Here is a 72,089-nt window from a genome sequence, read left to right on the forward strand (position 1 = left end):
AGAATGGCGAACCATGCCTGTCAGGTCTGCGCAGCTTACATCGCCACGAGGCTGACGCCGTGACCAAAGGTGGATGCGGGAATAATGCTCTCAGCCTGCTGCTACCCAGAAACCGTCATGGCCGTTGCAACGCACATATGCCCCACAGTTCACCCTTTGACACCGTATTATGTGAAAGTGGGCCCACTACTTGCAGGCGGAAGCTTTTGGGCCGAGGTCTGCGAGCTGGGAAGGCTCCTGAGATCATCGCTGGCTACCGCAACACAGGCAGACAGCTTCCAGCCTGAGGCCCAGCACCGTGAAGTGCTCTGTATACTACTAACACAGCAGTCGAAGAGGTACCAACATTGGAACGGTGTCTTGATCTCACAATGGACGATGTTAGAGCTGCATCTGAGAGTGCAGATGAAGGTACTCCTTTCGACCAGCTGTAACCAAGTCTAGGTCCCAACAGTGGAATGGTGTCTTGGTCCCACAATGGACGATGTTAGAACTACATCTGAGAGTGGAGATGAAGGTACTCCCTTCGACCAGGTGCAAGCAACTCTAGGTCCCAACAGTGGAGCGGTGTCTTGATCCCAGAATGGACGATGTCCGATATTACCTGCTGCTTGGTCTTCACAGAACTCCCTCTGTTGAGGTGCATCAGACTCTGTGCTTCCGTAGCTAAGTGCTTCACATGATTATTGTGCTTGGTTGACACCAGTCGGTGGAGTACACCGCGGTGCAGCAGGTCCGAAGGGTGAAACGGGGTCTTGATCCTACAATGTACGATGTTAGAACTGCATCTGAGAGTGGAGATGAAGGTACTCCCTTCGAACAGGTGCAACCAACTCTACGTCCCAACAGTGGAACGGTGTCTAGATCCCAAAATGGATGATGTACGATATTACGTGCTGCTTGGTTTTCACAGAACTCCCTCCGTTGAGGTGCATCAGACTCTGTGCTTCCATTGCTAATTGCTGCACATGATTATTGGGGTTGGGTGACTGCAGTCGATGGAGTACACCGCAGTACAGCAGGTCCGAACAGTGGAACGGGGTCTTGATCCCACAATGGACGATGTTAGAACTGTATCTGAGAGTGGAGATGAAGGTACTCCCTTCGACCAGGTGCAAGCAACTCTAGGTCCCAACAGTGGAACGGTGTCTTGATCCTACAATGTACGATGTTAGAACTGCATCTGAGAGTGGAGATGAAGGTACTCCCTTCAGAACAGGTGCAACCAACTCTACGTCCCAACAGTGGAACGGTGTCTAGATCCCAAAATGGACGAAGTACGATATTACGTGTTGCTTGGTTTTCACAGAACTCCCTCCGTTGAGGTGCATCAGACTCTGTGCTTGCGTAGCTAATTGCTGCACATGATTTTTGGGGTTGGGTGACTGCAGTAGGTGGAGTACATCGCAGTACAGCAGGTCCGAATATTGGAACGGGGTCTTGATCCCACAATGGACGATGTTAGAACTGTATCTGAGAGTGGAGATGAAGGTACTCCCTTCGACCAGGTGCAAGCAACTCTAGGTCCCAACAGTGGAACGGTGTCTTGATCCTACAATGGACGATGTTAGAACTGTATCTGAGAGTGGAGATGAAGGTACTCCCTTCGACCAGGTGCAACCAACTCTAGGTCCCAACAGTGGAACGGTGTCTTGATCCCAAAATGGACGATGTCCGATATTACTTGCTGCTTGGTTTTGAGAGAATTTCCTGATTCTGTGATTGAGGATGTGATGATTTCTGTGTACCCACTCCGATCAGGTGCAACCAACTGCGTGCTTCCGAATCCAACGGCACGTGGCTGTGAGGCGTTAATGACTGCTGCCTCTGGCCTACAGTGTGGCCAGCAGGGCTGACAATTCAGATCGAGTGGTGATTGTTTAATTACAGACTCCAGTAGGCAACTAACTACAACGTCTATTGAAATATATACAATAGCCTTTTACTATACTTGCTTGAAGAAGTTTTTTAAGATGACTTATAGGTCTTGTACAATGACCAAATTATTCTTGGTAGTGGTAAAGAACACTGAATAACAGTGTACACAGTGGTCAGCAGAGATCGCAATTTGAATTGTTTTGATTTATTTATTGCAGAGTTTTGTTTAATTTATGTTTTTGTATTTTGTGAAGAGGATGTGAGAAAAAGTCTTCATGGAAGACTGTGCTCACTACTGCCTTCAATTTACACTGCAACCAGCAGTGTTCACAATTCAGATCGAGTCGCTATTGTAGATGATGCAGTTCTGTAGGCAAAAGACATTGCTCCAGTGCACTCTGTCTGCACCACGCATACGCATCATCACAGGGTCCCCACACGGTTTTTGTTGCTTTGCATACGGCAAACTGGGCAGCTCAAGTCAACACCACATGGCTGTGGGCCTTGCTGACCGCTCTCTGGCCTACATTGCAGACAGCAGTGTTTACAATTCAGATCGAGTCGCTATTGTAGATGACGCAGTCCTGAAGGCAAAAGACATTGCTCCAGTGCTCTCTGTCCACACCATGCATACGAATCACCAGAAGGTCCGCACACGGTTTTTGTTGCTTCAGGTACGGCAAACAGGACAGCTCAAGTCAACGCCACATGGCTGTGGGCCCTTGCTGATCGCTCTCTGGCCTACACTGCAGACAGTTGTGTTTAGAATTCAGATCAAGTCACTACAGCAGATGATGTAGTGTTGTAGGCAACAGACATTTCTCCTAGTACGGCCCACCCGCAGCCCGCATCATCGTTGGCTGTGCACATGCTGAATGCTTATGATGTGGCTATCTAAGTGCACTAGACCTGATGGACCCTTTACTAAACAATCTTTTTGTGTATTATTTCAGATCTACTGCCTGTATCTTGGTATACCACAAGTTATGATTGTTTTACGATAGAATCTTTGCTGTATTATTTCACATCTAGTGTCCCTACCTTACTGCAGCACAAACTATTTACCCTTTTATTATTGAATATCTGTGTGTGATCCAATGATTACTGTTGTAGTTGATGCTAGCAGCAACCATTCCGTGAGGGCTGGTTTACATTCACCGCACACGCATCCAGCACAGACGTCACTGGATATGTGACCCTGGTAATAAAAAGGAGTTGAGCGCACGTGCCCGTACCCACTTCCACTATCTATCTATGTCCGTGTGTTCATTATGTGTGTATGATACTGCCCCTGGGCCGTACCACATTACATTGTGCTGTGGACAGAGTATGCAACCATGTCACCTCTGGCAGTGGGGAAAAGTTCTGTTATGTAGCTTTTAGATGCATGGCTGTCACAGGTGGAAGGCTGCTTTACAGAGCATGAATATTGATGAAGATGATGGTTGCATGTTGTGTGTACTGTCTGATATGTGTAAATAGCAAAAAGTTTTCAAAAAATCTCTGTAAGCAGAAGAGGTGTCTCTCAAAGGCTGTGGAGAGAATGGCGAAAATGGGTGGGGTCCTCCAACTGTTACAATGGGAAATGTTATGAACCAATCAAATGCTTTTCTTTAAGGTCACATGGCAATTGCGCAGCGAGCGCGCAATGAGGCCGCACCCGACGCAAATTTGAGAAAATATTACCAACATATAGTTTATTACAGTTAAAAATATATAAATGTTTAAAATATTTTAGATTATTGCTTGTTCTCATATACACTTTAAATTTATTTAGATATCTTTTTGAGACAAAAAAAATTAGGGAATTGTGTTCCCGGCGTGACACCATACGTCTATGATGTAACACAGGGCCTGGCAGCATGCACTCATCGCATACACAACGCGCAGTGTGTGTGACCCCATACGTACATGTGGTAAGGCGCGGCTTGGTACTGCATACCCGTTGCATACCAAAGTAGCAGCTGGCGCGACCACATACGCATATGATGTTACGCGGTGCCACAAACTCGTCAGATATGAAATGCGCATCCTTTACGAGTTTAGCAATATGACTGATAGAGCTTGGTACACTACTCGTACGGGACTTCAGTTTTCTCAGCAAAAAAAAAACAATATACATACTTTTTTTGAAGATATGAAACATTACATATTTTTCAAATTAAAAACAAAAAGGTTAATAGAGTTCCAAAATATTACAAAAAAATAGAAAAAAGATAGGTTTTATAAATATTCAAATATGAAATTAACATTTAAAAAACCTTTGAAATTCACTGAAAAAACATAAGTTTTACAGACGTTATAGTTAGGAATTAGCATTTAAAAAACCTTAGAAAGTCACTGAAAAAACCATAGGTTTTAGGGACGTTATAGTTAGTTGGACATTTGACTCATATAAAACTAGAGTAATTTGCCTCGTTATAGTTAGTTGAGCTAACTATAACTTGCACGTCCGCAATGCACTGGTGATGACGTCAGATATTACATCGCTCATGACATGGACAGTGACATCACTGATGACATCCCTGATGATATCTCAAATGACATCACTGATGACATCACTGATGACACCATCCACCTGATAATCTGATGCACATACTGATGGCCTAATATAAACTTTGATACATGCGCTCTAAAATACATACTAGTATTTTTGAATCCATACACACAATAATCCCAGATACTACATACCACCCACTATTTCCTAGGTCTACACTCACATCCACTCACTTATACATACAGTTACTCATCAATACAGTAGTATAATATGCACTCATACTCCTATACATACAGTCACAGTTCGCCACTCATCCATACACCTAGTCAGTCATGCAAAGAATCAATCACATACCAATTTACTCATGCATACAGTTATAAAAAACCAACTGCGTTATTTATACTCACACCATATCACTCATTTATGCAGATACTAACACATAGTTACTTTCTTATACAATCACTGATACAAGCAGACACTTTTATACACCCACTCTTTCAAATAACTTACTCTCACGTATAGTCATTTATATACTCCAACACTCACATATATTGCCTTAAAACACATGTAGTTACTCTCACATATACCAGTGAGACATTCATTCACTCACCAACACGCCCATACGCACACTAACTCACCCGTACAGCCCTTCCCAGATGTACTTTCAAATCCATACAACCAGTGAATCACCCACTTAGACATGTATGCACAGAGACACACACCCCCCCAACCACACAGACACTCAGGCACTCATACAGATACTCAGACAACAAATCAATAAACCATATAGTCACTCATGTAGCTACTCACCAACCCATGCAGCCGCTTATACACCAACTGAGACACTAATGCAGATTTTCACACAGTTAAGTCACTAACCCATACATGCAGTAACACATGTTCAATCACTCAGTTATACAGTCAGGCACGCACCTACTAATTAATCCATTCAGGGAATTGTAAATTCACTCTTTCTTCAATACACCTTGGCATAGATATATTTGAAAAATATTTAAACTTTACAGAAACACACATTCACTGGATGATGTCATCAGTGATGTCATCAGTGATGTAATATGTGACGTCATCACCAGTGCATTGCAGGCACGCGAGTTACAGTTATGTCAACTAACTATAACGGGCAAATTTCTCTGGTTTTATATGTGTCAAATGTCCAACTAACTATAACGTATCTGAAACCTATGGTTTTTTCAGTGAATATATATATATATATATCAACCAGTCCTTGATCAAGCCTGCTGGGCAGGCGAAACGCGTACAAATCGGCTGATTTAATAAAACTTTTTCGAGCCTAGACACGGCGTCGTCATCCTTTGGCTGCTGGCAGAGGACTGGTTGATGTTATGCGGACTTTGCTGGAGTAGTTCGCTAAAGACGACGCACCCTCTGTTCTGGCGTGCGGCGGCAGTTACTCGAGTGAGGAGGAGCGAATATATATATATATATATATATATATATATATAAATTTTTTCAACAAAGTTTAGTTGCACACACCAATGCTTCTATTTCACACGTTTTTTATTATACAGAGCCAGTCTGTCAACCGACGCGTTTCGGCCTTGCGGCCTTTGTCACTGTAGGGAGACACTACTATCATCATCTGTTTTATAGTACTTTCTGGTTAAATAACAGCCCCATTGCATTATCGGAGTTGTAGTGATTTCAACCTGATATCCCAATGACAGAGAATACATTTTTGGTGTTCCATTACAACATTAATGTATCATTGCATTTTTTTATATATTCTATGTATCATGACATGGCAAGATCAATTTGTATAGTAATTTGATATAGTGATAGACATATGTATGTTTTTTGGGCAAAAAAAACGAATATTGGAACACATTAGAGCCGTCAAGAATGGAGACACTAATTATGCAACATCAAAACATCTTGCTAAGTGCCAAAACAATGACTGGAGAAAGATGGAGTACTTTGGGCTGGACACAATTCCACCAAATGAAAGAGCAGGGGACAGAAAGAAGAAATTGCAACAATTGGAGTCAAAATATATAATACGACTACGAACCAAGACTCCCAAAGGCCTAAACAATGACGAAGAAATGAACATAAGACCACACAAGCAGCAACTACACCCCGTATATTCTTTGGACATGAGCAAATAGATACTAATCTAATACGAGCAGGTGATAGGAACCATCGGTACAACAAAGAGAAATACATGTACCAGATGCAAAATGAGCATTGAGTAAAGTATATTTAAGAACAATTTTCTCTACATTGTGCATAAGAAAAACTAGAAATGTTATGTTACTAAAACGAATAAGTTTACCATATACGAACTATTTCACGTATGCGCAAAAAACATACATATGTCTATCACTATATCAAAGTACTATACAAATTGATCTTGCCATGTCATGAGACATAGAATATATAAAAAAATGCAATGATACATTAATGTTGTAATGGAACACCAAAAATGTTTTCTCTGTCATTGGGATATCAGGTTGAAATCACTACAACTCCCATAATGCAATGGGGTTGTTTTTTTAACCAGAAAGTACTATAAAACAGATGATGATAGTAGTGTCTCCCTACCGTGACAAAGGCCGCAAGGCCGAAACACGTCAGTTGACAGATTGGCTCTGTTCTTGGAATAAAAAACGTGTGAAATAGAAGGATTGGTGTGTGCGACAAAACTTTGTTGAAAAATTGACTTTTTGCCCTGGGTCCGGCCCGTAGTCTGCACCCGCTGCTGAGTGATCTGGCACATTGTTGCTGAAAGTGATATATATATACATATATACTTTTTCACTGAAAAAAACAAAGGTTAAAATGACGTTAAAACACATGTTAAAATGAAAAAATTAAAAACAGTGAATTTCATCAGTTATAGTTATCTGATCTAACTATATTTTGTGCCTCACCATGCTCTGTTTATGATCTCACATATTACATCACTTTTGACCTATTGAATGACATCATTGATGAAATCACTGATGACATCTCGAATGACATAATTCGTTTAACAGTTATGACATCACTAATGACCTCATCCAACATACTGTTGTTAAATTTGTTGCATAAACTACTTCAAACTTTGAAATATGTAAATAAGTAGGACATGACACAGAGGGCCCGATTTCGATGTTGGGCAGAAAGCCATCCAACAACTAGTTGAAGGCTTACTGTCTGATATTGATGGTTTCCATCTATTACAATACCAGCAGTTGGAGGCCAACTCGCGTGTGAAGGACTCATAATCCCATAATGATGGTGGAGCCTGCCTCGGCTCGGCTGTTGGGATTAAGATGTCAGTTTGTACCTGTCCTTTCATGGAGGTCCACCCAGCATGAAAAGGTGGCAGAAAATGACTTTAGGGGGCCCTACCAGGGCCCCCTGTCTCCCTTGTCCTCCGCTGAGGGGTGTGGGGGGCACCCATGGTCCAACACACAGTGCAGGGATGTTAGAAAACATCCACTTTACAATTGTAGCTTGTTCTGTAGGCCTTTCCTGCCTGCCACACAAACTGCGATTGTAAACTGGATAATTCCGACTGCCCATTGGGCAGTCAAATCCAAATCCTGCAGGGGTAACCACTATCATATGGTCAGGCGCTTCCATTCAGCAACAGTGAAGGTCAGGCGCAAGTCCGACCGACATCGTAATAAGGCCCAGAGACATGTAAGCCTAAATTATAGTGTTCTCGTCATCTTAAACACTTACCTTTACTTGCACATAGGAGTATGTAATTATTTATTGAATCTCTCACAGATCTGTCTGTCTGGTGGTATGTGTGCTGAATCGGTGCTCCAAATGTAATTCAGTTATGTCGGATCCACAGAGAGACATATGTTGACAAGGAGAGATAGAGGCAGAAGGCACAAGATTTCAGAAGCAGACAATACTTTACAGGGTAGCAGTACAGATCAGGATAAGATCCAAGAGTGCACCCAGTGTACACCCTATCTAAAGGAGGAAGGACACACAGCTATTTCCTGTATCTCTGTGCTCTAACTGCTCATTTATTGGAATGTAGAAAATAGGCACCATAGTCAGGCAAGCACCTGGTAGGGTCTTTAGCACCTTAATATATCACAATCTGTCTCTTTGTACAGGTACACCAATAGATGAGGCCATCCATTCCAGTGCAGCACAGACACATAGATGGGATGTGAAGGCACAAGTATGTGCAATGAAGAGCACAGTGAACAGCCCTAGAGAGACCCTGAAAAGCTGCATATTGTTCCTTTTTTGGGAAGGTGAGCACATGGGAACTTCAATGAAGTGAGGGACAATCACAGCAACACTTCTCCTGTAAGATTGGAGGCATTTACACCAATGCTACAACTGAGAGGCAAGCAAATAAGACCGTGACAGACTGAATATTCACATGTAAGTAACTTTGCATTTGTTGAATTGGTGAAACTGTCTTCTTGTGTGGGCATGCCAACATAGTATGAGTCTACTGGAAAATACTTTTATTTTATTTCTTTAAAATCATAAAAGGGAGGAGCAAACCACCAGGGTACATAAGAGATTAAAACAATGGCTCAAGTTAAAATTACATATAATAAAAAAAAGAACGCATGGGGATTCATTTGTGTACAGGAGAGCAAACCTGTAGATTAATTGATTAAAACTGTACACAGGCTTGCTTGCTTCTCCATGATATAATAAAGTGCAAGTGCTAAGAGAATATGAGCAGCAAGATTAAAAATAAATAAGCAAAGCGAATCTGTGTTGTCAAGTTCAATTCAGCACTCGTTCTTTTCTAGTTAATTTGCTGGTAAATTCCAAAGTTTTATTGCATTACACAACAGTTGAACTGACGAGCCTCCGAGACATGTTATAACGGCCGCTCTGTAGGTCCTTATTTGTTCTCTCCCTAGTGTGTCCCGAAAGAGGGTTTTCCGAGTGTCTTGTAGTGCAGCAAAAATACATAGAAGATGTAGTACTGACTCATCTCCATGTCCGCAGAGATGGCATTTCTTTTTCGTTCACTTATGTTTCCATTTTAGAGTAAGGTCTTTCAAGGGGAATGATCCCAGCCTCAATACGGTCAAGTTCCACTTATTTTGGTTTGAGAAATGTTCTAACAAATGCGGTTGGGGTTTCAACATTTTGTAAGATGACATCACAGCCCATGCATGAGTTTTGTGGGCCAGGGCAGCTTTATCTATTAACAACAATTGTTGCTTGATAGCTTTGTTTGCTGCTTGTTAAAAAAGCACACAACCTTCGATTTTTGATAGTTCATTACTAATTGAGTTGAGGTGGTATATGCTGCTAGTTGGAAACTCAGCTGCTGCACACCTCAAGGCATTTAAGATAGTAGGACAATATTGTCCACATATTGGAAACTTACTATTTGGTTTTTACCTTATTTTGGAGGGTCGCCTTGTGATAAGCAAAGATTATTCTCTTAGTCGGCTGTATAGATGTTGAATAAACAGGGGCCAACACACCCCCCTGTTTTAAGCCATTTCTAGTTGGAATTTTGTTTGTTAGGCTTCACCTGTCTCCTTTTTATATTTGAACCTATGTTTGTATGTAAAGATTGATAATTGCCTCTAGTAGTTTGGTGGGAGCCCCCCATGCTTTAATACTTGCCCATAGCTTAGTTCTCGGTACTTTATCAGGCTGCTTTGAGGTTTACAAAGCTCGCATAAAGGATGTTCGATTTTGCGATCCCTGCCCGAAATCCTGTATTTGTATTCAGAATGAGATTTGTATGGCTGGCCCAATCATCCAGGTCTGCTAGCAAGTTAGATGCGTAGATGTGTGCCTCAACATTAATTAGTGTTATCAGTCTGTAGTTGGATGGATTGGAGCTTGCCCCTGATTTTTATATTGGTCGTAGAATACATCCTCACCAGAGTCAGGAATGGTGCTGGACTCTAGGATGTGTGTGAACAGGGGAGTGAGATGGCCAGACCAAAAGGATGGATTGTGTTTGAGTAATGGATTTGGCAGGCCATTTGGCCCTGGTGCCCCATATGATCTCAAATTTGCTATAGTGTTCAGTACCTGCTTTCGTGTAATCTGTGGGTGGTATTCCGATGGTTCTAACCTTGTTGTCTCCTGAGTATCTGGTTGAGAATTATCCTCTTTTTGGATTTTTCTAATGGTGGAATGGATTTTTTAATTGTAGTGTGCCAATTTTGGTCTCTATTTTCTTGATGGCTATTGGTTTTTGAGCCCTGTAACTTGTTGTCTCACTACCATCCATCCCCATTGTTTTTGCAGGTTTAAGGGTGTTTAGCTCACCTAAGAGTGAGATCGTGTTGTATGTAGCTTCAATGTGGGCTCTCCGTGTGTGTTCCCAAATGTTTGAGTTGAAGTGCTGTTTTTTTGCTGTTTGATAAGAGATTGATGTTTTCCCAGAAGAGTTTGGAATCTCTTTGCTTACTGGCGTGGAGAAGTGTCATCCAAAAATGTTCTTTATATGCTTGCTTGGCCACCTTGATTTCTTGTTTTAGGTCTTTTTTCATTCTAACTATTGACGTGAGAGTCTGCTGTGACAGTTCTGGGCCCTTGGTTGGCAGTGATCTTAATTGCTTGTTCAAATGTTTTTTGTTTTTTTTCTCAGACTGTTTGTGTACCAAGCTGCCCCATTTGGTCTGTGGGCTTTGTGAAAATTAGCTTGGTTGGAGAACTGTTTGTTTAAATCCTCGATGAATGACTCCCAGGCCTCTATGAGAAGCGGTTCTGCTTCTGGTGACGCCAATGATTTAAAGCATGTCTCCATGATGGTTTCTATGTTGCTCTTGTTCCAAATCAGGAGTTTTAATTTGCAGGATTTGATTCATAATAACAGAAACTTGGCTTAGCCAGACCTTATTAGCGTTGTGGTTAGTGTAAACATTTGAGGAAGGTGGTCACTTACCGCTCTTTCCTTTATTTGGAATTTGGGTCCTTCATGTTGTAATCAATGGTTGTGCCTGTTTTGTTCGTTACTCTAGTGAATGCTGTGGGACAATCCGACCGCCCTTGTCCATTAAGCGTGTACAGTGAAAGATCGTCCAGATGAGCCGCGCATCTGTTGCCCTAGGTGTCCCGTCTGCTTGTGTTGCATTGTTATGCCTGTATTAGACCTGATACGTTTTTGCCTTGACTTGCAGTAGGTTCATGATAAAGTCCCCAGACAATATTATGTTGGCTTGTAGATGAGTACATTTTAATGTTTCAAGTGCAGCAGTCAGTAGCTCGATTCTTGGCCCCTTTTGCTTGGAAGTAGGAGGAATATAGATGTTCAGGATTAACAAGCTGATTGAGAGCGAAATGTCAAATTTGATGCATTGCTTCCAAGGAGAGTGGAGGTCAATGGCAGCGACTTTCCATGGAATGTCTGTTGAGAGGAAGGTTGAAAGCCAAACTTTTGCCCCTCTGTACTATGCACCTTTTATGGCTGGGTTGAGGTATTCTTTGTAACCTGCTATTTATGAATTTCTGGTCTGTCATGCTTCTAATAACAGACATGTGTCAGGCTGTAGAATGAATTCTATGAAGTCAGCATCTTTAAGTTTTGTGCTTAGGCCGTTCACATTCCATGAATAGATATTGCAGCCTAGGATTGATTTGGAGTCCTTGCGTGGTTTTAATCATGCAGCTCCCTAGTTTGTTGTTAAGACGGTCCTCTGCGGGTTGTCCATGTGTTTGGCAGCTTCAGGGTGTGCACATGTGATGGTAATTTTCCTTGTTGTTTGGCCATCTTCGTTTGTTGTTCTGAGCTCGTCCGGGCCTTTTGCACCTTTTAAGACACCCATGTCTGGTTGTGTTCTTGTAGCGGGCCTGGGTTGCAGGGGCCTTTTTTAGCTTGATGCCCCATTTGGAGAAGGACTCCTTATGCCACCAGATTTGTTCGACAAAGGAGTGATCTGTCCAGGTTGCTGTTGTAATTTCTTGACCAGTTTGATTGGGATTGTATTTAAACTCTATGCTTTCCAGATCGCTGGTTTTAATGTGACTCAGAGTTGGGAGAGCCTTAAATAATTTTATTAATGCACTTCTATTTAAGATGATGTGTGCTCCCCTTGAGAGGAAGTGTGGGACTAGATTTATCTTTTTGCTGCCTTTACAGGGAAGATCATGTTGTTGTTCTTTGGCTCTTTCGATCGGGGTCTCTGTTATAGCCTCGATGGACTCTAAGTAGTCTTAGATTAGGTTTGAGTGGTATTGTGTTCTGTTTTGTTGAGTGCTTCGGAGGTTTGTAGCGAGTTTGGCCTCCTTGCCGCCAAAGTATTATGCTCTTGTCTTGGCTTCTTAATTGTTACTAAGTCAAAAAAAGGAGCTGTAGAGGGAAGGCGTGCCAGAACACCCTCCAGTCAAATACCATTTAAACAAACAAGAACTGGCACTGCGTAGACACATTATTTTATGCGATCTGGACTGGGAGGAGGAAAGACAAATTAATCAAAAACCTCCAGCACCCATTTACTCATATGGTATAACCCCATCCAGTAAGCCACCAATACTTAAAACTTCAGAACGACAGAAAAGGTAGAAACAAGAAAGTGAAAAGTCAGTCCTCAAAAGAGTTTACCAGCTTATCTCACTCTACACACACCCTTATTCTTTAAGAGCTAGGTGACAAAAAAATGTGTAAAGGAAGAGAAAGTATCTCACGTGCGCACCACCAGAGGAGCTACTGGTAGGTTCTCACCAGCTTGCCCACGTTTGTTTCATCATTGATGACTTTCTCATGAGAAAAGAGTGATGTGTCCAGTGCAAAGAGAAAAACGAACACAACAAATAAATGTGCACCGTGAAAACAGAGACAAGAATGTCTCAAAATCATAACACGTACCAACAAAGACGAAGAAGGGGTTAGACTCACAATTATTCTCTTATTTATTTCAATTAGGAGTCTATCCCACTATTAAAAACACAGCATGTTGTATACCTAATACCCAGCCCTAAGTGGGATGGGTATTCCCAGACGTGGGACCCGTGCTCACTACGCCACTGGAGTCAAGCTATCCTGGCTGATGACGGCTGATAGCCAGAAACCGGTCCTAAGATGCTTGATTCCGGTCCAGGGAAGACATGGCTTGGCAGTTCGGGCTGGACTGTTCCCATGAGGCACAGGGTCAAGACTGATTTGCATATGGCCATGTCTGAACTGGGGTGGCGTAGTGGGCAAAAGAACGATGGTTTTAACCCAGATTTCTTGACTGGGGGAGAATGTCTGCATTGTCAGCATTCCGTCCATTAATTGTTTGTTGTAACGCTTTTCGCCCTAAGTGGGATGGGTATTCCCAGACGTGGGACCCGTGCTCACTACGCCACTGGAGTCAAGCTATCCTGGCTGATGACGGCTGATAGCCAGAAACCGGTCCTAGGATGCTTGATTCCGGTCCAGGGAAGACATGGCTTGGCAGTTCGGGCTGGACTGTTCCCATGAGGCACAGGGTCAAGACTGATTTGCATATGGCCATGTCTGAACTGGGGTGGCGTAGTGGGCAAAAGAACGATGGATTTAACCCAGATCTCTTGACTGGGGGAGAATGTCTGCATTGTCAGCATTCCGTCCATCAATTGTTTGTTGTAACGCTTTTCGCCCTAAGTGGGATGGGTATTCCCAGACGTGGGACCCGTGCTCACTACGCCACTGGAGTCAAGCTATCCTGGCTGATGACGGCTGATAGCCAGAAACCGGTCCTAGGATGCTTGATTCCGGTCCAGGGAAGACATGGCTTGGCAGTTCGGGCTGGACTGTTCCCATGAGGCACAGGGTCAAGACTGATTTGCATATGGCCATGTCTGAACTGGGGTGGCGTAGTGGGCAAAAGAACGATGGATTTAACCCAGATCTCTTGACTGGGGGAGAATGTCTGCATTGTCAGCATTCCGTCCATCAATTGTTTGTTGTAACGCTTTTCGCCCTAAGTGGGATGGGTATTCCCAGACGTGGGACCCGTGCTCACTACGCCATTGGAGTCAAGCTATCCTGGCTGATGACGGCTGATAGCCAGAAACCGGTCCTAGGATGCTTGATTCCGGTCCAGGGAAGACATGGCTTGGCAGTTCGGGCTGGACTGTTCCCATGAGGCACAGGGTCAAGACTGATTTGCATATGGCCATGTCTGAACTGGGGTGGCGTAGTGGGCAAAAGAACGATGGATTTAACCCAGATCTCTTGACTGGGGGAGAATGTCTGCATTGTCAGCATTCCGTCCATCAATTGTTTGTTGTAACGAGGATATGGGAGAGTGAGATTTTCTGAATGGGCTTAGGATATTGTTTTGCAGATGCATTGAATAGTCCTCAGTTTTTTGAGTTGATAATTGCTGTTGCTTTTGGTCTGGGAGGGGCATTTGGCTGATTAGTAGGTCCCAACTATGGTAAGGCTGGGTGAGGAATAAAACCTTCAACAAGCTGATGGTGGTGCCTGTGGCAAAAGGCAGGTAAATCTAGGACATTAGATATTGATGGATCCTGGTTTGTTATTTACGAGCTTTAGGCTTCTCTAATAAGGGATAAGAGAACGTTTTTTTCCCGTGCCCTGAAGTTCTTTATTTTTATTGTTGCAACTGCCGTGTGAGAGTGTTATCTGGCCCTTGGGGACATTGTCGACATTGCTAAGTTAGCATGAGATTTGCTGCTATGATGCTACTTTTGTGCACATTACTACATGACTTTGTTGTTGCAAGACTCTGTTTGTGTCCTTCACATGAGAGCAGTCTACTTTTCGCATTCTCTGCTTTTCCTGGAGTTTAGTCTGAACACGATGTGCAAGGTCAATAAACAATACCCCTTATTATTCTGTTCTGGTCAATCCCTAGCACCTTTACATAACATGATAAACACAGCTGCAATGCTGGAGACTTGTGCTTTGATATTGTTGTTTTAACACACTTGGAGAAAGTCTTCCCATGGAGAAGAGCTCCGCTAGTCCTATGATGTGAAAACTTACATACAGGCTTGAAGGTATGGGGTCTGCTGTCAAAGCCCAGAGATTTTGTTTTATATAAATAAAATTCTTCCAGTCAAGGGAAGGGTGGTTAGGACTCATTGTCTTTTTTTCCACTGTCTTTTTATAATGACTTCCCCCTTTATACTCTATGGAATTGTAACAATGCTAATTGTTTTGAGTTTAGGCCTTTTTGCTGCTGGTAGTGGCTCGTCTACTGTATTGTAGAGCACAATAGTTAAAACAAACATTTTGAACTATTTCAGTGACTCAGCCAATTCTTATTGTGGACAAGTAAGAGTGAGTGAGCGAAAGAGTATGTCTTGCTCCCACGATTCCTGAGAGAGTCTGGAGTGTTGTGTTCTGGGTTGTCTAATCATTTGTATCTTCATGATTTTGGAGGAGAACGAATGAGACTCTATAGCTAGTCAGTTTTGGGATTTTGGGTACTAATGTGGTAGGTTGGTATACCCCAATACACTGAGGTCCTGTTTTTCTGTGCATTTTTCTATGTAGGTGCAGAATCCCTGCAACAAGAGGTCCTCATTGTATTCGCTTAGGGTATCTGTGATGTTATTGCTTTGTTTAGCATCCTTGTGGTCCGTGTGATCCTTTTGGCTCTCGGGGGAGGATTTGCAACATATTTTTAGAAAGTCTGTAATCAGTGCCCGCTTACTGGCTTTGAGACCTGAGAGGTATGTGGGGGGTGCTGACAGTTCTCCTTTCTTGTCTCCTTCTAGGTCTATATATGAGTTGGTCTGAGTGGCCGGGACCCACCTGCCTGCGCTATCTATGGCAATTGTATCAGTTATAGTGATTATGGTGGTTGTAGACGTAGACGGCTCTCCATTTTTGGGAATGTCTGATTCTAAGTGGTTTAATGGCTCTGACTCTGAACCAGGTGATTTGATTGTGTGCTCCATGCCTAATGGTCCCCACTTTTCCTTCTTAGGCCTGCCTTGCATTTTTTTTGTCTCTGCCTCTGGTTTTCCCCGACCTCATGACGGGTACATTAAGGCCAACCCTGACGGATCGTGAGTGCTGGCCGGTGCCCTGCTGGAACCTGCCTGGGACTCCACTATGTGTATTCAAAACAAGGGAACCCATAGGGTGAAGAGGACCTAGGGTAGTTACTAATTGAAGAAAACAAACGGTCCTTCAAACATAGATAAATAAGAAAAATAATGAATATAGACCAGAATCAGTACTATATTAGGATGAAATGTCCATCCGCACATGTAGATTTAATATTTAACCATGATTATTCAGAATCAAAATGAACGAAATAGAGTGGGACACAGACCTGTATTCTTCAACATAGAACAAATAGCGACAATCACACATAATTAAACATTTTTCAGGCAAAACACAAGCTTAACTTCAATTTAAATGGTAGAGGCAAGCTTTTAAAAGGTAGACATTAATGCACTAGCTTTAACAAGTGAGGTTAACGTGTATGCTGTCTAAAGAGTCGACGATGTTTCGATCTGTATCAAGATACACAGATCATCATCAGGACGGAATTAAATTAGCCTGAACATACACTGCCTGCGAAAGAAATGAAGAAACGGGGAGGGAGGCAGGGAGAACAACATTAGCATTTAAGGAATTGAAGAAAATGACAATTGACACAACCGTACAGTGGTCCATTTAACCAGTAGGATGTAGAAAAACGCAGTGAAGGTCCAAAGTGTTTTGGAAGACAACTAAGGGTGAATGAGACATACGTGAATTCGCATATTTAAAAAATGCCGAGTATAACTGACAATTGCCAGACAATGGATAACAATTAGTGCGGAGGGCTAATTAGCCGTTTGCGAGCTAGTGATATCGTGCCCAGGCAACGAGGGGGCGCGGGAGGTGTTAATCGGGGCCGCTGCTTGGTGAACTAAGTGAAGCATGCCAAGGTAGTTGCGTCCCGCGGTAAGGGGTTGTGCGGTCACGAAGGGGATGGTGCTAAGGAGCAGCTGTAGAGTGTAAATTGTGCGGGAGCCTAAATTTACGGCATAGTAGCGCTCTCCTGATAGCGAGTGCGGGGAGCACGGCATCCAAGGGAGTAGATATTGCCATATGCCGATAATGAGGGCCTAATGGGAGGAAGAGGATCAAGGGGTCAGTGGTCCCAATAGGCAGCGGGAGTTGTTTGGACAGTGAGGTAGATGTAAGGTCTTACCGTATGGAATCCGAGTCGGAACACGACGAATCTCAGGGTTGTATTAAACCATGTAGGAGTAATTAGTTCGTTGGGAGGAAGAAGGCTGTGGAGACGATATCCGGGAGCGTCCGCAGTGGTGCCAGTCTGCTTGTCGATACCAAGGAGAGCCTAATGGGAGGAAGGGGATCAAGGGGCCAATGGTCCCGAGTGGGAATAGGGGGTTGCTCGGACAGCCGAGGCAGGAGCAAGGTCTTACCATATGGGTACTGATTCGGAATACGCAGGATCGCTGGTGAGTGTACTAGTGAACCGGAAGTACTTATGGGGCAGAGTGAAGCATGTGCGCATGCGCATATAGTGCCTCAGTGCAGGTCGCATACGGGTACTATGGGGGACTCCACTATGAGCACTGAGAGTCCTGAGATCCTAGTTCACTGCTGCTGAGACCCTGTGTGAGGACTGGCCTGAACTGGACTGTCCGGAGATGGCCCGAGCTGCTGTTTTGGGCAAGGGTGAGACAAGTGGGGGCGAAAGGCAACGACAAGCTTCCTTGGCATTTCTTTTCTTTTTTTCCTTGTTCTTGCCTTTTTCTTTATTCTTTCTTTGCCCTGCTTTGCTTTGCTTGCTTTCCCAGGGCCTGAGCCTGGGACCTTGGGCCTTGTTCTTTTGTGCTGGGAAAGTGCTGAGAGGGTTGTTGCTTGCTCTTAGGTAAGGGATTTTTTTTCTAATGACTTCTCAAGCAAGGAAGGGGGCCCTAAAGGTAGGGCTGGGGTGCTAGGGCACTGAAGGTGATGCTGTTAATCATCTGTTGATCAGGTGGCAAGGGGGGATCACGAGTTGGTTCCATAGGCTGCACCTGGCATGGCTGGGCCGCCTCCACAGGACCTCAAAGGGCACGCACCTACTGCAGCTGCCGGCTAATGGTGGCCGCCGGCTAATGGCGTCCGAGCTTTCCTATTACATTGAATCGCCTTCACCAGTACCCTGGCGCCAACTCCACAGTCCTCCAATGCCTGCGGGAGTGCCCACTGCTCACCGCTCATGACCTCAAAATCGCAGCCCGAGAGGTCCGGGAGTTGAAAATAGGCAACAGGCGAGCAACCGATTGCCTCGGATCGTCTCGTCCCGTCATGTCACAGAGAGGCGTTGATGCAAGATGTAGCCGTAGACCGCACACTGGGTCCCTCTCTCTCTCCGGGGCCCACTCACAGCCTTGCTCACAGCTTTGTAGGCTTGCGGTCCACTTAGTCTCCAGCAGCTGATCTCGGCGTCTCCTCACAGCAAACCCACTCCGCCTAACACTGTTACCACACTGTTTAACAGGAACAGTCATTACACACTCATAATCCACTTTTGTACTTGTATGTCATTGATTGAAAAAACTCTCGGTGTCTTAACAGGCAAAGGCATTGTGGTTTGTACACCAAGGGGCATATTTATGTCATTTTCATGCAGAGCAGTGCAGGAAGTCACCTTGGTGCCCTAAGTGATGGGGAAAGGGCAAGAATGCACTGTATTTAGAGGAATATGGCACATTCCTGCCTTTTCCCTTGCTCTGGTACTGTTTTAGCTGCCTAGCAACAATGCAGGCTCCCTTACACCATTGTGTAAGGGTGTTTGTGTTGCATGCAGGATTGGTTTTGTGCAGGAAGGGGTTTCTTCCTGCACAAAAAAACTCCTGAGAGTCATATTCCTCTATCAATGTGATGAAAAATGCAGCACGCATAGAAAGAGGAATTAAGGAGGTGAAATAAAGATATTTCTTCTCATTACACCTCTCCTGGAATGGCATTTCTGTTTTAGTGCATTCCCCCGTTTACCAGTTCTAGTAAATCTGGGAATGCATCAAAAAGCATGGGAGTTGTGTGGGAACTCCCATGCAACACCAATTGAACTCTTGACTAGCGCATAGTAAGGCAACATAGTGATTTGTGTTGCATATGATGCCACTCAGGGCTACGCACGGTGGCCTTGCGTGGCTTCATAAATTTCATTTCTGAGTTGTGGCGGTCATGCATCACATTGTGTGGTTCAGGATCAACAGAATGGGGATTGTAAATATGCCCCAAAACTACTCTTTTAGCAAGTCTGTGCTGATCCCCTTATTTCCACAGGTTCTATGAAAGTCATAACTACCAACATGAAGAGTGATTTAGAGTTCGGTGTTAAAAAAATGTCTTCTTATTTGGGGTTGGTAGGATGCTGAATACACTGGAGAATTGTCTGTCTGGACTTCATAACATATGCATTTGTAAAGTGCACATTCAATCGTGGGCATCATGGCACTGAAAAACAGATGTTTATTGCTACCTCACTCAATTGTACTCATTTTATCAACCTCGGAAGGATGAAAGGCTGAGTGAACCTGCCAGGATGTGAACCAGTGACCATGAGGTCAAACACATGCCCCTACATTAGTCCACTAAGCCACCTGATCCGGCTTTATAAATCAAATATCATATAAAAAATAAAACATAAAAAAACTCTGGTCACACTATAAATAATATAACAATTAGATTTAATGTAGCAATAATCTATCACTTTACATTTACAACCCTTAATTAAGCAGGTCTTTGCTCAGAATGCAGTCACATGCAAAGTGCCCAAAGCCAATCTACTTTGAAACTTGATTCAGCTTTCATCTTTTAGACTTTGTAAAACAATGTTATATTTCTTTTCAGATGGGAGTTATCAATCAAACTTACGGGACAGAATTTGTTCTTGTGGGGTTCTCTGATCTTCCCACCTTGCGAGTTCCCGTCTTTATTGGATTGTTGCTTTTGTATATAATAACAGTTTCTGGTAACCTTACCGTCATATATGTCATCTACTCAGACTCACACCTCCACACTCCCATGTATTTCTTCCTTACAAACCTGTCTTTTGTAGACATGTCCTACACTTCTGTCACAGTTCCAAAAATGCTGGCCAGCTTCTTTCTTTTGAAAACGCATATTACTTTTCAGGAATGCATGCTGCAGATGTACATTTTCTCGGCCATGATTGCAATTGAATTCCTTCTGCTGACCATCATGTCTTTTGATCGCTATGTAGCCATCTGCAATCCATTACAGTACACACTTATCATGAATAGATCTGTGTGTCTGTGTATGGCCACTGGGGCATGGATTTTAGGCCTCCTGGAGCCAATAATTTACATTGTTCTTATATCCACATTTTCCTTCTGTAAGACTCATGAAATTAACCACTTCTTCTGTGACATCGCCGCCATTCTGACGCTTTCCTGCACCAGCACTTATACCATCGAAACAATGACTTTCATCCTTGCTGTGATATTTGTTATATTCTCATGGACTTTAATTATCACCTCTTACATCAAAATTATCTCAGCCATTCTGAAAATGCAGACCACTACACAGAGACAAAAGGCCTTCTCTACCTGTGCCTCTCACCTCACTGTGGTTATTTTATTTTATGGAGCCCTCATGTTTGTCTACATAAGGCCAGTCTCTATGTATTCAATGAGTCAGAGCAAAATGTTCTTCTTGGTCTACAATGGAGTTGTCCCTTTGTGCAACCCCATAATCTACACTCTTAAAAACAAAGAGTTCAAAGATGCCTTGAAAAGAATAACAGGTAGAAGATTAAAGAATAAGGAACACACCTGAGGATCAATTATAATGTGCAATGTATGTATTGCATTATTATTTATTATGATTTTTGATTCACACTCAAAAGAATCTGATAAATACTAGGTTTTATGGGTTATAAAAGTATATTCTAGCATAACACTCCAAGGTAGTCATGGGTACAGACACAGTTTAAGGCATTGTATAATGTGAGGCAGTTAGCATCCTAAATAAGGGCTCATATAAGAAAAGATGTTGATCTTTTTCCTTATGCATGAGTTAGAGTTGATGCAAATGGGTATACTTGCTAAATTAGTCATGAACATCTGTGTGGACAGTGCCATAGACAGGGGTTTCATAGTTTAAAGTGTACCATGAGGACAGTAGGTTTCAGGTAAATAAATGAGAAAATGTGCATACAATGGCATTTTATCTGTTTTTAAAATCACAGCACATGGCACTGCTTATGCACCTTCTAAATTACTATCCTGAGCACAATAGACCTGATTACAAACTGCGCTTGTATAGTATGTTTTGTAATACTACAAAATGTACCTGAAAACATACTATAAAGTATAACTTTTGCCCATACTTCAATGTGTGGAGTTGTCTGCCCTGACTGTGAAGTCTACGCTCATGTAAGTATAGATTTTAATCACAAATATGGGAGTGCCACAGGGGAGTGGGCCAGAAAAGGAGAAGACTTACTACCAAATATGATGGGATAAGAGAGGAGTAAGGAGGGGTTAGGGAGTCCTAGGGAGGGTTTTTGGGAGGGGCCTCACCCACCTAAATAAGAGTAAGTCACTTGCATTTCTCTGGGGGTAGAGACATTTATTTTACAATGTTCATAGTAATTGTATTGGAATTTGTGCGTAGAATACTGAAAGTAGTAAACTTACTACCAAGTATAAACATAATCAAAAGTGAATCAGGCCCTGTTGAGAGATAAAAAATGTTTCCTCAAATCTGAAAATACCTTTAGTAAGACAAGAAGTAGTTGGCGTCTGGAAACTAGTTGAGACAAAGGCTGCAGCAACAATTTATAAAATTAGATATTGCTTTTTTACAGGTGTAGAGAGAATCTCATGCAAATTAGAAAATGTTTGTGGATTGTACAGAATGTACTTTATCTGTTTAAAAGACATTTCTGTAAATAGGAGTGGTTGGCATTCAGTCTAACAATAGTGATTGAGGATGATGGTCCAAGATCGATGCTACTTTGCTGAGAATGTATGCCACAATATCAAGGTCAAAAACAAAGACCTACAAATATATGACCGCCACAATATCAAGTACCAAAATATTGTGAAGTAAAGTATTGATTTTTATGTTTTTACCTCCAAATCTACCGCTTCATTATTATCCCTAGCATTTTTAATGCAAACTTCTTCTCAATTCATGGGTGGTCACTATGAGGAGACTGAGGGAATCAAATTTGAAAAATTGTAAACCTGATCATACCAGAACATTGAACGGATAAGTTGAGGCTAGGAAGTGGTACTTGTGCTCATGAACTCGAATTAAAAGTGTTAATGGATGCCTAACAATTGACTTTTTTGTCCATTTTCCTCACTGCTTACTAGATAGGGTTTTTGTTTTTGATACACTTTATCTGTATCCATATTTTAAAAGTGCACACAATTCAGTATACTTCCACGTTTAGAAAGCGATCAATTTCTTCGCTCAGAGTGAACTGAAGTATAGGGTATTGGAACAATAAGAGCAATTAAAAAGTCAAAAACACTACTAGATGTAGTAGTGAATCATGTGATATCGTCTGTGGTTTGAAAGAGTACTCCTGATTAAAAATAGCACAGAAGATCAATCATGCTCAACCTTAAATGGAAGACATTGTTAACATGAACTGGCAAAGCAATAAGCCTTAGCTCTATAAAGCTGAGCTATTATTTTGGCCATTGTTTTGTTATGGTTTCCAGATATGTAGAGGGCACATATCATCCGTGAGGTATCCAGGCACTCTCCCCGATCCTCCAAAGCCCCTGAAGAGCCCAAACCCCTGGGTCAAAATTGGACAAAACTGGTGGGGCATGCAGTACCCTAAACCTCCAGGCCCCAGGGCCACAATTGCACAAAACAGGGAGAGAGGAGGTGTGCCCCACTCCCTGATCCTCCAAAGGCCCCACAAAGCCCTCGCCAGGGCCAGAATTGTACAAAACAGAAAGGGAGGATGTGTAGCCCCCTCTCCTAGACTCCAAAGGCCCCAGGGATCATATTCCCAGGGATAACATTTTCCATGTCCACACTTATGCGGGCAGGAAAACAGATATAAATATTGGCCCTGCCTGGAGAGAGCAGTGTTAGTTGCTGCTCCTTCTGGGTGCATGTGGGGAGCTGGCTGAGGCCTTGGAACTCCCCTCTGGACTCCAAAAAGAGTATGTTGGGTGCCTGGATTATTACCAGGGCACCCACCTTTATGTGTGTAGGCCGTGGGGGATGAGGTGGCCATGGGCCAAAATTAGCATATGAGGGGGGAGTGTGTGCCTCCCCTAAAAATCACACTTGGACCCTGGGATGGGATACAAGGGGTAGACATAAGGAGAATAGCTGCTTGGCCCCTCTATCATTTCTTTAAAAGAACATGACAATAATTGAAATCTTTGGCCCTGGGGGATGGGGTTCCCAGGGCCTAATAGGGCTTGGGAAGGAGGGCGAGGCATGCCTTGGGATTGGGGTCCTTATAGCCTAATAAGGTTTGGAAGGGGGGCCAGGTAGCCCACCTCCTTGTTAAACAAAATAATGACACTGAGGGATTGGGTCCCAGGACCGATTAAGACTTGGGGAGGGTGGTCCTGCAGCCCCCTCCATTTTAAATTTGACAAAAGGCCTTGGGGGATGGGGTCCCAGGGCCTAATAAGGCTGTCGATGGGATCACATGTCCCCTCCCCTGTAATAAAAAAACAGCCCTCTGGGTTGTGGTCAATAGGGCCTAATAAGGGGGGCACACTCACCTTACTTTGTAGTAGAGGCTCTGTGGGATGGGGTCATTAGGGCTTAATTAGGCAACTCAACACCCCTCCCCTTGAAAAAAAAACTGCCTTTGGGATCGCCAACCCCTCCACCTTCATTAAAAAAAGGTCCTGAGGGATGGAGTCGGCAGGGCCTAATAAGGCTTGGAGAGAGGGCCATGTGGCCCTTCTCCCTTTAATAAAAGAAAAGCCTAGGATATGGAGGGGGACAGCCAGCACCTTCCCCTTTAAAATAATTAAGGCAAAAGGCTGTGTGCAGTTTCGGGGTATCTGCCTTTGTAGGGTTTGGCAGTAGGGCCTGTCTGCAGGCCAGGCCTTGTGGCCAACCCCGTCACCATGAATGGCTGAAGGTCATGCACATCATGTGGCCCAGGACAGGCCCTGTGGCCAAACCCCTTTTTGCACAGTGTGGGAGTAGGCTGCCTTTATGGGGTTGTCCACAGGGTCTGTTTGCAGGCCTGGCAATTTTGTGTGCCACTCTATGCTATTCCACTGCATGCCACTTCAGTCCACACCACTCTACTGTTCGCCACTGCACTGTACACAACTGTTTTTATGCCACTCCACTCTTTTCCACTGTACCACATTCGACTCTGCAGCATTATACTCCACTCCACTCTTGAATATTACAGTCTACACCACCGCACTCTACACCACTTTGCTCTAGCGTATACTATTCCTTTGTTTGCAATTCCACTCCATGGACTCTGCTCTAAGCCACTCCATTGTAAGCCACTCTACTGTATGCCACTCCACTATAGGCCATTGCACTGTGTACCACTGCACTATAAGCCACTCAACTTTGCTCCACACCACTCTATGCCAATCCAGGTGCAATTTGTGTAATTGTGCCTCAACTATTTAGGACATACCCAGGTCAAATGGATAAACCCATTGTATGCCATACCGCATCACTGACAATGGTGTGCTATAGTAGGGTCTATTCTGGGCCTTCGCTCTGCTGTGTAGTGTGCTCTGTTTATAAGATTGAAATGAAGCAATTAATATTTATGATTAATGGAGACCAGTTCTATCTGTGTGCAGTGGAATTTCCATTTCAGAGCTCCTCACCTGTCTACTGCAGACATTTTCAGCTTTGTATAGTTGGGATGTTATGGTGTATAGCCTGGATACCCATCTGGTAGAGTGTGTCGATGTTGGGTCTGGCCCTTTTTGCAGAGTTATCCCCTGACTTTTAGCCTTCTGCCTATTTTCTGACCCTCTTTTTTGTTGGCTTTAGAACTGGGCCACCTCTAATCAGTGCGAAAGCGCATATGCTCTTCGTGTGAATTATGAGTGGTCATCCAAGATTGGCATATTTGATTTAATGGTAAGTCCCTAGGAAAGTGCACTATGTATGCCCAGGGCCTTTAAATCAAATTACACTAGTGAGCCTGTAGCACTGGTTGTGCCACCCTTGCAACATTTTACCAGTGTAACTTTTAATTGGGATCAGCAAGAGATATCAAAAATACATCTTTTAGTGAAGATGGTTTTTAAATTTTGTTTTTAAAAATGCCACTTTTAGAAAGTGGCCATTCTGTATGCCTCAGCCAGCTTATGTATGCACCATCTTGATTTACATTGGCAGGGGCTGTTTGTGCATTAACTCCAGACTCTCACACAAAGGGAGCTGAGGTGTGCCCTGCATATACTGATGAGTTATCCTGGGTTAGAGTGGTGGGAGGAGTTGTCACTAATACCTGAACAGGCTGTGGCTGCCTTGCACAATGCTGTCTCCACCCCTTGTAGTGTAGCTAGACCAGGGAGAACAGAACTGGTTTTACTGAACAAGAGAAACTTTCTGACAAAGACTTCAAAGGGAAAAATGAGTATAAGAATTAGTCCTAATACCCAATAAATTTAGAGTTCTTCTAGGTCAAGAGGAACCTCTGCCAAGGAGAAAGTCTGAAGAGCTGTGAGGAGGAGTACTTCCCTATAAAACAAGAGAAGGGGGCAGGGCAGAAAAACCCTGACCCACTAGGGCTGCTGAGGGGGTCTCAAGATGACCCCCAGGGCCCAAAAAATCGTTAAAAATAAAAGGTAAACATTTGCGCTGGGTCCACAGGTTCTCACGTTTTATTTTAATGAGGCCCTTGGGAGGGCTAGGTTGCGGGGGTATTTCTTGTAAAATAATAGCATGGGCTCGCAGGGGTTGCGGGGTCCGCTGGGGTCCGCGCAGCCACGGAGCTTCACTTATGTTGGAAGGGGAGTTGCGCGGCCCCCCTCCTGGAGTCTTCTATGTGCTTGTAACTTAGGCATCATTTGACAAATCTTTATGAAATTATCCAAAAAGTTTCTTTTTTTTTGATTAGCTCATATATTGAAAGTTTGGGGGTGAATGGTGTAGGAGGGGCTGAGAAAAAAGAGGGTTCTAAAACATGTCTTCTCCATGGAATTTCCATACGAAACTTTACAGAAGACTACAGGTGAAACTGCTGAACAGAATTTCGCCAAATTTGGCAGGGAGAAAGGTGATGGTCCAGAAAGCACGCTTTTGTTTAAATTATGTAAATCCATTCAGTAGTTTTTGAGAAATATCACATTTTACAGATATCGCAATTTGAGAATTCTGACATGTGATTGGCTGAGGGGTTACAAGCACCAGCTTGCAGCCTATTGGCTGTGAATGGTTGAAACTAGGAAGTGTGGGCATTTTGTGATTTACTCCATCAGCTCTCATCTCTCCATGTAGAACCCATCGGGTCTGCAGTTTTACCTGTGCGAGGCAACAATGGTATCTGTGTGAGATATGCCTTTCACGCTGCCTCTCCTCATATCACCAGGTTGCAGTTATGCCTTTAGAAGCCCATCCGTCGGTTCGGAGCTCTGTGAGTCAGTCTGTCGGCATGACCCTCTACACTACCCTAACACTACCCAAACACCACTGCACTTTTGTAAACTCTAAAACACTACCCCAGCACGATCCCCTACACTTCCCAAACACCAGTGTACTACCCTAAACCCTAAATCTACCCCCAGCATGACCCCCTACCCAAAGACCACTGCACTACCCTAAATCCTAAAATACTACTCCCAACACAACCTCCTACACTACCCATACACCACTGTACTACCCTAAAGCATAAAACAGTAGCAGTCCGTCAGCTTGCAGCTGTGCGTCTACGATCCGTTGTGTCCCTAGCTGTAGATGTGCAAGTCAGTCCGTCAGGTGATTGTTGTGTCTCCTCTAGTTGGGCATTGGTGTCCCTTTGCAAGTTAGACCAGAGCGCTCCCTCTGCGAGCCAGCACTCTGGTGTGCGTTTGCGAGCTGATGACCCGTAGCTCACACTGTGCGAGCCGAGCTGATGGCCCGTAGCAGTCCCTGTGTGACCTGAGCCCATGGGCCGCAGGTGTCCGTCTGCAAAGCTGCTCGATGGCCCGCAGGTCTCCCTGTGCGAGCTGGATCGCAGCTGTCACTCTGCGAACCAATATTGGGAATATAAGGTGGCTCTAAAAAGAGCCCATGTGTTTATTAGTTGGAGCTACATTAAGTGCGGATGCACAGCTTCAGGTTATTCAGAAAAACTCGATTTCCCTGATCTGTGAAGTGTACTCCATCACTTCTGTAGATATCAGCCATATGAAAACGTATGTTGTTGTTGTAGATCAACCCCATTCTATGGTCTCAGGTATGCAGACACAGCTTTGTTGACATTCTTACTAGATTTTTCAATCTGAGGACAAAATTGGTTTGACTATTTCCACTTCTGTCTTTGGTATATATTGGAATATACAAGGACATGTTTGAGACAAAAGCAACATCAATTGTCGAAAGGTGTCCTTCATTAGCATTTCCAAACCTACCCCAGTCAATGTGCCTAGGTTGTTTCCACCACAGTGCACAATCATGAAGTCAGGGTGTTGGATATGCAAACAGGCGGCCACACCAGAACACAGAGTCACACTTACCGCACTTCCTGAACACGGACATGTCCTAGACACCCCGTTCCCCTTGCCGTACAGGCAGAACCCTGCGCTGACCTGTGTACGCAAGACCTGCACATGCCGCTTGTGCATGCAGAAGGATGCGTGCGTAGCTACATGTCCAGGCTCACTGCCAACGCTGAGGTGACATGGTAACGTCCGCTGACACTGTGATGTTGCACGGCCCATGCCTATCATGCTAACACAATGACCACATGGACACACTTGCTCAGATGCGGGGTCGGGGGAGGTTGTTGCGATGAGTGTTGTGGACCTCATGGTCATTGACTCTATGGCACCTGTGGGTGTTTCGATGTGGCTCTTGGCTGTGTTGCCTTTCATGCTGCAGGTAGTCATCCTGCTTAACACCAGCAGAAAGCAGGTGTAAAATCCCTGGTGCTAACGCAGCTTATCGCCGGAATTTGTTTTGCATTGCAGTTGTTGTGAAAGTTGTGATGTGGTTTTTTCATGTACAGAAAAATAAACAAACTGGGCTTTGTATCCAGTCGAGATCCAGCAACTGACCCACTATTCCCAATACACATAAATACAATGACATTTCTTCATTGATTTTATGTGTACACTAGGGGTGGGCGGAATTTGCGAAATTGCCTTTCACAAAATATCGCGAAACGGAAAAAAATCTCCGCGATCACGCGAAATTTCGCGCGATCGCTGAGATTTTTGTGTGCTGAATTAATGCGTTACTGAATTCCTGTTGGGGTTTCATTTTTGTGACAGGAGCATTGTGCCAGAATGAATCCTGCCCTGCATATTTACCCAAAAAGATGCCACCGTTTTGTGCAGTACCTCTACTTAACTGGAGTACTTTCTACTGGCTAATCAGTAAGTTCTACCTCGTTGGGTAAATGTATAGTACTTTTCCTACACTACAGCTGTGTAAAGGGCCAGAAGAGTTGTCTACAGTGACCATGTGTGTCTGTAAAGTTGCCAGGGCGCCGACGGCCCCGGGGTCCCTCGAGTCAGCTGTCCATCATAGTGGGGGATATGGCGGGAAGACGTTGCCCACCGCTGGTGTGTGGGGCAGGGCCAAACATGCGGGGCTTCCATGCAGTTCACATGCCTCTTGTTTATAAAGGGTCAGAGCAGTGTCTCTGAGGCAGACAAGGAGAAGGAACCGCCTTGGCACAGGAACTACACGAGGATTGCGCTCGAGAAAATAAAGGATGCACGAGCAACATCAAGGATTACAGCTATCATTTCAGGGTGGAAATGGGGAGAAGGCACATCTGCTTACCCACGCTCACGAATTCTACACGAGGATTGCGCTCGAGAAAATAAAGGATGCAAACACCACCGTCAAGTATATCAGCTAACATTTCAGGGTGGAAATGGGGAGAAGGCACATCTGCTTACCCACGCTCACAAATTCTACACGAGGATTGCGCACGAGAAAATGAAGGATGCACGACCACCATCAAGGATTACAGCTATCATTTCAGGGTGGAAATGGGGAGAAGGCACATCTGATTACCCACGCTACACAAATTCTACACGAGGATTGCGCTCAAGAAAATGAAGGATGCACGACACCATCAAGGATTACAGCTATCATTTCAGGGTGGAAATGGGGAGAAGGCACATTTGCTTACCCACACTCACGAATTCTACACAAGGATTGCGCTCGAGAAAATGAAGGATGCACGACCACCATCAAGGATTACAGCTATCATTTCAGGGTGGAAATGGGGAGAAGGCACCTCTGCTTACCCACGCTCACGAATTCTACACGAGGATTGCGCTCGAGAAAATGAAGGATGCACGACTACCATCAAGGATTACAGCTATCATTTCAGGGTGGAAATGGGGAGAAGGCACATCTGCTTACCCACGCCCACGAATTCTACACGAGGATTGCGCTCGAGAAAATGAAGGATGCACGACCACCATCAAGGATTACAGCTATCATTTCAGGGTGGAAATGGGGAGAAGGCACATCTGCTTAACCACGCTCATGAATTCTACACAAGGATTGCGCTCGAGAAAATGAAGGATGCAAACACCACCGTCAAGTATATCAGCTAACATTTCAGGGTGGAAATAGGGAGAAGGCACATCTGCTAAACCACCTCCACGCTCACAAATGTTTTGGCTGATTAATGCGTTACTGAATTTGAGCTTCAACTCAGGCTCTTGCTTTATTTATATCTTTGCTTCCTGTTGAGGTTTAATTTTTGTGACAGGAGCATCGTGCCAGAATGAATCCTGTCCTGCACCTGCATATGTCCGTTCCGGCCGCGGATCGCAGAAGTTTCGACATTTTCGCGTTCCGCGCGGAACGCGAAAATGTTGAAATTTCGCAATTTCCGCGAGCGGAACGGAAATTGTCACCCACCCCTAGTGCACACTGTAAGTGCACCCACTACCACAGTGCAATTCAATACAGGATTTTGGGATTTAGAATAAATCGCAAAGGTGCACCTTGTGTCTTTTTGCATGGGAACGCCTACTCTGCATTTCATTATCAGTACATTAATGCAACTAAAGTTGTGTCTACCAGTCGGCACTCCACGTGCCTGTCAAAGCTCAGTGGCCCGGCAGATGTCGCTGAGTCCTGAGTCATGAATGGCGGAGACCACATCAGCTTCTCTGCAGCCCGGCAGATCTCACACATGTCTCTGAGTCCTGAGTCATCAATGGCGGAGACCAGATCAGCTTTTGGTGCCGCTAACCCTGTGCAACGCAAGTCACTGCCACATGGTCGTAGGCCGCTGACGGCCATATAACTTAGGGTGTGACTAACCCTGGACAACTCAAGTCCGCGCCACATGGTGGTAGGCCCCTGACAGCCACATCAGCTTCGGGGTGGCATTAACCCTGGGCAAATCAATTCCGCATCACGTGGTGGTACGCCCCTGATGGCCACATTAGCTTCGGGTGGCACTAACCCTGTGCAACTTAAGTTGATGCCACGTGGTGGTAGGCCCCTGACGGCCACATCAGCTTCGGGTGGCACAAACCCTGTGGAACTCAAGTCCATGCCACATGGTAGTAGGCCCCTGATGGCCATAGAGTGCAGGGTACGACTAACCCTCTGCGCAACTTTTCATGAACTCTTTGTGATTGAGACCCGTGGAGCGTCTGCCATCCAGTCACCACCGGCAATAAAGGATGTGACGTTGTCAATTCAATATATTTGCGTGGTCACATGGTCAGTGATGCATGTGCCGGATTTGCCGGATGGGTGTTGTGTGTGTGCAAACATGCCCTCAAGGAGTGGCTGTGACATGTTGACAACTAGACCACTGACCTGCACACCAACAGCGAGTACGCCTGCGACAGGTAGCTATGTGGGTGGTGTGAAAACGTGTTTTCACAATGGATTTTCCATAGGAAACTTTAGATGAGGCTACAGGTCAAACTGCTGAACGAATTATGCCAAATTTGGCAGGGAGAAAGGTCTTGGCCAAGAAAACACGCTTTCTCACAACAAGTGAAAATATAAAAGGAAGGTCTCAGGGGCAATTTAATATACAGGAGCTCTGTTTCTGTGAGATAACTCTTTCATGCTCCCTCTGCCCAACATCACCACTTCGCAGCTATGCTGTTAGAAGCCAGTCTGTCGGCTCGCAGCTCTCTACCTTTGCGAGCTAGTAAGCTACTTTGTCTGTACCTCTACGAGCTACTACGCTGCTGTTCCATTGGGAGAGGACGGCTTGTATTACTGAGTCTGTGAGTTGAGTGGACGGGCCACAGTTGTCCCTCTGCCAGCCTGGTTGCGAACTGTTCATAACTCAAACTACATAAGCATTGAAAAACCATTTTGTGATTCAGTCCATCAGCTGGCATCTGTCCGAGGCATTTCTGCAAACATATCGGAGTTCTTTCTGTGAGAGATACCCCTTTCAGTCTGCCTCTCCCCACATCAGCAGGTAACGCACCCTTTTCCCACATTACCAACATACCCCCAACAACCTTCTTGGGCCCGGAAGTGTCCCTGTGCGGTTGGACAACAGGAATCTTAGTCATGTATAGGTTTACATATAAAACATTTTGTTTAAAGAAATCAACAACAAATAAAACTGAAGGGAGTCTGGTGCTGTGGTCACTGCCATGAAGTTGGGGGTCACTGCCATTCAGGACTCAGGACACAGTTCCACATGTGGGATTGGCTTGTGTTGAACAGGGTTAGTGGCACCACGTGTTGCCGGCTTGTGTTGAACAAGGTTAGTGGCACCACGTGTCGCCGGCCTTGCATATGGAAATATGCCTCACTAATCAAAGGGAGTCTGGTGCTGTGGTCGCTGCCACAAACTTGGGGTCACTGACATTCAGGACTCAGGACACAGTTCCACATGTGGGATTGGTTTGTGTTGGACAGGGTTAGTGGCAGCAGGTGGGATCGGTTTGTGTTGGACAAGGTTAGTGGCAGCACATGTCACCGGCTTGTGTTGAACAGGGTTAGTGCCACCACGTGTCACGGCTTGCGTTGAACAGGGTTAGTGGTACCATATGTCGCAGGCTTGTGTTGAACAGGGTTAGTGGCACCACGTGTCGTGGCTTGTGTTGAACAGGGTTAGTGGCACCACGTGTCCAAATTTCGAATTGCGTGCTCTGCTGCCCGCAGTGTAGAGTGCTAATGAGTGTTTGTTTGCACTTGAAAATGAATTTGGTGATTGTACTAAAGCTATAACTGATATAAAAAAAAATCTTGGAGAAAGGATACTCAAAGTATATTATGTAGATTTTAGGCCTGCAATAGTTACTTGCATAGTGGACTCAGTAATTATTGAATCAATACTTAATTTTAATTGTGAGCCCTACTGACCGCAGTGTAGTCGTATCATGAAAAGATGAAATAAGTATAGAATACACTGACGAAGTGTTGTATTTTCTGAGTACAATCTTCTTGTTAGAAATTAGCCTTTAAAATTCGAATTGCGAGCTCTGCTGCCCACAGTGTAGACAGCTATTGAGTGTTCCTTTGCACTTGAAGATGAATTTGGTCATTGTACTAAATTATAACTGATATAAAAAGTTCTTGAAGATAGGACACTGAAAGGATATTATGTAGGGTTTAGGACTGTGATACTTACTTGCCTACTTGGCTCTGAATCAAGAAATAATTTTATTTGTGAGCCCTGATGACCGCAGTGTAGGAAAGAGGTAGCAGTCAGCAAGGGCCCACAGCCACGTAGTGTTGAGTTGAGGTGCACAGTTAGTGGCACCAGAAGCATTGAGACTGTATGAGACACTGATGATGCTTGGTGCGGGCTGGCTGCACTGGGAGCAATGTGTCTTGCCTACTGGACTGCGTCATGTGCAATCGGGACTCTATGTGAATTGTGAGGCCTGCTGACTGTAGTGTAGGCCAGAGGTAGCGGTGAGCAAGGGCCCACAGCCAACTGCATAGGTTGATGGCCCCACCGGCCTGCGTAGTTCAGGTTCAGTGGCACCAAGTGTCGCCACCCTTCCATATGCAAATACCCCTCGCTAATCGAAGGGAGTCTGGTGCTATGATTGCTGCCACGGACTTGGGGTCACTGCCATTCAGGTCTCAGGACACAGTGCCACATGTGGGATCGGCTTGTGTTGAACGGGGTTAGTGGCACCATGTGTCGCCGGCCTTCCATATGCAAATACACCTCACTAATCGAAGGGAGTCTGCTGCTGTGGTTCTCTCACAGAGTTGGAGTCACTGCCATTCAGGACTTGGGACACAGTTCCACATGTGGGATCGGCTTGTGTTGAACAGGGTTAGTGGTACCACGTGTCGCCGGTCTTCTACTGTGTAGGCCGGAGGCAGTGGTCAGCAAAGGCCCACAGCCACGTGACGTTGACTTGAGCTGAACAGATTGGGAAAATTTGGTCTTGTTAACCCATTATACTCTCTTACACAATTTGCAATGCTACTAATCTTGAATTGTGAACCATGCTAACCCCAGTGTAGGCCGGAGGCAGCGGTCAGGATGGGCTCACAGTATGTGGTGTTGAGTTGAGCTGCACAGGTAGTGGCACCTCGAGCACTCAGCGTGTGCGCACCCTGCGATGATATGTGGTCCCGGTGGGCCGCAATGGGAGCAATGTCATTTGTCTAATGAATTCTGCCTTAATAAGGCCACGTTGTGATGACTTATGGTGCAGTAAGTTAGTGGTACCTTTGGCGCTCAGCGTGTACGCAGCCTGCGATCTTGCGTGGTCTGGGCTGGCCGCAGTTGCAGCAACGTGTCTTGCCTACTGGACTGCGTCATCTGCAATTGCCACTACATGTGAATTGTGAGCCCTGCTGTCCACAGTGCAGATCGAAGGCTGTAGTCTGTACAGACATAAGTCTGTGGTGCTGTGCCGCTGGGTTCGCAGGGGGCCTGTGTCGAGGAAGCCCTTGGTCATGGTAGCAGCCACGTGACAGGGTGAGGGCTGCCGATCTGGCAGACGCTTTGGCCTTCCCACAAGTGAACCACGCCCAGAGCCCCAGCCTATTTATTCATATTCCTACGCTGGAGTGCCTTACGTTAGACCAGCCCACTCTGCTTACGCTTCCAGGGGGGTACAACACAGCTACATGACTGAGATCTTCCCCATTGCCTGAGATAACATGATTGCGTCCACTGTGCACAACACTACAAATATCAGTAGTATATGTCCATATGGAGAGGTTTGTGCTTTGCATAGTGAGGTCTGTCCAGCACATCACCGCTACACTTGGTATTGTGTGCATTATTATTGATGGGTGACTTGCCTCCTTCACAGATACTTGGTTCCCACATCTCCCAACATTCAGCTATTGTGCAGCTGAGGGGCCATGGCATTTTGGGAAGGTCTGTTGTCCTGTTTTGCAAAGCCTTGGTGGTAGTGGGGGGGTGGTCCGGGGAGGAGGTCCTGGTGGTGGTGGCGGTGGGTGTTGTGGCCTTCTTGGGTGTCAGAGCTGCATTATCAGTAGCTGTATCACGTGTTGGTCTTTAGATGTGGCTGTGAGTTGGGTCCAATTCACGCTGTAGATAGTCAACCTCCTTACATCAGTAAAAGGCTGATGTTAATTTCTTAATGCTAACTCGCCTCATCGCCTGCTTTTTGGATCGCATTGCAGATTTGGCTGGTCGTTCAAAATATGGGGAAGTGGTGTTTTAGGCTTGTTTCCACAGAAACGCCTACTTTGCATATCAATAGCGTTAGTTGTGGCTCTCATTTGTGGTGATTTTTTGGGTGGAAGGTATCGATGGAAAAGTGGTTAGATTTCCAGTTTTGACTAGGCTGAGAATGGGAGGATAATTTAAAAACACAGGAAAAAAAGATAGTTTTAATGAACATTATAATTACAAAATAACATTTTAAAAACCTTTGAAGTTCACTGAAAAAAACATAGGATTCAGGCATGTTATAGTAAGAAATTAGCATTTAAAAAAAAAAATTTGAATTCACTGAAAAAAACATAGGTTTCAGGCACGTTATAGTTAGAAATTAGCATTTAAAAAACCTTAGAAATTCACTGAAAAAAACATACGTTTCAGGGATGTTATAGTTAGTTGGACATTTCACTCACACAAAACCATAGAAATTCCCCCGTTATAGTTAGTTGAGCTAACTATAACTCGCGCCCCCACAATGCACTGCGGATGACGTCACATATTCCATCATTCATGACATGGTCAGTGACATCACTGATGACATCACCCAGTGTCTATGCGTGTCTATAAAATGTAAATATATTTTATATATATGCCAAGGTGTATTGAAGAATGAATGGGTGTATAAGAGTCAGGATGGATGATTTAGTAGGTGGGTGACTGACTGTATAACTGAGCGATTCATTGTGTCTTACTGAATGCATGTGTAAGTGACTAATACAGACATTCACACAGTTTAGATTGTCAGTTGGTGTGTAAGTGGTTCCATGGGTTGGTGAGCACCTAAATGAGGATCATTATGGGTTATTGATTAGTTTATTGAGTATCTCTATGGGTGCCTGAGTGTGTGGGTAGGTGGGGTTGGGTGTAACTGTCCATAAATGTGTGAGTTGATGATTCACTGGGTGTAGAGGTTCAAGAGTGCATCTGTGAAGAGCTGTATGGATGGGTGAGTGCGTGTATGGGTGTGTTAGTGAGTGAATGGATGCGTCAGTGGTACATGTGTGAGTAACTACATATGAGAAAGGCAGTATATGTGAGTGTTGGTGTGTATAAATGACTATATGTGAGAGTGAGTGATTGTGAGAGTGGCTGTATCGATCAGTATGTGCTTATTTTAGTTATTGTATTAGAGTGTAGGTATGTGCTAGTATATGTTTAAATTAGTGAGGTGGTGTTTATATAACTGTGTCGGTGAGTAAATGAAAGTGTGATTGATTATTTCCATGATTGACTAAGTGTGTGAGTATCTCTATGAATGAGAGGCGGTGTGTGAGTGTCTGTATAGCTATGTGAGTGCATATGATAATGCTGTATTGATGGCTGACTGTATGTATGAGTGATTGTATTGGTGAATGAGTGGATGTGTGTGTAGAGCTAGGAATTAGTTAGTGGATATGTACTAACTGGTATTGGTGTTTTGATGGTTTTGAATACGATGTATTTTAGAGTGGGTGTACCAAGGGTTATATTAGGGCCGGGTGCAGTCTCCTTGTGCGCTGGGTGCGCTATTGCCATGTGACCTTAAAAAAAGCATTTGATTAGTCCATAACATTTCCCATTGTAGTAGTTGGAGAACGCCACTCATTTTAGTCATTCTCTCTACAGCATTTGATGAGACACACCTCTTCTGGTTGGAGAGGTTTTTTGAAAACATTTTGCTATGTACACATATAGTACACTACACACAACATGCAACCATCATCTTCATCAATATTCATGGTCTGTAAAGTAGCCTTCCAGCTGTGATGGCCATGCACCTAAAGGTTACATAACCAAAGTTTTCCCCACTGCCAGAGGTAACATGGTTGCAGATGCTGTCCACAGCACAATGTAATGTGGTACAGTCCAGGAGCAGTATCATGCATAGATAATGAACACACGGACACAGATAGATAGTGGAAATGGGTACCAGCACATGCGCTCGACTCCTTTTTATTACCAGGGTCACATATCCAGTGACGTCTGTTCTGGATGCGTGTGGGGTGAGTGTAAACCAACCCTCAGGGAATGGTTGCTGCTAGCATCAACTACAACAGTAATCATTGGATCGCACACAGAGATTCAATAATAAAAGGGTCAATAGTTTGTGCTGCAGTAAGGCAGGTAGGGACAGTAGATGTGAAATAATACACAAACGATTCTATTGAAAAAGAACCATAACTTGTGGTATACTGAGATACAAGCAGTAGATGTGAAATAATACACAATAAGTTTGTATCATAAAGGGTCCATCAGTTGTAGTGCGCACACACATCAATAGCATTCAGCATGTGCACAGCCAGAAATGATGCATGCTGCGGGTGGGCCATATTAGGAGCGATGTCTGTTGCCTACAACACTACATAATCTGCAATAGCGACTCGATTTGAATTCTAAACACAACTGTCTGCAGTGTAGGCCAGAGAGCGATCAGCATGGGCCCCTTGCCAAGTGGCATTGACTTGAGCTGCCCAGTTTGCTGTACATGAAGCAATAAGAAGCGTGTGCGGAGCCTGCGATGATGCATGTGCATAGTACGGACAGACCGCACTAGAGCAATGTCTTTTGCCTACAGGACCGCGTCATCTACAATAGCGACTCAATCTGAATTGTGAACACTGCCGTCTGCTGTGTAGGCCAGAGAGAGCAGTCAGCAAGGGCCCACAGCCACTTGGCGTTGACTTGAGCTGTCCTGTTTGCAGTACCAAAATCAACCAAAAACGTATGCGGAGCCTGCGATGATGCATATGCATAGTGTAGACAGAGCACACTGGAGCAAAGTCTTTTGCCTTCAAGACTGCGTCATCTACAATAGCGACTCGATCTGAATTGTGAACACTACTGTCTGCAGTGTAAATTGAAGGCAGTAGTCCGCACAGACATCCATTTATACTTTTTCTCACTTCCTCTTCACAAAACTCAACAACATAACTTACAAAAAAGTCTGCAATAAATAAATCAAAACAATTCAAATTACGATCTCTGCTGTCCACAGTGTAGACTGTTAATCATTGTTCTTTTCCACTACCAAGAATAATTTGGTCATTGTACTAAACGTATAACTCATCTAAAAAAAGTTCTTCAAGCATGTATACTAAAAGGATATTGTGAGTATTTAAATAGACGTTGTAGTTAGTTGCCTACTGGATTCTGTAATTTAACACTCACCACTCAATCTGAATTGTGAGCCCTGCTGACCGCAGTGAAGGCCAGTGGCAGTGGTCATTAACACCTCACAGCCATGTGCCGTTGGATTCGGAAGCACAGAGTTGGTTGCACCTGATCAGAGGGGTACACAGAAATCATCACAGACTTAAACATCCTCAATCATAGAATCAAGACCCCGTTTCACTGTTCGGGCCTGCTGGACTGCGCTGTACTCCAACGACTGCAGTCAGCCAAGTCCAATAATCATGTGCAGCAGTTAGCTACAGAAGCACAGAGTGTGATGCACCTCAACGGAGGGAGTTCTGTGAAAACCAAGCAGCAGGTAATATCGGACATCGTCCATTCTGGGATAAAGACACCGTTCCACTGTTGGGACCTAGAGTTGGTTGAACCTGGTCGAAGGGAGTACATTCATCACCACTCTCAGATGCAGTTCTAACTAAGCCTGGGCAAAGCACTAGGCTACGCTCGCGTAGTTTACGAAGTTTGCGCTACTTCGCCCTACGCGAATAGCACGTAGCACAGTGCAAACACGCGTAGCGTAGCTTTGCGTAGTGCGGCGGTTATTTTTTGCTTGCTCGCGGTCCTCAACGTCAAGTTGGCGACCGCGAGCAAGCAAAATGACATCCCGGCGAGACTTTTTCCTCGTTCGCGATCAGCAACATCAAGTTGGCGATCGCGAGCGTGGAAAATAAACCTCCTGGCGAAATTCTCAATGCGGGGAGGTCAGGTTTCTCATTGCCAGTGGTCGCGTATGCTCTCGACCGCTCGTGATGAGAAACTACCAGTTCGCGTTGAGAAAGCTGCTGCTCGAATAAAAATCTACTCGAGCGGCAGAAAACTACAGCTCGCACTGTGCAAGATGCCGTTTTCAATGATTGCACAGTGCCGGATGCTTGTCCGCACTGTGCAATCATTGAAAACGGCATCTTGCACAGTGCGAACAGGGTACTACGCAATTCGCGAAGTGCTACGCGTAGCTCGCGTAGTGCGAAGTGCATTTTGCGTAGCTACGCATAGCTCTACTTCGCGAACTACGCCCAGGGTTAGTTCTAACATCGTCCATTGTGGGACCAAGTCACTGTTCCACTGTTGGGACCTAGAGTTGGTTGCACCTGGTCGAAGGGAGTACCTTCATCTCCACTCTCAGATGCAGTACTAACATCATCCATTGTAGGATCAAGACACCGTTCCACTGTTGGTACCTGTTGGACTAGTATGTTAGTAGTATACAAAACACTCCACTGTGCTGGGCCTCAGGCTAGGCACTGTGTGCCTGTGTCGCGGTAGCCAGCGTTGATCTCAGGAGCCTTCTGAGCCCACCGGCATGACGGTTTCTGGGTACCAGCAGGCTGAGAGCATCATTCACGCAGCCACCTTTGCTCACGGCATCAGCCTTGTGGTGGTGTAAGCTGCGCAGACCTGGCAGACACGTTCGTCATTCCAGAAGAGAACTGCACCCAGAGAAACGTGCCTTTTATTCATACCCCTACGCTAGCCTTGCGTACGCCGAGCCATCCCACTACGCTAAAGATTGGGGTGGGGGAGGGGGCACGTACGCGCTATGTTTTTGTAAACTTCCCTACTGACTGTACTATTATGGTTGCGTCCACTGTCCACTTCACTCAATAGACCATCAGTGTATTTTGACATGTACATATCTGTGCTCTGCATGCTCAATTCTGTCCGGCACATCCCCTCAACACTTTGCATTGTATACTTTTATAATCGAGAATCACTTGCCACCTTTGCACATAATTTGCTCCCATCTCTCCTTGCATTCTGCATTGTGTGGCAGAGGTGCATTGCCATTTTTGGTTTGTGTACATGGCTAGCCAAAGTACGTAGTGTTGTTGTGTCTGCTAGGTGTACATGTTGTTTGTCATGTTGTATGTGATTATATAAGGTAGCGCGTTTATTCACGACCAGTGGTTTCTCCCATTTACATATCGCTGTCCTAAAGAGGATACAGAAGTTATACTCACAAGTGAAAACTGCGACCACAATGGCAGTCATTCATTACTATGCAAGAATATCCAACTGCACGACTCTTCTAAGCTTACAGCCCCCAATCTTGCGTGTTTTCTTAAAAGCACGCCGACTCCCACAATCAGACCAACATTCACATAGCTTTCTAATGGCAGTTATGTGGTTCTTAATAACATGGACTGCTACGGAATGTGAGCTGGCATACCGTATGTCCTTACCGTTTTAAAACGAGTAACTTACTGTGACAATGTCTTTTCCCACCCACGTAAAGTAACTCCCACAGTTCAACTTGGCCTTCAATACCTACTTTGAAAACAGATTTCATTAAACGGAGCAAACTGAAAGCGCTTTTGTTTCAAACAGAAGTGTCCCTCACTTCTGCAAAAGAAATTTATCTACTGCAGATAGCACGAACTTAAAGCAAAATACAGTCCCTTTTAAATATGAACCTTCCATTACACTTTGTGAATTGTTAGACAATTTCCAACACATCTGACACTCAAGGTCTGGCACATTTTTTTAACACTGTCTCCTCCGGCCTTGTCACAGGCTTTCAAACTGTTTTTGGTATAATACCAAACATCATTCATTCTATCATCTCTGGAATAACAGGAACACTGCCCATAATTCTCGTTCTGTTTGTGGCCATGCTACTACTATTTTTGCTTGTAAAAAATGTCTGCGCTCCCTGTGGTAACAATCATGTCTGACCGAATATGCCTCTAAGCGAAGCTACATCAATACCGGGAAAAATTGGAACAACGTTTCTGCTGCCAGCCTCTATCTATTATCGGAGCCAGCTACAACATGACATTTATTTACACATGTGCAATCTGTGTGCAACCATCTTTTTATTGCAAAACTTGCCTTTCGACTGGCAAATGGACCTATGCCTTGCTAACATCCCAACAACCGCTCCCGATATCCAGCAGGTAATGGAGTATCTTGAAAACCCTGAACTTGATTGTTCGGGCAGTGGAGCAATGGCGGATGCAATGCAAAAAGGTATCCTGGCGGAGAAAGATATCCTGCAACGTGTGACCATTGACAACATTGCAGATTGCCTACCAATTCAAATTGCCGCTCCAACATTCGAGGAACATTACTGTCCCTTCGAGGATATGAATTGGATTGCTTCTCTTTTCTCTCACGATAGCAACAATCAACTCTTGGAACATTACGAATATCAAGCCGCTGAAGAACTTCCAGACTGCAATCTCCAAGACTTGTAAGAAATTTACGTTATCCTTGGATTGATTTTTTTCCAACTTTTTAAACTTTTTCCTATAAAAGTTTTTAATACACTTCAATTGAACTATTTTCATATAATAACTTTCTAAGTATGCTCATACATTTGAACTCTGTTTTCATTATTGCCCCTTACGTCTCCAGCCGAACCAGGCATGGGTGATATATGGCCTATGCAAATACGCTATTTACTTGCTAAATTAGCCTAAACTCGATATCCATTTTGAAACCATGTCTATTCTTTGTGCACACGTCTCTCTGCCTGCCTGTTTTCCACGAAGCCCTTTCAGACAAATTAGCTCATCCTCAGCCTCTACTCATAAGCTGGCAATCAAGATAAAAAAACAAGACATTGTTCAGAAACTGGTTGGCACAGTCTGGTAATCGTAGCCTACCTTTATTTTCATTATAGAATTTACTCATTCATGTCTTATAGCTATTGTTTATGTCACATGGAACTGTAACACGTAATGTGCAATTCACTGATGCAGGAGCTTAGGTTTGAATACAGCAGAAGCGGTTGGAGTTTGCCTCAGCTCGATGCCTTAGCTCTTGCACAAGAATTATTTTTTGAAAGGACTGAAGACAATAATGAATGGTTTGACGAGAAAGGTACCGAATGTGCTTCTGAGAAGCGCAATGTTTGTGTTCCTCTTCAAAGTTCCGATGTGAGTAGATCTATTACCAATTCTTATGCGCACCAGATTGAATTTACTGTAGAAGAGGTTGCTGACTGTTCTGCTGTTGATTATTTTGTGTTACAAAAAAGGAGTACCGGGGTAACTAAGAAGTTTGATGATTTCTTTTTGGAATATATATATATTTTTTTGTTTTCTTAAAGGATACATGTGGTAATCGTATCCTACCTTTATTTTCATTATATAATTTAGAGTCATTCATGTCTAATAGGTATTGTTTATGTCACTTGGAACTGTAACATGTCATGTGGAATTCACTGATGCAGGAGCTTAGCTTTGAATACAGCAGAAGCGGTTGGAGTTTGCCTCTGCTGGATGCCTTAGCTCTTCCACAAGTGGGTCCATTTATGCTACTTAAATAAAGAAACTTTTTATATAACTTGCAGACTCCATCTCTTTATTACATACGGCCACTTTCTTAGACACACATGATTTCACCATTTGTCTTCTGTGGCATTACAACATTCAGCATTATATTCTTCACTATTATATCTTTATTCCTGCTTGCTAAAACAGTGCATTCGAGTCTTCAGACCGGTAGGGGTGAGTAGTTAGTTTCCCACTTCTTGTATAGTATAAACGCATACTAACACTACTTACACAGGTATGCTACACCAGCCAGTATCCTACAGCGCTCACAGCACATCACTTTACAGCAATCAGCTCACGGCTTAGGCTCATGGTGTGATCCCCGAGTCTTCAGACCAGTAGGAGTGAGTAGTTTCCTTCCCACTCCTGCTATAATCTAAACGCATACTAACACCACTTGCACAGCTATGCTACAGCGGCCAGTAGGCTACAGTACCCAGAGCACATCAGTTTACAGCAATCAGCTCACGGTTTAGGGGCACGGTTTCATCCTCGAGTGTACCGGCACCTCACCTCAGCACCATCTCACTCTGGGCAAAACAGCACTTTCACACCGTTAGGGGGGAATACTTTGCTTCACACTCCCTGTATAGCACACCCTAACCACCCCGCAGAGCTCACAGCGCTCCTTCCCTCCTCTTTCCTACTTTTAGCACCCTTTTTTCCCCTTACTTGCTTCAACTGAATCACAAAATGGCTGCCAACACTTCCTAGTTGCAACCGTTCGCAGCCAATAACCAGCAAGCTTGTGCTCATAACCTCTCAGCCAATCAGATGGCAGAATTCCCAAATATCGATATCTGTAGATTTCAATATTTCTCCAAAACTACTGAACGGATTTACACTAAATAAACAAAGGCGTGCTTCCTAGTCCAACACCCTTCTCTCTGTCAAATTTGGGGTAATTCCATTTACCCATTCGACATGTAGCCTTGTCTATATTTTCCTATGGCAATTGCATGGAGAAAGCATGTTTTGGGATCCCCTTTTTTCTCAGCCCCCCTTGAAGAATCACCCCCAAACTTTAGACATAGGAGCTGATATGAACAAAGAACGATTTTGGAAAATTTCATGAAGATTCATCAAACGACGCCAAAGTTATAAGCAAAACAAAAAATGTTCTACCTATGGAAACTTGGTCCTACCAGTAGGTAATATATATATATATTACCTACTGGCGGTCGCCAGTAGGTAGTTATAGTTAGGACCACGTTTCCATAGGAAAACCTCAACATTCTATTTTGAATAACTTTGGCGCCGGTCGACGAATCCTGGCGAATTTCTCAAAATAGGTGGGGCGCTACGCTCCGCTCCTACCCTGAAAGTCTCGGGGGGATCCGTCAAGCGGGGGCTGAGATAAAAGGGGGGTCCCAAAACGCGTTTTTCCCATGCATTTTTCCATAGGACCTTTAGAACGAGCTACAGCCCGAACGGCTGAACAGAATTACTCAAAATTGGGCAGAGAGGTAGTCCCTAGGTCAAGGAAGTGCCTTTTGTAGGTTTGGTGTAAATCTGTTCAGTAGATTCTGAGAAAATAGCCTTTAAATCAATATATATATCTGAGCCCGCTTACGGTACGCTTACCGTACGCTTACGGTAAGCGTACGGCGGCGTGCGCGAGCGCGATTCTGATTGGCTGTTAGATCTTAGTAAACATTCGAATCGGCTGAAACCAGGAAGCGGCGGCCGCCATTTTGTGTATTTCACTCTTTAAAAAAAGAGTGAAAACAAGGAAAGGGGGCAATGAGGAGAGTTACAGACCCCCTAACATTTGTAAAGGGGTCAAAGAAGGACAGAAAAGTACAAAAAAAACATTTATTGATTTTAAAAAAAATCACGGGGTACGCGTACGGTAAGCTCACGGTAAGCGTACGGTAAAAAAAATAAAAATAAATAAATGAAAAGCAGATTTAAGAGTTTAGATATTAGGGAGCTCTAAAAAGAGCTGTTGTGTTTATGAAGTCATTTTTTTAGTGGTACCTACAAGTAAGTACCGATGCAGAGTCTAAGGTTCAAGAGGAAGACTCTGTTCCCTTCATCATTGAAGTGCACACCATCTCCTCTATAAATGTCTTGCATGTCATAACGCAAGTTGTTGTGGTAAATGGCACCCATACCATAGTCACGGAGGAAAGCAGAAACAGATTTGTTGACGTGCTTTCTTGCTTTGTCAATCTGTGGACAGAAATGATTGGACCAGTTCCATTTTTGCCTTTGGCATATGTTGGAAAACACAAAGGCAGTTTTAGGGAAAAGTGTAAACAGTTGTGCAAAGGTGTCCTTCATAAGCATTTCCAGACCTACCCCAGTCAAAGTGCCTAGGTCATTGCCACCACAGTGCACTATTATGAGGTCAGGGTGTTGGATTTGAATGAAGGATTTCACCAATGGCATCAATTGGTGCCACTTTAACCCTCTCTGACCAATCCATTTAATGTCTACATTTGGCAAAGCAAGGTCTCTCACCATATCTGTTTTCTCTGCAAACTTTTCACTCCAGAAGACATAGCTGTGCCCTACAATCCACACTGTGAACATCTTCAAAGGAGAACTGGATGCACTCAGGAGGTGTCTTTCAGTAGAATGGCAATATGAAAAGAAAGACAGTTTGGAAATGGAGGCATACATATTTTTTAGAAAACAAAAAGAACTGATTGGCTGTTTCATACCATTCTAGAAAAAAAACTAGGCTGTATGTGAAAATTAATACAAGCATGTTTTGTATTGGTACAAAAAAATGTGTAACCAAAGAACAGTACTATGGATTTGCTGTTAGGTTTGAAAAGTCAAGCACTCTTGCTCTGTGGAATTGAAACATTGTGTGTCGAACTTCTGACCTAACTGAACACAGCAGTGTTCCATGAGCTGTTGCTATGGTAGCAGGCAGAAGTCAAGTTGGGGGAAGGGTACTAGGCAGAAGTCAAGTTGGGGGCAGGGTACTTTTGGAAAAGGGTTGGTTTTCAACCAATAGAAATGTGTGATTACATTTAAAAAAAAGGGGGAAGCACTGAGATTTGAAACTTACATGTATATGTGTGGAAAAATAGAGGGAAAGTTTGCCATTATCTGGTTCTGCTGAGAGGAGACAGGTGAACAGAACAGAGATCCTGGCTCTGATAATCTGCTGTTTGAGTGTCACATTTCTTTCAGAACTAACTAATTTTAAAGGTGAGTTTTCAGTTTGAGAGGGTATGTATGTGGTAACTTAAGAAATGAATAATAGAAATGGGAATTGTTTTTGTTGTAGTTACACATGGTGGTTTCATAATGTGTCAGTGTGTAAAAGTGATTTACATTTGCCCCTGAAAAAATAAAAGAGCAGTAAGTGTGCTTTGAAATTGGCAAAGAAATTTCGTTTTGGCACTAATGTGAAAACATGACTCTGTGTGCATAGAAGAATTATAGACAGAGATTTATTGCGTCTTGCTCTGGTGATTTCACAGTTGCATTAGATGGAAAGGGGGAGCGAATTTTTGGGGGAAGAAGCAGAGGCTTAGCACACACCCATGTCCTTGCCGTGTATAGTCATGCACAGTATGTACAAGCCAGTGGGGTTTTCAGGTTTAAGTCTGTAATGCAAATACATTCAGCATCACTAAGGCTGGTTGCCCTTGGTGGAGTGTAGGCAGTCACAGAGAATGCACATGGTGGTGGTCTGAAAAAAAAACAGCTTGGACACGTGCAATTAAATAAAGCAAAAATAGTGGTTTCATAATGTGTCAGTCTGTAAAAGTGATTTCAAATTGTAAAAAGAGATTTTCACTTGCCCCTGAAAAAATAAAAGAGCAGTAAGTGTGCTTTGAAATTGGCAAAGAAATTTCGTTTTGGCACTAATGTGAAAACATGACTCTGTGTGCATAGAAGAATTATAGACAGAGATTTATTGCGTCTTGCTCTGGTGATTTCACAGTTGCATTAGATGGAAAGGGGGAGCGAATTTTTGGGGGAAGAAGCAGAGGCTTAGCACACACCCATGACCTTGCCGTGTATAGTCATGCACAGTATGTACAAGCCAGTGGGGTTTTCAGGTTTAAGTCTGTAATGCAAATACATTCAGCATCACTAAGGCTGGTTGCCCTTGGTGGAGTGTAGGCAGTCACAGAGAATGCACATGGTGGTGGTCTGAAAAAAAAACAGCTTGGACACGTGCAATTAAATAAAGCAAAAATAGTGGTTTCATAATGTGTCAGTCTGTAAAAGTGATTTCAAATTGTAAAAAGAGATTTTCACTTGCCCCTGAAAAAATAAAAGAGCAGTAAGTGTGCTTTGAAATTGGCAAAGAAATTTCGTTTTGGCACTAATGTGAAAACATGACTCTGTGTGCATAGAAGAATTATAGACAGAGATTTATTGCGTCTTGCTCTGGTGATTTCACAGTTGCATTAGATGGAAAGGGGGAGCGAATTTTTGGGGGAAGAAGCAGAGGCTTAGCACACACCCATGTCCTTGCCGTGTATAGTCATGCACAGTATGTACAAGCCAGTGGGGTTTTCAGGTTTAAGTCTGTAATGCAAATACATTCAGCATCACTAAGGCTGGTTGCCCTTGGTGGAGTGTAGGCAGTCACAGAGAATGCACATGGTGGTGGTCTGAAAAAAAAACAGCTTGGACACGTGCAATTAAATAAAGCAAAAATAGTGGTTTCATAATGTGTCAGTCTGTAAAAGTGATTTCAAATTGTAAAAAGAGATTTTCACTTGCCCCTGAAAAAATAAAAGAGCAGTAAGTGTGCTTTGAAATTGGCAAAGAAATTTCGTTTTGGCACTAATGTGAAAACATGACTCTGTGTGCATAGAAGAATTATAGACAGAGATTTATTGCGTCTTGCTCTGGTGATTTCACAGTTGCATTAGATGGAAAGGGGGAGCGAATTTTTGGGGGAAGAAGCAGAGGCTTAGCACACACCCATGACCTTGCCGTGTATAGTCATGCACAGTATGTACAAGCCAGTGGGGTTTTCAGGTTTAAGTCTGTAATGCAAATACATTCAGCATCACTAAGGCTGGTTGCCCTTGGTGGAGTGTAGGCAGTCACAGAGAATGCACATGGTGGTGGTCTGAAAAAAAAACAGCTTGGACACGTGCAATTAAATAAAGCAAAAATAGTGGTTTCATAATGTGTCAGTCTGTAAAAGTGATTTCAAATTGTAAAAAGAGATTTTCACTTGCCCCTGAAAAAATAAAAGAGCAGTAAGTGTGCTTTGAAATTGGCAAAGAAATTTCGTTTTGGCACTAATGTGAAAACATGACTCTGTGTGCATAGAAGAATTATAGACAGAGATTTATTGCGTCTTGCTCTGGTGATTTCACAGTTGCATTAGATGGAAAGGGGGAGCGAATTTTTGGGGGAAGAAGCAGAGGCTTAGCACACACCCATGACCTTGCCGTGTATAGTCATGCACAGTATGTACAAGCCAGTGGGGTTTTCAGGTTTAAGTCTGTAATGCAAATACATTCAGCATCACTAAGGCTGGTTGCCCTTGGTGGAGTGTAGGCAGTCACAGAGAATGCACATGGTGGTGGTCTGAAAAAAAAACAGCTTGGACACGTGCAATTAAATAAAGCAAAAATAGTGGTTTCATAATGTGTCAGTCTGTAAAAGTGATTTCAAATTGTAAAAAGAGATTTTCACTTGCCCCTGAAAAAATAAAAGAGCAGTAAGTGTGCTTTGAAATTGGCAAAGAAATTTCGTTTTGGCACTAATGTGAAAACATGACTCTGTGTGCATAGAAGAATTATAGACAGAGATTTATTGCGTCTTGCTCTGGTGATTTCACAGTTGCATTAGATGGAAAGGGGGAGCGAATTTTTGGGGGAAGAAGCAGAGGCTTAGCACACACCCATGACCTTGCCGTGTATAGTCATGCACAGTATGTACAAGCCAGTGGGGTTTTCAGGTTTAAGTCTGTAATGCAAATACATTCAGCATCACTAAGGCTGGTTGCCCTTGGTGGAGTGTAGGCAGTCACAGAGAATGCACATGGTGGTGGTCTGAAAAAAAAAGAGCTTGGACACGTGCAATTAAATAAAGCAAAAATAGTGGTTTCATAATGTGTCAGTCTGTAAAAGTGATTTCAAATTGTAAAAAGAGATTTTCACTTGCCCCTGAAAAAATAAAAGAGCAGTAAGTGTGCTTTGAAATTGGCAAAGAAATTTCGTTTTGGCACTAATGTGAAAACATGACTCTGTGTGCATAGAAGAATTATAGACAGAGATTTATTGCGTCTTGCTCTGGTGATTTCACAGTTGCATTAGATGGAAAGGGGGAGCGAATTTTTGGGGGAAGAAGCAGAGGCTTAGCACACACCCATGTCCTTGCCGTGTATAGTCATGCACAGTATGTACAAGCCAGTGGGGTTTTCAGGTTTAAGTCTGTAATGCAAATACATTCAGCATCACTAAGGCTGGTTGCCCTTGGTGGAGTGTAGGCAGTCACAGAGAATGCACATGGTGGTGGTCTGAAAAAAAAAGAGCTTGGACACGTGCAATTAAATAAAGCAAAAATAGTGGTTTCATAATGTGTCAGTCTGTAAAAGTGATTTCAAATTGTAAAAAGAGATTTTCACTTGCCCCTGAAAAAATAAAAGAGCAGTAAGTGTGCTTTGAAATTGGCAAAGAAATTTCGTTTTGGCACTAATGTGAAAACATGACTCTGTGTGCATAGAAGAATTATAGACAGAGATTTATTGCATCTTGCTCTGGTGATTTCACAGTTGCATTAGATGGAAAGGGGGAGCGAATTTTTGGGGGAAGAAGCAGAGGCTTAGCACACACCCATGTCCTTGCCGTGTATAGTCATGCACAGTATGTACAAGCCAGTGGGGTTTTCAGGTTTAAGTCTGTAATGCAAATACATTCAGCATCACTAAGGCTGGTTGCCCTTGGTGGAGTGTAGGCAGTCACAGAGAATGCACATGGTGGTGGTCTGAAAAAAAAAGAGCTTGGACACGTGCAATTAAATAAAGCAAAAATAGTGGTTTCATAATGTGTCAGTCTGTAAAAGTGATTTCAAATTGTAAAAAGAGATTTTCACTTGCCCCTGAAAAAATAAAAGAGCAGTAAGTGTGCTTTGAAATTGGCAAAGAAATTTCGTTTTGGCACTAATGTGAAAACATGACTCTGTGTGCATAGAAGAATTATAGACAGAGATTTATTGCGTCTTGCTCTGGTGATTTCACAGTTGCATTAGATGGAAAGGGGGAGCGAATTTTTGGGGGAAGAAGCAGAGGCTTAGCACACACCCATGACCTTGCCGTGTATAGTCATGCACAGTATGTACAAGCCAGTGGGGTTTTCAGGTTTAAGTCTGTAATGCAAATACATTCAGCATCACTAAGGCTGGTTGCCCTTGGTGGAGTGTAGGCAGTCACAGAGAATGCACATGGTGGTGGTCTGAAAAAAAAACAGCTTGGACACGTGCAATTAAATAAAGCAAAAATAGTGGTTTCATAATGTGTCAGTCTGTAAAAGTGATTTCAAATTGTAAAAAGAGATTTTCACTTGCCCCTGAAAAAATAAAAGAGCAGTAAGTGTGCTTTGAAATTGGCAAAGAAATTTCGTTTTGGCACTAATGTGAAAACATGACTCTGTGTGGATAGAAGAATTATAGACAGAGATTTATTGCGTCTTGCTCTGGTGATTTCACAGTTGCATTAGATGGAAAGGGGGAGCGAATTTTTGGGGGAAGAAGCAGAGGCTTAGCACACACCCATGACCTTGCCGTGTATAGTCATGCACAGTATGTACAAGCCAGTGGGGTTTTCAGGTTTAAGTCTGTAATGCAAATACATTCAGCATCACTAAGGCTGGTTGCCCTTGGTGGAGTGTAGGCAGTCACAGAGAATGCACACGGTGGTGGTCTGAAAAAAAAAGAGCTTGGACACGTGCAATTAAATAAAGCAAAAATAGTGGTTTCATAATGTGTCAGTCTGTAAAAGTGATTTCAAATTGTAAAAAGAGATTTTCACTTGCCCCTGAAAAAATAAAAGAGCAGTAAGTGTGCTTTGAAATTGGCAAAGAAATTTCGTTTTGGCACTAATGTGAAAACATGACTCTGTGTGCATAGAAGAATTATAGACAGAGATTTATTGCGTCTTGCTCTGGTGATTTCACAGTTGCATTAGATGGAAAGGGGGAGCGAATTTTTGGGGGAAGAAGCAGAGGCTTAGCACACACCCATGTCCTTGCCGTGTATAGTCATGCACAGTATGTACAAGCCAGTGGGGTTTTCAGGTTTAAGTCTGTAATGCAAATACATTCAGCATCACTAAGGCTGGTTGCCCTTGGTGGAGTGTAGGCAGTCACAGAGAATGCACATGGTGGTGGTCTGAAAAAAAAAGAGCTTGGACACGTGCAATTAAATAAAGCAAAAATAGTGGTTTCATAATGTGTCAGTCTGTAAAAGTGATTTCAAATTGTAAAAAGAGATTTTCACTTGCCCCTGAAAAAATAAAAGAGCAGTAAGTGTGCTTTGAAATTGGCAAAGAAATTTCGTTTTGGCACTAATGTGAAAACATGACTCTGTGTGCATAGAAGAATTATAGACAGAGATTTATTGCGTCTTGCTCTGGTGATTTCACAGTTGCATTAGATGGAAAGGGGGAGCGAATTTTTGGGGGAAGAAGCAGAGGCTTAGCACACACCCATGTCCTTGCCGTGTATAGTCATGCACAGTATGTACAAGCCAGTGGGGTTTTCAGGTTTAAGTCTGTAATGCAAATACATTCAGCATCACTAAGGCTGGTTGCCCTTGGTGGAGTGTAGGCAGTCACAGAGAATGCACATGGTGGTGGTCTGAAAAAAAAAGAGCTTGGACACGTGCAATTAAATAAAGCAAAAATAGTGGTTTCATAATGTGTCAGTCTGTAAAAGTGATTTCAAATTGTAAAAAGAGATTTTCACTTGCCCCTGAGAAAATAAAAGAGCAGTAAGTGTGCTTTGAAATTGGCAAAGAAATTTCGTTTTGGCACTAATGTGAAAACATGACTCTGTGTGCATAGAAGAATTATAGACAGAGATTTATTGCGTCTTGCTCTGGTGATTTCACAGTTGCATTAGATGGAAAGGGGGAGCGAATTTTTGGGGGAAGAAGCAGAGGCTTAGCACACACCCATGTCCTTGCCGTGTATAGTCATGCACAGTATGTACAAGCCAGTGGGGTTTTCAGGTTTAAGTCTGTAATGCAAATACATTCAGCATCACTAAGGCTGGTTGCCCTTGGTGGAGTGTAGGCAGTCACAGAGAATGCACATGGTGGTGGTCTGAAAAAAAAACAGCTTGGACACGTGCAATTAAATAAAGCAAAAATAGTGGTTTCATATTGTGTCAGTCTGTAAAAGTGATTTGAAATTGTAAAAAGAGATTTTCACTTGCCCCTGAAAAAATAAAAGAGCAGTAAGTGTGCTTTGAAATTGGCAAAGAAATTTCGTTTTGGCACTAATGTGAAAACATGACTCTGTGTGCATAGAAGAATTATAGACAGAGATTTATTGCGTCTTGCTCTGGTGATTTCACAGTTGCATTAGATGGAAAGGGGGAGCGAATTTTTGGGGGAAGAAGCAGAGGCTTAGCACACACCCATGACCTTGCCGTGTATAGTCATGCACAGTATGTACAAGCCAGTGGGGTTTTCAGGTTTAAGTCTGTAATGCAAATACATTCAGCATCACTAAGGCTGGTTGCTCTTGGTGGAGTGTAGCACTGTGGACATGGGCTTTTTAAAAAATCTGAAAAGTGGTTTCATAATGTGACAGTTTGTAAAAGAGATTTTCACTTGCCCAAAAAAAAGAGCAGTTTGTGTGAATTCAAATTGGCAAAGAAATTTCGTTTTGTGACTATTGTGAAAAGAAATTTAGTAATATATTTAAATACAATAACGGTTTTTTTTTTTAGTTTTTTTCAGGTATTGCTGAAGAACAGTGAACAAAATTTAAGATGCCTACAAAATCTCGAGTTCAAAAAACGCTAAAAAAAAAACTATATTTGAAGACAACTGGAGGACCAAAGTTAGTAGAAGATGCTGATGTTGGGAAAAAGAAAAAATCTTCTGGTAAGCAAAAAAACCAATTTCTAAACAAATTATTCAAAACAAAGAAAAATGTACAAAATGTCTGTTCTCGGAAAAATGTAACAAAAAATAGAGAACAGCAAAAAATTGAGAATTTAGTTAATGCAAAAATACCTTCTGCAATTGAAAAGTTTAACATAAACAGAAAAACAGCATTTAAAGAGATACGTAGAAAAATGTTTCAGAGAAGAGTTATGTCCAATTTGATAAAGGATATAAAGAAATATAAGCAAAAGGCAAAATATTACAAGAGAAAAAAAGAAATTGAAGCCATTGCAGCAAAGGCATTAGAATTAAAAAGGAAACTATTCATTTTAATTTTGAATAGGATGCGTACATTAGATAAAATGGTTAATGTACTGAAATCACAAAGCAAAAGCAAAAGAGTAGTGAACAGAACAAACTTTTGTAAAGTTTTTTTAGGAAAGTGGATGCATAGTTCAAGTAGTGAACCTTTTTTTAATGAAGAGAGCTATTTTCAAAGTAATAGTTTGCTGCATGCAGTTGACACCAGAGGTCGTTCATACGAAGTAAAAAATGGTTGCATAATGGAGAAGGAGATAATGGTTCCAAGAGATGAGGTACAAGTGATGGCAGATGAGGCAATGGGGAGACGTCCTAAAGCCCCAGTGTACACTTGGAATTGTAGTAGTATTTGCACTGTGCGTCAGGAATCTATTGACAGATTTCGAGAGTTTCTAAGAGAATATAGTAAAAAAAGTGTAAAACAAAAGATTAAGGTGCTTCAAAGTCTGGATCCATGCAGAGTGAGAGAGAATACTGGTTTGCAGGGTCATTCTCTTGCTTGTCTATCTAGAAAAGTGTGCAATAGTGTTTTCCATCATTTTAGGATGCTGGCTGTTCATCATACTGAAATGAGAAAGTTTGTGAGACGGTTGTATTTTGCCAAAAGTCCAGCAATAAAGTTAAATGAATTGAATAGGGCTCTGTTCCGAGGAACGGTATCAGATGTAGAGAAGGTTGTTGATGAAATTCAGTTTTGTTACTTTGGTCCTGAACAAAACAGTGCAGAGAAGGACACAGTAAATGAGGCAGAAGTGGAAGAGAATGTAGAACCTTGTGTAAGTAAGACATTTAATGATCACATAACAAAATTTGCAATAATCTCTAATGAAAGACCAAATGTTACTTGTATTTGTTGCCGCAGAACTCATTATAGAAAACAAACTAGGAATGTTGATCTCTACAGAAAGAGTGAAAATGAAGATAATTATAAGTGGATGGATTTTGCCACATATATATTTCTTGAAAATTGTTTTGAATTGGGTGAAGATCAGCGTATTTGTAAATACTGCTACAACAAGTTAGAGGAAAATAGAATGCCGACCAGAGCTGTACATAATAATTTAGAATTGGATGCTATTCCTGCTGAACTTTCTGAATTAAATACATATGAGTCTATACTCATTCAATGTGTTCATCCGTTCCAGACCATAGTACGTATGGAGCCCAAAACTGGTAAATTACCTCCTTCAGATTTACTGAGAGGTTTAAAAGGTAGAGTGGTGTATTTGCCCTTGGATTTTAAAAAAAATATGGAAACTATTGATGCGGATACTTTGGAAACTGAACCATTAATTATTCTGGTTAATGGTGTACCTACAAAGAATAAGAAGATTTGGCAGGAGCTGGTAGATGTGCGGAAAGTACAAAGAGCAAATTTGTATTTGAAAAAAAATAACAAATGGTATGAATCAATTTATATAGAAGAAGAAGAAGAAGAAGAAGAAGATTTACAAGGAGACACAGAAACACCAACTGGACAAATTGAAAAAGTGGACAAGTCAAAGGAAGAAGAAATTTATGAACATTTTAGCATACATCCTCTCCATTCGAAAGAAGTTATGGGAGACAATATTGATCTCTTTCAGATGAAGAAAGCAAAAGGAAATCCCGTGAGTGTATGGGAGGAGAGCTTGGAAGCTCGATGTTTTCCCCAGCTGTTTCCTAAAGGAAAAGGAGGACGATACGATGAACGTCCAGAACAGATTCCAGCTTCAGAGTATCGAACTACAAGACTATATGCTGAAGATCCCAGATTTCGACAAAGTATTCCTTATTTGTTCCATCTTTTATTTGAAAGCGACTTGTCTGCACTGTCTTATGCAGTAAATCACATTTTAAAAAGTGGAGTACATTTACAAAATGTGTCTGCTAAGGATTTTATGGAGAAAGTGAAGCACCGAGATGATCATTTGGAAACACAACTGATCAATCTGATGGCTTGTCAGCGTGGGACAAATGAATATTGGTACCGACGCCATGGTGAACTAAAATGCATGTTACGCAATTTAGGAACACCAACATGGTTCCTTACCCTAAGCTGTGCCGAGTACGCTTGGGATGATTTACTGGATTTTCTACGAGAGGCCAATTCAAACATTAAAAACATCGAATACAAGACAGCAGGAGAACTGTGCTCATTGGATCCGGTTAATGTTTGCAGATATTTCAATCATAGATTTGAGGCTATGATGTCCTTCATCTGCAATAAAAAAAATCCACCCCTTGGAGAAGTAGTGGATTTCTTTTGGAGAAAAGAGTACCAGGCAAGAGGTGCTCCTCATATTCATATGCTGCTGTGGATCAAGGATGCCCCAAAGTTTGGAACAGATACTGATGAAGCAGTGTTATCTTACATTGAAGAATATGCAACATGTGCTATACCTAAAAGCACAGAAGAGAACAAGTTAAAGGAGCAAGTTCTACGTTTCCAAAGTCATCGGTGTGGAAAATACTGTCGACGGAAATACAAGAGCAAAGAAAAATACTACACTAAATGTCGATTTGGATTTCCTAGACCTGTTCTTACAAATGGAAGAGTCAACAGTTTTATGTCAGCTGTGAGACATACTATCACAAGAAAATCACCTAAGAATACCTACAACCTTAAAAGAAAAGAAGAATCAAAAAATATAAATGACTACAACCCAGTCATTTTATCCATGTGGAACGCTAACATGGATATACAGTATGTTGCTGACAATTCCATTGCTGTTGCTCGATATGTAACGTCTTACATTACGAAATCAGAAAAAACAGAATTGAAGGAAATGTGGGAAGAGATTTCTCACGAGAAGACTGTCAGTAAGAAGCTGTACAGTTTCAGTTTGAAGATGTTATCGCATCGAGAAATTGGATCCTACGAATGTTCAGATAGGTTATCTTCTGCAAGTCTCTACTCGAAGTCAAGAAGAATAATTTGGGCAAGTTTAAGCCTTGCAGCAATGAGAAATCGGGTACTGAAATCTGTTGGAGAAATTGAATATTTGGCTGAGAATGACCCAGAAAGTACAGACATATTGAAAACAAACATGTTGGACACATATTATCCCAAGAGAAGTCATCATCTGGAGAACATGTACTCTATGAAGTGTTACAGAACTACATTTATACACGGAAAGCTGCAGAAGACATCAACAGTGGAAAATATAAAGTTGTTGGTGAAGAAGGATGTTTGGTGAAGCAAACCAAAGGAAGTTTGATAAATCACCGGAAGCTGAGTTGCGACACTACCGACAAGAAAGAATTTTACTACTTGGCTCTTTTACAGTTGTTTAAACCATGGCGTACAGAGGATGAACTACTGGGAGAATTCCAGAGCTATGAAGATTCTTTTAATGCTTGCAAAGACAGCATACAATGCAGTACATTCTCAACTTATCTTCAAATGGTAAATGAAGAAATTGAACAGGAAACTACAATTGCAGCAGAAATAGCTAGAGACAGTTCTCAGGACAGCCAAAGTTCAGGAACACACAGTCAAGATCCCCTAGGACAACCAATCGTTGAAAATGAAGCATCAATAGCCATGAATGAAGTGGAAACGGCTATGAATCAAGCTCAAGAAGAATTTATAGACTTAGAAAATTTGGAAAGACAACTGAATCAAGAGCAGCAACAAATTTATGAAGAGATCAAAAACAAAATTGATCACGGATTTCTACATATCAAAAAAGAGTGCTCATGCACATCATTTCATCCAATCAGGATGTATGTAAGCGGACAAGCTGGCACTGGAAAAAGTTTCCTAATTAAAGTCATCAGAAGCTACCTAAAGCAAAAAACGGATTCTACTTTGTCTTGTGTGGTTACTGCTCCAACTGGGTTAGCAGCATATAACATAAAAGGAATCACCTTACATCGTTTGCTAATGTTACCAGTGGAGCATGAGAACAAAATACAATTCAACAAGCTAACTGGAGAAGCATCCTTGGAAGTTTCACGAGTATTGAAGAAGATGCAAGTTCTCATTATTGATGAGGTGAGCATGGTATCAAACTTAATGCTTGCCTTTGTGCATTTAAGAATGCAGCAAATTTTGAAGACAGACTATGACGTGTTATTTGGTGGAAAACACGTCATAGTTTTTGGGGATCTTTTGCAACTTACTCCAGTTAAAGGACAACCAGTGTTTAATACTGTGACACATGAAGACACAAAGAAGTCATTGGGAAGCATTGGAAATACAAATATTTGGTCCTTCTTTGAGTACAAGGAACTTACAACTAATACGAGGCAAGCAAACGATGAAGAATATGGAAGTATTCTGAAAGATATCAGGATTGGACTACTCACAGATGTTGGGAAAAAAGCATTACAGAGTCGGCTGCTACATAATTTATTTCCAAAGGAAGAAATAGTTGCAGAGAAAATATACAAGAATATTGCAGAAAACAAAAGTGTCATCTGCTTAATGCCAACTCTACGTGAATGCTCAATATTTAATGAGGAGCTTTTGAAATTGGAAAAGGAAGACATCAGGAAATTGGAAGCAGTGGACAAAATTGAGGATGGAAGAATTACAGTCACAGTAACAGGCAAACTGAAAAATAAATTGGACTCACTAGAGAAGAACATCTCCAAAACAGCAGGATTAGAAAAAAATCTTTATGTTTGCATGAACTGTAGAGTGTTTTTAAGGAGAAATTTGGATGTTGAGAAAGGCTTAGTGAATGGAGCGATGGGAAGAGTTGTGGGTTTTATTAATTATCAGAAAAAAGAAGGAATTGAATGTTTACAGATAAAATTTGATCAGATAGAGGAAGTTAAAGACATTTGTCGTTGTTCAGTTCGTTTCATGCTTGTGAAAGACTTATATGTACGTAGGAAGCAATTTCCGTTTTCACTAGCATATGCTGTAACTATCCACAAGTCTCAAGGATTGACTGTAGATTGTGCATTTGTGAACATTGGTTCAACTGTGTTCAAAGAAGGTATGGCATATGTAGCTTTGTCACGAGTCAAAACATTATCAGGTTTATTCATGATAGACTTTGATGACTCAAAAGTTAGTGCTGATACAAACTGTGTAAAGGAGTATAATAGATTAGGAAGAAGCTATGCTCCTCATTTAGGTCAGTATCCTGTGTTGGAGAAACGTGTAGTTTCTCGTAAAAGGAGAAATGAGAATATCTGTAATGAAGATGTAGAGAAGAGGAAAAAAAAGAGGAGTGATGTAATTGCAAGCAAAAAGAATAAGGAAAATGAAGAACAGGTTGTAGGATGTCATTTTGAAAATAGCTCTGGTGTCAACTGCTACGCTAATGTAGTGCTGAATGTTGCATTTTATCTGGAAAGTTTGCAAGAGCAGATAATAGTAAATCAGGGAAAAAGATTCTGTTCAGAGCTCAGTCTCCTTTTTGAAAAGCTGAGTAAAGATAAAACTCAAATAGAAAGTGCTACTGAAATTAGAAAACTTTTAGATGTATGTTCAGGACGAACACAGTTTTCTCAAAATGAACAGCAAGATGCACACGAATTTTTGATGTATTTTCTTCAGGTAGTGGAAGAAGAAGGAGTTCCCATTGACATTTTTTTTGGTCTCTCTTATAAATGGGAACATAGTTGTGATAATTGTTATAATATATGTGGCTCTATTGTTGATAATGAAAGGTTTATTTATTTGACATTGCCAGAGATTAAAACAGTCACTTTTGCAAAATTAGTTAAAGATGCTAATCATAGCATGAAATGTGGTGAGTGTAATTCTGACATGTTATCAACATTAATTTTAAGGGAATACGGACAGTATGTAATTTTAATGATGCAACGATGTAGAGCTGATGGATCAAAATTGGATACTTTAATAAAGAAGTTTACAGGACAGCAATTATCAATTTCAGGAAAAACTTTTGTAACTGTTGCAATAATTTTCCATGATGGACCTACTGTTACTTCTGGACATTACACAGTTTATCTAAAATGTGAAAAAGGCTGGACACTGTGTAATGATTCCCAATTGATTTTCAAACAACGATTGCCTTTTGATTTAGCAAATTCCTATCTAATCTTCCTGAAACCTAAATTTTAGAGAGATTTGGCAAGATCTGGACAAAATAATTTTACCATTTTACTGGATTACCATTGCAATTTTGTAGAAAAAAGATTTTTAAAATTATCATTTGGCCTAAAGGAAAGATAACCAATTGTAATGTGGACTTTTTTAAATTTTAATGCAATTTTCAAAAACCAATAATTTAGAGATAATCGGTAACTTCTGCACATTTTAAATTATGGAATGCTATTGGACTGCCATTGGAAATTTTTTCAAAAATGATTTAAAAAATTACTATTTGGCCATGTGGAAAAGTAAGCAATTCTATTGTGGACTAAATAAATTATTCAAAAAATTTTCGTGAACCAAAATGTTACAGAGAATTGGTGAGATCTGGACAGATTAAACTTTAGAATTTTAATGGTTTTCCCTTGGAAATTTATTCCAGGAAAAAAAAAAATACTATTTGGCCTAAAGGAAATAAAATCAGATGTATTTTGGAGTTATTTGAGATATAATATTGTGATTATACTTCTGAAACAAACATATCAGACGGTATTTTAAAGAAAAAAGTATTGTTTTTAGATGATATTTTTTTAGAATAATATGCATTTCTGTAATGATAAGTTTAAGTGAGAAGACATTCTGGGCTTTTTTAATACAATCTTTGTGATTGTTAATTTTTTTTGCCCGCTGTAAAATGATGAATGCAATTGCTTTCACAATTAATAGTGAAATGCAATATATTCTGAAAACAGCAAAAATAAGGCAAAAATATTTTTTTGTAAAAAATGTAAATATGTGTATTGTATTATAAAATGGATAAAAAATATTAATACTTTTTTCTTTATTTTCAGATCGATATAGAAAATTTTCGGAAACTACAACCATTTTAAAAACTATTTTTTTAAAAAAACAAATGAATAAATATTTTTTTGAGTGAGTATGGTAAGTCAATAATAAAAATTGTAGTCTCTCAAGGACTTTGTAATGAGATAAATGATTTTTAGTGTTTTTTTTTTAAAAATAAAAAAAAGGTACGCTTACCGTACGCGTACGGTAAAAAAAAAAAAAAAAAGTTTTTAAAAACAAGTAAAAAAAAGATGGAAGATAAGGTTGGCTCTTAAAAGAACCGTTGTGTTCATGCAGGGACAGAGGAAAGGAAGCATGGGAAAATCATTCAAAGCTACAAATGTGCTGATCTATTTTGTTGTTCACTAGGGAAACACTGGTCTCCCTATGACAAATTAGACCTTTACAAAATGTGCAATGAATATCAACCTTCCGAAATCGAAGGTTCATTTCCAGAGGGCCAGCAAAAGGAGATTCTCCCCCCACAGATGAAGGGCTCACCTGACCTGCAGAAGAAGGAGTCTGCCCTGCAGATGATGGTCCAGGCTGAGCTGCTGTGGATGTACTGGCTCGTCTTTCTGAAGAGTTACCTCCAAAAAGATGACCATGTGTCCTTCTGTGTACTTCCTGGAGGTGTCTCTTCATGGTGTGATTCCCAAAGGAATACTTCCTGTTAGGATTACCTCTAGAAAGTACACGCTTACACAGCTTGCAAGTAACTAAGGGTGCATTCACCTTTTGCTGGCCTTCTGGAAAAGTAAAATACTCCCAAACGTAAGAAGGCTTTACTTTCCTCGCTCTCTGCCTCAAGACAGTGCTGCTGGTGCTAGCCTCACTCTCAGAAGAGCTCTGCTGTTCTGCCATCGTATCCCAAAGACAAACCAGCTCCTTCTCCCAAGGGATCACAAGCAGAAATGAGGGGAATGGGTGTGGTGTAGGAGAGTTCTAGAACTGAAAGTAGTTTCAACCAATCAAAAGTTCTGTTTCAAGATCACATGACCTACCGTACGCTTACGGTACGCTTACGGTACGCTTACGGCAAAAAGTACGCGTGCGCGTAAAAAAGACACGCGCTTGCGCGCATGCGCATAACAGTCATTTCCCGGCACTTCCGCGTAACGTGCGCGTGTTGCGTAAGCGCGCACGCGTCCCACGCGCAGTACGCGCGGCTACGCAAAGTACGTAACTATGCGCAAGCAGCGTAGATAGATTACGGACGTTGCGTAAACCGTACGCTTACCGTGAGCTTACGGTACGCGTACTATAAAAAAAAAATAAAAAAAAAAAAAAAAATCTGGAAATACATTTTACATGTTTATTTTAAAAAATATATATAAAAAAAATATTTAAGGATTTTAAAAATTTAAGCATAGTCTTTATAAAAGATAAGAAAATTAAATTAAAAATATGTTTGAAAAAAATGAAGAATAAAAGAAAAAAATAGCATTTAAAAAACCTTGCAAATTCACTGAAAAAACCATGGGTTTCACACACGTTATAGTTAGGAATTAGCATTTAAAAAACCTTGAAAATTCACTGAAAAAACCATGGGTTTCACACACGTTATAGTTAGGAATTAGCATTTAAAAAACCTTAGAAATTCACTGAAAAAACCATAGGTTTCACACACGTTATAGTTAGGAATTAGCATTTAAAAAACCTTAGAAATTCAGTGAAAAAACCATAGGTTTCACACATGTTATAGTTAGCTGGACATTTTACTCGTAAAAAACCAATGAAATTGCCCCGTTATAGTTAGTTCAGCTAACTATAACTCGCGCGCCCGCAATGCACTGCTGATGACGTCACATATTACATCACTCATGACATGGTCAGTGACATCACTCATGACATCACTGATGACATCTCAAATGACATCACTGATGACATCACTGATGACATCATCCTTGTGATAGAGTGGCAGACCTCCTCTCACCTTAATATAAGCTTTGATACACACATTCAAAAATAGAGACTAAAAATTTCAAAACAATGGACATACCAATACCAGTTACAACAACCTCTTCAGTAATTCTAAGATCCACATACACATCCACTCATTCACCAACAGTCCTATACAGTCACTCATACATTTACTCACTCATCATATGTACTCATACATCTATACATCCTGTTACACAATGCCACTCATCCATAGAGTTACTCACACACATAGTCACTCATGCTAATAAAGAATAAAACATACATTTACTTGCATATACAGTAATACACACACCACCATACTTACTTCTACGGAAACTTACACATACTTAGTCTTTTAAACAATCACTTATAGAAACACATACTTATTCATACAGGAACTCTTTCAATCTCTCCCTCTCACATATACTCACATATATACACCAATAGTCACATATACTAGTTAAAAACATATGTAGTTACTCCTGAAGACACTATTGAGACAGTCATTCACTCAATAACACACCCATACACACACTCATCCACACATACAGTCCTGCACACATGCTGTCTTCAACAAATACAAACAGTGAGTCACTCATTCATGCATCTATGCACTACGTAATACCCCCCACCGTACCATACAGACACTCAGACTGATACTCAAAAAAACAACTAATAACCTATATAGACACCCATGTAGCTACTCACCAACCCATGCAGCCACTTATACACAAAGTGAGAGATACACTTAATCAGTCAGTAACACAATCAATTTTTCAAAAACAAATCATCCATTTAGACACTTATATACACATTTATTCTTCCATCGACCTTGAGATACACATATATAAAACATATTTAATTTTCAGAAAAACACACATTCACTGGATGATGTCATCAGTGATGTCATCAGTGATGTCATTTGAGATGTCATCAGTGATGTCATGAGTGATGTCACTGACCATGTCATGAGTGATGTAATATGTGACGTCATCAGCAGTGCATTGCGGGCGCGCGAGTTATAGTTAGCTGAACTAACTATAACGGGGCAATTTCATTGGTTTTTTACGAGTAAAATGTCCAGCTAACTATAACATGTGTGAAACCTATGGTTTTTTCACTGAATATATATATATATTCACTTAAAAAACCATAGGTTTCACACATGTTATAGTTAGCTGGACATTTCACTCGTAAAAAACCAATGAAATTCCCCCGTTATAGTTACTGCAGGCAACTATAACTCACGCGACCGCAATCCTCTGCTGATGACGTAAGATATTATAACATGTGTGAAACCTATGGTTTTTTAAGTGAATTTGCAAGGTTTTTTAAATGCTAATTCGTAACTATAACGTGTGTGAAACCTATGGTATTTTCAGTGAATTTGTACGGTTTTTTAAATGCTAAGTTATGTATTTATCAATTATTATTTTTTACAGGTTTTTCACCGTGCGCGCACCGTGAAATGTTTTTTTTTTTTAAAAATCGCGAGGTGCGCGCACCCTGCGTGCAGGGTGCGCTACGTGCACCCTGCGCGCGCTGTGGGCACCCACGGTTCGCAGTTTGTGCCGTGCGCACAGGGTGCGCGCACCTCGCAATTTTTAAAAAATAAAAAAGATTGTTTTTTCCTCCCTTGGGGGTCCTTCTGTGACCCCCTGACCAAGGCTAGGGGGTCATGAACTGTCCACTCTAACCCCTTTTCACGTTCTTCACCTTTTTTTTTTCACCCCCTCAGACTGCGAGAGACAAAATGGCGGCCAACACTTCCTGGTTTCGACCAATTCGAATGTTTACCGACATCTAACAACCAATAAGAATTGCGCTCGCGCACGGCAGGATGCGCGCACCGTGCGCGCACGTTGCGCGCGTATAGATATTGATATGCTTTTAAATGCTATTTTCTCAGGAAATACTGAACAGATTTACACCAGAAGGCAAAAGGCACTTCCTTGACCTTATGGCTACCTCTCTGCCAAATTTCACGTAATTTTGTTCAGCCGTTCGGGCTGTAGCTGTGTCTAAAGGTCCTATGGAAAATAACATGGGGAAAACGCGTTTTGGGACCCCCCTTTTTTCTCGGCCCCCGCTTGACGAATCACCCCGAGACTTTCAGGGTAGGAGCTGAGCGGAGCGCCCCATTAGTTTTGAAAATTTCACGAGGATTCGTCAACCGGCGGCAAAGTTATTCAAAATAGAATTTTGAGATTTCCTATGGAAACTAGGTTGTAACTATAACTATCTACTGGCGACCGCCAGTAGATAATATATATATATATATATATATATATTCACTGAAAAAACCATAGGTTTCACACACGTTATAGTTAGGAATTAGCATTTAAAAAACCTTGCAAATTCACTGAAAAAACCATAGGTTTCACAAATGTTATAGTTAGCTGGACATTTCACTCGTACAAAACCATTGAAATTCCCCCGTTATAGTTAGTTCAGCTAACTATAAATCGCGCGCCTGCAATCCACTGCTGATGACGTCACATATTACATCACTCATGACATGGTCAGTGACATCACTCATGACATCACTGATGACATCTCAAAATGATTTTTTTAATTGCAAGAAAAATGGATTCAATTTCCTAAATTTTCTTTCTAGATCTGAAAAAAAAGAAAAAAAGTAGTAATATTCAACAATACATTTTAGAAAACAGTACACATATTTTCATATTTAACAAAGTAATATTTTGCCCTTTTTTTGCTGTTTTCAGAATATATTGAATTTCACTGAAAATAGTGATATCAATTGTATTCATCACTTAACATCCGGCAAAAAAATAAACAATCTGAAAGATTGTTTAAAAAAGCCCAGAATCTATCCTCAGTAAAACATACCTTGATACAAATACAACATATATATTAAAAATATCTTCTAAGAACAATAATTATTTGCAATAAATAACGTCTGTAAATCTTGTTGCTTAAGCACATACACCAAAATATTATCTGTCAAAGAAGTCAACAATAGAAACATTTACCTTTCCATGAGGCCAAATGGTAATTTTTAAATCCTTTTTAAGTGAAATATCCAATGTTAATTAGGCCTGGGCTAAAATTTCGTTCCGGTCGCGGAAATTGCAATAATTTGACATTTTCGCGTTCCGCGGAAAGCGCGAAAATGTCAAAATTTCCGCATTCCGCAGCTTTGCGATAATTTGTTTCTTGCTCGCGCTGTAAAATAATACATTCTTGCGTGTGCGCGATCGCCTTACCTGAATCCCCGCGTTCGCTGACAAGTTTTCCCGATCCGGTCGCGTTCTCCATGAGATGTTGGATTGTTGGTAGCCATTTGCGCTGTCTCGCGACAGTTCGCGCCCGCAGTGACGTTATGCGTCGCGCGATCACGTCTTTCTTCTCGCGATCATGCACTGCGAGACAACTGAAAACAAGATGGCCGCGCCCGCGAGCAACCACATGGGTAAGTTGGCGAGCCGCGACCATGCAGAAAATACCGCGAACGGGCGGGAAAAAAACTTCCGCATCTTTGCGATATTTCCGCTTGTTTGCAGAGATTTTTAACATTTTCGCAATAATTTGCGAAAGTGAATTTCGCAAATTACACCCACCCCTAATGTTAATCCTATAAAATCGAAATAATGGTTTCTTCAGATGCTGTAATTTATATCTAAAATTTTGGTTTTAGAAAAATTAAGTAACAATTTGGTAATTCTGCAGGCAAACGTTGCTTGAAAATCAATTGAGAATCATTACACAGTGTCCAGCCTTTTTCACATTTTAGATAAACTGTGTAATGACCAGAAGTTATATAAGGTCCATCATGGAATATTATTGCAACTGCAACAAAAGTCTTTCCTGATATTGATAATTGATTTCCTACAAACTTCTTTATTAAAGTGTCCAATTTTGTTCCATCAGATCTACAACTTTGCATCATTAAAATTATATACTGTCCATATTTCTGTACAAATAACGTTGACAACATTTCTGATTTACATTGAGAACATTCCATGTTGTGATCTGCATCTTTAACTAATTTACTAAAAGTCACTGATTTACTCTCTGGTAATGTTAAATGTATGAACCTTTCTGAATCAACATTAGTGCTACATGTGTTCATACAGTTTTCACAACAATGTTCCCATTTATAAGAGAGACCAAACATATTTTCTATTTCTACCCCTTCATCTTCCAGTACCATAAGCATATACATTAAGAATTCCTGTGCATCTTGCTGGACATTTTGTGTAAACTGTGTACATCCAGAACAGACATCTAAAAGTTTTCTAACATCAGAAGCACTTTCTATTTTAGTTTTATCAATACTCAACTTCTCATAAAGGAAACTCAGCAGATAACAAAATCTTTTTTCATGATTTAGTATTATCTGCTGTTGCAAACTTTCAAGATAAAATACAACATTCAGCACTACATTAGCGTAGCAGTTGACACCAGAGCTATTTTCAAAATGACAACCAACAACCTCTTCAACATTGTCCTTTTTCTTTTTGCTTGCAATCACATCACTCTCTTTTTGTTTTCTCTTCTGTACATCCTCATTACTGATATTCTCAATTCTCCTTTTCCGACTAACAACACGTTTTTCAAAAACAAAATACTGACCTAAATGAGGAGCATAGCTTCTTCTTAATCTATTATTCTCCTTTACACAATTTGCATCAGCACTAACTTTTCAGTCATCAAAGTCTATCATGAATAAACCAGATAATTTTTCCACTCATGACAAAGCAACATATGCCATACCTTCTTTAAACACACTAGATCCAATGTTTACAAAAGCACTATCTACAGTTAATCCTTGAGATTTGTGAATAGTTAAAGCATATGCTAGAGAAAGCGGAAACTGCTTCCTACGTACACATAAGTCTTTCACAAGCAAAAAAAGAACTGAACAACGACTAATGTCTTTAACCTCTTCAATCTGATCAAATTTTATTTTTAAAAATTCAATTCCATCTTTTTTCTGGTAATTAACAAAACCCACAACTTTACCCATAGCTCCATTCACTAAACCTTTTTCTACATTCAAATTACGTCTTAAAATTACTCGACAGTTCATACATACATAAAGATTCTTTTCTAAACCAGCTGTTTTTGATATGTTTTTCTCTAGAAATCCAATTTAGTTGTCAATTTGCTTGTCAATATAATAGTTATTCCTTCATGCTGTATTTTATCCACAGCTTCCATTTTTATAATCTCTTCATTTTCCAATTTCAAAAGTTCTTCATTGAATATAGAGCATTCATGTAGTGTTGGCATTAAGCAGATTACTGTATTTTTTTCTGCTATTTTCTTGTATATTTTCTCTGGAACTATTTGTTCTGTTGGAAACAAATTACATAGCAATCGACTCTGTAAAGCTTTTCTGCCATGTTCTGTGAGTAGTCCAATTCTGATATCTATGAGAATACTTGCATAATCATCATCATTTGCTTGCCGCATATTGGTAATGAGTTCTTTGTACTCAAAGTATGACCAAATATTCACATTACCTATATTTCCTAACGACTTTTTTGTGTCTTCATGTGTAAGAGTATTAAATACTAGTTGTCCTTTAACTGGAGGGAGCTGGAGTAGATCCCCAAAAACTATAACATGTTTTCCTCCAAATAACACGTCATAGTCTGTCTTTAGAATTTGCTGCATTCTTAAATGCACAAAGGCAAGCATTAAGTTTGATACCATGCTTACCTCATCAATAATGAGAACCTTCATTTTCTTCAACACTCTTGAAACTTCAAAACATGCTTCTCCTGTTAGCTTGTGGTATTCTATTTTGTTCTCATGCTCTACTGGTAACATTAGCAAACGATGTAAGGTAATTCCTTTTATGTTATATGCTGCTAACGCAGTTGGAGCAGTAACAACACAAGACAAAGTTGAATCAGTTTTTTTCTGTAGGTAGCTTCTAATTACTTTAATTAAGAAACTTTTTCCAGTTCCAGTTTGTCCACTCACATACATTCTGATTGGTTCAAATGATTTGCATGAGCACTCTTTATTTTCATGTAGTAATCCATGATCAATTTGTTTTGTGACTTCTTCATAAATTTGTTGTTGTTCATCATTCAGTTGTTGTTCCAAATTTGGTAAGTTCATTAAATCTTCCTGAGCTTGATTCATAGCTGTTTCCACTTCAGTCATGGCTATTGCAGCTTCATTTTCTACGATTGGTTCGTCCTAGAGGATCTTGACTGAACGTACCAGAACTTTGACTGTCTTGAGAACTGTCTCTAGCTACTTCAGCTGCAATTGTAGCTTCTTGTTCAATTTCTTCATTTAACATTTGTACATAATTTGTGATAGTACTGCATTCTATGCTATCTTTGCATGCATAAAAGGAATCTTCATAGCTCTGAAAATCTCCAAGTAATTCATCCCCTGAACGCCATGGTTTAAAACATCTGTAAAAGTGCTAAGTAGAAAAATTCCTTTTGGTCAGTAGTGTCGCAACTCAGTTTCCTGTGATTAATCAAACTTCCTTTTGTTTGTTTCACCAAACATCCTTCTTCACCAATGACATGATATTTTCCATTGTTGATGTCTTCTGTTGCATTCCGTTTAAAAATGTAGTTCTGCAGCACTTCAAAGAGACACATGATCTCAAGATGATGACTTCTGTTTGGGTAATATGTGTCCAACATGTTTGTTTTCAAAATGTCTGTACTTTCCGGTTCGTTCTCTGCTAAACATTCAATTTCTCGCATAGATTTCAGTACCCGATTTCGCATTCCTGCAAGGCCTAAACTTACCTAAATTATTCTTCTGGATTTGGAGTACAGACTTGCAGATGATATCTGAGCATTCTTATGACCCAATTTCTCGAAGCGATAACATCTTTAAACTGAAACTGTATAGCTTTTTACTGACAGTCTTCCCACATTTCTTTTAATTCCAATTTTTCAGATTTAGTGATGTAAGATGTGACATACCGAGCAACAGCAATAGAATTGTCAGCTACATACTGAATATCCATGTTTGCATTCCACATGGATAAAATGACTGGGTTGTAGTCATTTATATATTTTGACTCTTCTTTTCTTCTTAGGTTGTAGGTATTTTTTGGAGATTTTCTTGTAATGGTATGTCGCACAGCTGACATAAAACTGTTTACTCTTCCTTTTGAAAGAACAGGTCGTGGAAATCCAAATCGACATTTTGTGTAGAATTTATCTTTACTCTTGTACTTTCGTCAACAGTATTTTCCACACCGATGACTTTGGAAACGTAAAACTTGCTCTTTTAAGATTTTTTCTTCTGTGCTTTTAGGTATATTACATGTTGCATATTCTTCAATGAAAGATAACACTGCATCATCAGGATCTGTTCCAAATTTTGGGGCATCCTTGATCCACAACAGCATATGAATATGAGGAGGACCTCTTGCTTGGTACTCTTTTCTCCAAAAGAAATCCACAACTTCTCCAAGAGGTGGATTTTTATATTGGAGATGAAGGACATCATAGCCTCAAATCTATGATTGAAATATCTGCAAACATTAACCGGATCCAATGAGCACAATTCTCCTGCTGTCTTGTATTGGATGTTTTCAATATTTGAATTTGCCTCTCGAAGAAAATCCAATAAATCATCCCAAGCATACTCAGCACAGCTTAGGGTAAGGAACCATGTAGGGGTTCCTAAATTCCGTAACATAAATTTCAATTCTCCATGGCGTCGGTACCAATATTCATTAGTCCCACGCTGACAAGCCATCAGATTAATCAATTGAGATTTCAAATGATCATCTCGCTGTTGCACTTTGTTCATAAAATCCTTTGCAGACACATTATGTAGATGAACTCCAGTTTTTAAAATGTGATTTACTGCATAAGATAGTGCAGACAAGTCACTTTCAAATAAAAGATGGAACAAATAAGGAATACTTTGACGAAATCTTGGATCTTCTCCATATAATCTTGTAGTCCGATACTCAGAAGCAGGAATCTCTACTGGACGTTCATCATATCGTCCACCTTTTCCTGTAGGAAACAGCTGGGGAAAACAACGAGCTTCCAAGCTCCCCTCCCATACACTCACGGGAGTTCCTTTTGCTTTTTTCATCTGAAACAGATCAAGAGTGTTTCCCATAACTTCTTTAGAATGAAGAGGATGTATGCTGAAATGTTCATAAATTTCTTCTTTGGACTTATCCACTTTTTCAATTTGCCCAGTTGATATTTCTGTGTCTTCTGGTAAAACTTCTTCATCTTCATCCATATAAATTGATTCATACCATTTATTATTTCTTTTCAAATATAAATTTGCTCTTTGTACTTTTCGTACATCTACTAGCTCCTGCCAAATTTTCTTATTCTTTGTAGGTACACCATTAACCAGAATAACTAATGGTTCAGTTTCCAAACTATCTGCATCAATTGTTTCAATATTTTTTTTCAAATCTAATGGCAAATAGACAACTCTTCCTTTTAAACCTCTGTGTAAATCTGAAGGAGGTAATGTACCTGTTTTGGGCTCCATAGGAACTATAGTCTGAAATGGATGGACACATTGATTGAGTATAGACTCATACGTATTTAAATCACAAAGTTCTGCAGGAATATCAACCAATTCTAAATTATTATGTACAGCTCTAGTTGGCATTTTATTTTCTTCAAACTTGTTATAACAGTATTTACAAATACGCTGATCTTCACCCAAATCAAAACAATTTTCCAGAAATAAATATGTAGCAAAATCCTTCCACTTAAAATCATTTTCTTTTTCACTTTTTTTTATAGAGATCAACATTCCTTGTTTGAGTTTTATAATGGCTTCTCCGGCAACAAATACAAGTAATATTTGGTCTTTCATTAGAGATGATAGTAAATTGGTTGTATGACATAATTTCGACAGACAGAAAATCGACCTACAAATATATCGCAACAAAAATATCGATGTCAAGAATATCGACATCCTATCTACAACATGGTAAGTACAAAAATATCGAAAATTAAATATCGATGTCAAAAATATCGTTATTAAAAATATCGTTTTTCTTTTACTTTAAAAATATATATAAAATAAACCAAATTATACTTAGAAATTAAATAAACATAATAAAATATATTGTATAATATTTAAAATGTATAATTAATATATATAATTTAATAAAACTTTAATTAAACATATACATATAATATATAATATATATTCTTACTTAATAATTAATTTTACTAATAATTTCTGTAACGTATAAATTATTACATATTTTTAAAAATTACCAATACATCTATACACATAAAATAATAACATTAATAAATATTTAATAATTACATATAGCAAATAATAATCAATATTTTTAATGTGAATAATTTTTATTATTAATGATATATTACAATAGCAAAAATAATACAAAACATATGAAATATCAGACACAATAAAACTACTAGTCCAACTCCAACAAAAACAACAGTAAGGAAAATGTTGGATACCGTAGGGGTAAAAACTACTATTCCAACTCCAAAGAGTGCAACAGTAGGGAAAGCGTTGGATAGCGTAGGGTTAAAATTACTATTCCAACTCCAGAGAGTGCAATAGTAGGGAAAGCGTTGGATAGCGTAAAGGTAAAAATTACTATTCCAACTCCAGAGAGTGCAACAGTAGGAAAAGCGCTGGATAGCGTAGGGGTAAAAATTACTATTCCAACTCCAAAGAGTGCAAAAGTAGGGAAAGCGTTGGATAGCGTAGGGTTAAAATTACTATTCCAACTCCAGAGAGTGCAATAGTAGGGAAAGCGTTGGATAGCGTAAAGGTAAAAATTACTATTCCAACTCCAGAGAGTGCAACAGTAGGAAAAGCGCTGGATAGCGTAGGGGTAAAAATTACTATTCCAACTCCAAAGAGTGCAACAGTAGGGAAAGCGTTGGATAGCGTAGGGTTAAAATTACTATTCCAACTCCAGAGAGTGCAATAGTAGGGAAAGCGTTGGATAGCGTAAAGGTAAAAATTACTATTCCAACTCCAGAGAGTGCAACAGTAGGAAAAGCGCTGGATAGCGTAGGGGTAAAAATTACTATTCCAACTCCAGAGAGTGCAACAGTAGGGAAAGCGTTGGATAGCGTAGGGGTAAAAATTACTATTCCCACTCCAGTAAGTGAAACAGTAGGTAAAGCGCTGGATAGCGTAGGGGTAAAAATTACTATTCCAACTCCAAAGAGTGCAACAGTAGGGAAAGCGTTGGATAGCGTAGGGGTAAAAATTACTATTCCAACTCCAAAGAGTGCAACAGTAGGGAAAGCGTTGGATAGCGTAGGGGTAAAAATTACTATTCCAACTCCAGAGAGTGCAACAGTAGGGAAAGCGTTGGATAGCGTAGGGGTACAAATTACTATTCCCACTCCAGTAAGTGAAACAGTAGGGAAAGCGCTGGATAGCGTAGGGGTAAAAATTACTATTCCAACTCCAAAGAGTGCAACAGTAGGGAAAGCGTTGGATAGCGTAGGGGTAAAAATTACTATTCCAACTCCAGAGAG

The sequence above is a fragment of the Triturus cristatus genome, chromosome 7 (assembly GCF_964204655.1).
Source record: "Triturus cristatus chromosome 7, aTriCri1.1, whole genome shotgun sequence".
NCBI lineage: Eukaryota > Metazoa > Chordata > Amphibia > Caudata > Salamandridae > Triturus > Triturus cristatus.